Consider the following 72,089-nt stretch of genomic DNA (forward strand, 5'->3'; position numbering starts at 1 on the left):
TAGAACTTTTATTGAGCAAGTTCAAACTGGGCAGCTGGGCGGCACGGTGGTGTAGTGGTTAGCGTTGTCGCCTCACAGCAAGAAGGTCCGGGTTCGAGCCCCGTGGCCGGCGAGGGCCTTTCTGTGTGGAGTTTGCATGTTCTCCCCGTATCCGCGTGGGTTTCCTCCGGGTGCTCTGGTTTCCCCCACAGTCCAAAGACATGCAGGTTAGGTTAACTGGTGACTCTAAATTGACCGTAGGTGTGAATGTGAGTGTGAATGGTTGTCTGTGTCTATGTGTCAGCCCTGTGATGACCTGGTGACTTGTCCAGGGTGTACCCCGCCTTTCGCCCGTAGTCAGCTGGGATAGGCTCCAGCTTGCTTGCGACCCTGTAGAACAGGATAAAGCGGCTAGAGATAATGAGATGAGATGAGATGAGATGAGATGAGATGAGATGAGATGAGATGAGAAGTTCAAACTGCCGAGGTAACAAAACATCCAACGCTGGCCTAAGCCACCCGCCAGTGGGGGGAGCCTACGTGTTACGTGATGACATAACTCACTACATCATTCTACAGTATCTGAGCAGCATATTCCATAAGAGAGCACTTTTCAGATGAAAAAAGAAAACATAATGAAGGCTACTGGGTTTTGGTATAAAATGAAGAAGTGAGTGTGACAGTCAAAGTGTCCAGAAGAACTGTGGCTGGTTCTGTAAGCAAAGGGTCGTCTCACACCGAATACTGACTTTGTTTCATTTATTATTATGGCTCACTGATTACTGTTTATAGTACTTTTTAAATGTTGAAACATTTCATTTCATTATTTTTAAGCCGTTTTTGGTTGACAGCATTTCTGTACGTGACTAAAACTTTTGCACAGGACTGTGTATACTTCGGTTGAGGAAATAAGTCTTAGTCACATGCAATGAAATGCTGTGAAGTAAAAACACCTTCTAAAATAATGAAATGAAATGTTTCAACATTTAAAAAAATACTATAAACAGTAATCAGTGAGCCATAATAAATGAAACAAAGTCAGTATTTGGTGTGAGACGAAATTCCCTTTGCTTTAAAATAAAAAATCCGTCTCAGGGCCAGTGAGTGCAGTTTTATGCGGAAATGATCTGTAGGTTTTCCTGAGTATCTTACAGAACCAGCCACAGTTCTTCTGGACACTCTGACTGTCACACTCACGTCTTCATTTTACACCCCCAAAAAAGTAGCCTTCATTATGTTTTCTGTTCTTTACTGACTCAATAAAATAGAAGTCATCAAATAAAAATCGATAACAAAGTTTGTACTGAAAAACAGTCGGACAATCACACTTGTACACGCTTGCCTCCTGCCCTGATCCCCCCATCCTCCTGGCCGCTGGTGCTGCCTCATGCTAGCGGTTTGATCATCACGCTGATCTCTGTGGTGTCATCACCATCACTGCCACTCTGATGATGTAGTGGTTCGGTCACACAGTCGTGGGAAAAAAAGGATAAAGTTTGGTTTTGAAAACAGTTATAAATCTCGCCACATCACTCAGTGGCTCTGTGGTTCGTTCTCCATCTGGCCTGGGCTGTGATTTACGCCCCTGCTGCCACTCTGGATGTGTATATGTGTGTTTTTCCTCTTGTTTTTGGATCTTTTGCCACACTGAAGCCCCTCCTCAGCTTTCTGACACCATGCTGGCACCCGAGGGGCTCGACGGAGCACAAAAGGGCACACACACACACACACACACACACACACACACACACAGTGGAGCCGCAGCACAGAGGGAAGACCAGAGCGGTGAGACACTTTGATGTCTGCACTATGGTTTGCTCTGCAGCTTAATCAAGAGACGAACAGACTGAGAGCCTTATGAGGCTTAATTCTGGAGTGGACACACACACACACACACACACACACACACACACACACACACACACACACTACTCGATTCACAAACCATACTGGTTTATCTGTTTATAAAACACCTGAAACAACAAATTAAAACTGAATGAAGAAGAAGAAAATGAAGGAGAGGACGAAAGAGGATGTGGAGAGGGAGAAGAAAAATAAAAATGTGATGAAGGAAGAGAAAATGAATCACAGTAATAGAAGAAGAAGAAAAAGAAGAAAACAGGATAAGTTAGAGAACAATAAGGTGCAGAGGAAGAAAATGAAAGAGTGAAGAAGAGAGACAGAAGAAGGTGGAGAGAACTGGAAAGAAGAATTATATTAGGAAGAAAAGAAAGTGGGAATGAAAGATAGAGTGAGAGAAAGAGAGCGACAGATGCTCAGAAATACAAAGGGAAGCTCAAGAGAGAAAGATGGAACAGTAAAGTGTGTGGGTGAGAGAGAGAGAGAGAGAGACAGTGTGAGAGAGAGACAGAGAGAGAGTAAGAGACAGTGTGAGAGAGAGAGAAAGACAGAGAGAGTGAGAGAGAGACAGAGAGAGACAGCATGTGAGAGAGAGAGACAGTGTGTGAGAGAGAGACAGTGTGTGAGAGTGTGTGTATGTGAGAGAGAGAGAGAGAGAGAGAGAGAGAGATATTTGATTAAACCCACTTTGATTTTGTCACCTCTGTTTCATGCAGTGGAAAGATTCTCTACAGGGGAGCCAGCCAGGAGTATACACACACACACACTCACTCTCACACACACACACACACACACACACACACACACACACACACACACACACACACACACAGAGAGTACCGTATTTTCCAGACTATACGTCTCACCGGACTACAAGTCACACTTTTTTGAAGGGTTATTCTATCCATAGAATCTGTAATTCTATCTGATAAGCGGCGCGTGGTTACTGCGCGACTGCATTGTTTATTTAATAAACGAACAGCTGAGCAGTGATAACGCGCCCTTTGCCCTGTAAGTAGCCTCGTCTGATTATTTTAAATATCTACTACTATCTTTAATACTATCACTATCGTTATTACTAATAGCCTATATTATTATCTCATCTCATTATCTGTAGCCGCTTTATCCTGTTCTACAGGGTCACGGGCTGGAGCCTATCCCAGCTGACTATGGGCGAAAGGCGGGGTACACCCTGGACAAGTCGCCAGGTCATCACAGGGCTGACACATAGACACAGACAACCATTCACACTCACATTCACACCTACGGTCAATTTAGAGTCACCAGTTAACCTAACCTGCATGTCTTTGGACTGTGGGGGAAACCGGAGCACCCGGAGGAAACCCACGCGGACACGGGGAGAACATGCAAACTCCGCACAGAAAGGCCCTCGCTGGCCACGGGGCTCGAACGGGGCTCGAACCCGGACCTTCTTGCTGTGAGGCGACAGCGCTAACCACTACACCACCGTGCCGCCCCCTATATTATTATTATAACTAATATTAGTAGCCTATTACTGATGCATTAATCAGTTTGCTTTTAGAATATTTTTACCGGTAGGGCTTATTATCGCCCCATGGCTCTTTCATATTTGTTATTAAAGCTGTAGTCGTCATCGAGGAGTGTCATTCTTCATTTTTGTTGAATTTTATTTCATCAAATCAGAGGCCAAGTAGGCTATAGGTATATCATCTCCAAAGACAGGTACGGTAGTAAAAACAACAACAACCGCTCAGAGAAAAAAACAGGCAGAAAGTGCGCCTGCCAGTTAACGTCATATCAGATAAAAACATTAAACGTTATTCAGACCATTAACACCATAACATCAGAGACGAAGAATAAAGTTCATCTTGGAAGGAGAGTTATTTTTAAAAATGCAAAACAAAATCATTTATAATAGCCCAGAGAAAAACTGGCTGAATATGTACCGTAACATCAAGTTATTCAATAGCCTATAGGCCTAAAATCATTACATAAGTTATTTAAATAACTATAGGCCTATCATTAATAATAAAACACAGGTCAATCAAGTTTATCAAGCTGACGATTTCACTCCAAATCAGCAAATCCATTGAATTCCTCATCCTCTGTGTCGCTTCTGAACAACTCTGCCAACTCCAGCGGCAGACGAAGCGCCGTTTCCTCTTCTTCTGCGTGGCTGTCGTCAGACTCTGCATCAGCTCCAGTTATTCCAGCCTTTCGAAACCCTGACAGGATGGTTTCCGTTGTCACTGAAGCCCATGCTTTGTCAATCTACCCGATGACATCAAGGAAAGTTGCATGGCGCATCCTCCCGGTTGCCGTGAAGCTGTGTTCCCCATCAATCATCCACTGCTCCCACAGTTGTCGCAGAACTGCCTTGAAGCTCTCGCGGTGAAAAAAAAAACATATATACGTCGCACCAGAGTATAAGTCGCATGGCCAGCCGAACCATGAAAAAAAGTGCGACTTATAGTCCGAAAAATACGGTATTTGAGGTGAAGTTGTAACTTATAATTCCCGCCTCCAAGCAGTGTAAACCACAGAAAACGCTCCTCAACTTGAAATTTCGACTATGGAGCCAAGTTTAACTTTATTTACCAGTATTATCTGGCACAAGCTACTTCCGGTAAAATTGTGCATTCTGATTGGTTCCGTGGTGGGCAGAATTTTCCCATAATTCCTGTGGGCGATTACAGACTTTCTTTCCAAGGCACAAGCTTTCAACCGTGTTGTAGATCTTTTCTCCTTCCTGGTATTGCACTTTAAGCCGGGCGGAGAACAACGTTTGAAACTTGATGTTTCGATCCCTGAGAACCTTCTGAACCTCTGCATATTCTTTTCGTTGTTGTAGAATACTTGTACGTGGTGGGTAATCATTGTCTATGTTAATTTGGGTTGTGCCCAACATCAAACCCTTCTTTTGCCACGCTTTCCTGAGCACCTTCTCTTTGGTTCGGAAGCTAGCGAATTTGACAACGATTGATCTTGGTTGTGCATTTGGTGGGGGCCGAACTCCTAGTGAGCGATGGGCTCTCTCAATGTTCAGGGCCGTATCAGCAACGTCAAGATTATCCCTTATCAGCTGCTCCACGAACACAATCACTGACAGACTGTCCCTTTCAGCCTCCTCCGGAATCCCATATAAGCGAATGTTTTCGCATCGTGAGCGATTCTCCTGCTCGGTTAGCCTTGCCTCCATCTGAGCATGAAGTTTTAGCATTTCAGACACAATGTTCTCGACATTTTGTATTCTTTCTTCTGCCTTTTCGATTCGGCCCTCAGCTTCTTCCAATTTGGTGTTAGTTTTTGTTATTTCCCCTTTGATTTCTTCCATTTGTGATTTATTGTCCTGTTGAAATTCTCTTAATTCTTGTAGTATCAGATCCAAATTAGCCGTAGATTCCCCGACAGGATTAGCATCGTCATTTCGAGTCCCTGTTTGCTTTTGTGCTTTCAGTTCTTTGCCGTCTTTTTTAACTTTAGCTGCCATCATTGCCCTCTCATAGATTTTTCCTACTTTGGTGTTTGATATGTGATGATTTAGGGTGAAAATTATAACTTACTCAGGAGCAACTTCTTTATGCTGCCATCCGTGTCATGGCCGGAAGCGGAAGACCCAAGGCACCAGCTTTCAATGTTGCAAAAAACAAACAAAAACAAAAAGAAAATGACAAAAAAAGATGAATTGGAAATGAAAATGGAATCAAAAATGGCCAAAACACAAAAGACAAACAAGAGTCAGTGAGCTATTCAAGAAATGAGCGACGAAGAGCGTTCAGAAACCGCTAACCGCTAACAGAAATTCAGTTTTGACACCACTAACCGTTTATTCTGCATACGCGACTCAACTACCGTATGTTACAAATATGACGTGACTGAAAGCAGAGTCACGCCTCGTTATAATGAGCATCAATTTTAATCTTAGAAATAAAAAAAGCCAGATAATAAACTTCTGATTAACCTCATTTTCTCTGTCTTTACGGGAAAATATCCGCCTTGACAGTATGAACCTCACACTTAGTTAATAAGTAGTTAGTAAATAATGTCTGGTGATTACCAACAGGAGAGAGGGATTGTGGGAAATCACTCTCTCACTCACTCACTTCCAGTAAAGTGCTTTATCCTGGTCAGGGTCAGGGTCAATACCCATCGCCAGGCACCACACACACACACACACATACTGAAAACCTTTTATTTAACAATTATCCACCTCAGGCTCAGTGATTATCATGGATTATTATCCATACAGGACACTTTTTCGATGGAATAAAAATGTGTTCTCGTCTCTTTTAGTGGGTTTCATTCATTTGGTTTGATAGCATGCAATATTGTTAGTATATCGCTTATCCTATGTGTATTACATCACTCTACCCAATGGAGAATGATCGTTGAATATGGTTTACAATATTGCATGGTTGTCAAGACAACATGACGTCACACGTCAGAGACATAAAACTTCCGTGCTAGTGAGTGACTGGGACAATTTGTAAACAAACATGGCCGCCAGGTTTGCTTCATTAAATATGGAAGATTTTGAGAGGATTTTGAAAGAGAAAGACGCTTTGAACACCCGAAAGGAATGTGTATGTATAATAATAATATTGTCTGGCTTTCTTTCGTGGTCTATCAGATATATTCCATTCAGCTACTCGTCTTTGACTCATTCAGTATCATGCTCACTGAATGGAATATATATGATAGACCACGAAAAAAAGCCAGACAATATTATTTCAAGAGTAGCTGCAATGAAGTCGAGGTTATTATTCATCGATATTCACTGAGTCTGAGGTGGATAATTGTTTTTGTATAAATACACAGGGGATTATTTAAAAAAAAAATATTTCAAACTTCAAAAGCGTCATGTAAATGTACAACCCCGATTCCAAAAAAGTTGGGACAAAGTACAAATTGTAAATAAAAACGGAATGCAATAATTTACAAATCTCAAAAATTGATATTGTATTCACAATAGAACATAAACAACATATCAAATGTCGAAAGTGAGACATTTTGAAATTTCATGCCAAATATTGGCTCATTTGAAATTTCACGACAGCAACACATCTCAAAAAAGTTGGGACAGGGGCAATAAGAGGCTGGAAAAGTTAAAGGTACAAAAAAGGAACAGCTGGAGGACCAAATTGCAACTCATTAGGTCAACTGGCAATAGGTCATTAACATGACTGGGGATAAAAAGAGCATCTTGGAGTGGCAGCGGCTCTCAGAAGTAAAGATGGGAAGAGGATCACCAATCCCCCTAATTCTGCGCTGACAAATAGTGGAGCAATATCAGAAAGGAGTTCGACAGTGTAAAATTGCAAAGAGTTTGAACATATCATCATCTACAGTGCATAATATCATCAAAAGATTCAGAGAATCTGGAAGAATCTCTGTGAGTAAGGGTCAAGGCCGGAAAACCATGCTGGGTGCCCGTGATCTTCGGGCCCTTAGACGGCACTGCATCATATACAGGCATTCTTCTGTATTGGAAATCACAAAATGGGCTCAGGAATATTTCCAGACAACATTATCTGTGAACACAATTCACCATGCCATCCGCTGTTGCCAGCTAAAACTCTATAGTTCAAAGAAGAAGCCATATCTAAACATGATCCAGAAGCGCAGACGTCTTCTCTGGGCCAAGGCTCATTTAAAATGGACTGTGGCAAAGTGGAAAACTGTTCTGTGGTCAGACGAATCAAAATTTGAAGTTCTTTATGGAAATCAGGGACACCGTGTCATTCGGACTAAAGAGGAGAAGGACGACCCAAGTTGTTATCAGCGCTCAGTTCAGAAGCCTGCATCTCTGATGGTATGGGGTTGCATTAGTGCATGTGGCATGGGCAGCTTACACATCTGGAAAGACAACATCAATGCTGAAAGGTATATCCAGGTTCTAGAGCAACATATGCTCCCATCCAGACGACGTCTCTTTCAGGGAAGACCTTGCATTTTCCAACATGACAATGCCAAACCACATACTGCATCAATTACAGCATCATGGCTGCGTAGAAGAAGGGTCCGGGTACTGAACTGGCCAGCCTGCAGTCCAGATCTTTCACCCATAGAAAACATTTGGCGCATCATAAAACGGAAGATACGACAAAAAAGACCTAAGACAGTTGAGCAACTAGAATCCTACATTAGACAAGAATGGGTTAACATTCCTATCCCTAAACTTGAGCAACTTGTCTCCTCAGTCCCCAGACGTTTGCAGACTGTTGTAAAGAGAAAAGGGGATGTCTCACAGTGGGAAACATGGCCTTGTCCCAACTTTTTTGAGATGTGTTGTTGTCATGAAATTTAAAATCACCTAATTTTCTCTTTAAATGATACATTTTCTCAGTTTAAACATTTGATATGTCATCTATGTTCTATTCTGAATAAAATATGGAATTTTGAAACTTCCACATCATTGCATTCCGTTTTTATTTACAATTTGTACTTTGTCCCAACTTTTTTGGAATCGGGGTTGTAATAACTTTGTGGTGCAGACTTGTGTCATTAAAGCCTCGGTCACAACCGGCCGTATGTGCTCCTACGGCCGGTCTACGTGCAAAAAATGCAAGAAACGCACGGAGGGCGCGCGTGTGACGTGCTGATTTTCGAGCCGTAGACTGGCCGCAGACCAGCCGCAGAGGTTCTTTATCTCGTCAAACAAACTCTATGGGCGCTTACGTTTTTTTCAGGTTGCAAGACAAACTTACGGCCAACGTGTGTCTTTCTCCATGAACAAAAAAAACGCAGCGATTTGGGAAACGCCAAAAATTGCACGGCCAAAAAATCGTACTTCCAGTTGTGACCTAGGCTTCATCTACACAGAGTCACATAAAATACTTTGGTTTGAAATCGATAAAATAAATCCCAATTCCACCTTCCATTTGAATAGTTTTAACCAAACTTTGTAGCATCTTTAGTGCTTTTCGGAAAAGCGTTTTCTTTCATCATTTGTAATTCTTCCTCACTTACGGTGATGAAGTGATTGGAGCCAGTTTGCCGAGTCACTCGAGGTGATTATCGAGAAATAATCCGAATAATTTCTCAACCAATCAACGAGCATGATTTTCGATAATCCCCTGCGTATTTGTACTAATTACTGTAATTATTCTGTAATGGTGACCGAGTAGCATTTACAATCATCTTTTCCCACAGCTCTGGTAGGAATCAGGACCATCAGATGAACGTGTTGTGACAGGTCATGACGTTGCTGGCAATGAAGCAAAATTGTGATAAATAGCTTTTGATCGAACAAAACAAATGTTCAGAAACAGAAGATGATGCAGCTCGACTGGTGCCATGTTGCTGACTAATGAGCTGATGTCTCAGCTTGGGCTTTACAATATGGATTTGCCACATCGTCTATTCTGTGTCATATCCCTAACCCTAATCTCGTATGTTTTACACATCTCGCAGAAAACATGATATCTGTTACGGAAAACTGAGTGAGAATGAATATTTGTTCTTGATCCCGTGTTTTGTCTGTGAAAGCGGCGTCAGACCCTCCACAGTAACAGACAGGAACCTGAACTCAGGCTCGAATCCAGGACCCTCGAGCTGTGAGGCAGCACCGCGACCCCCTGCACCATCGTGAAGCCTCACTCTTAAAGTTAATGAGACAAAATAAAAACACATGACCGTAAACTAGTCACAGCAATCATGTATAATACGAATGTTTTATAAATTGTTCTAAATCTGAGAGCTTTCTTCATCGACTCATCCACCTTCTCACCATGGGAGCCTGGAGCCAAGTCAGCTTTCACCTCAGCAAAGAAAGGAAGGAAAATTTATTTATCTCTGATTTATCTCCAGTTTCAGGTTTTTTTTTTCCTTCCAAATAATTCTCATGTTCGAGTTTTTCTGTAGTTCAAAAAAAAAAAATCAGGAAAATCATACAACAAAAATGTGAGGTGGATTAAATGATGACGCAGGATTTTTTATGCAGAGATAGATCAGATACTCCATGCTGACTCTCTCTCTCTCTCTCTCTCTCTCCACACACACACACACACACACACCAGTCACAGGTATTAAGCTGGTGACTCCAACATTGCTTCTGAAACATGGCAGGATGACATCAGCCAGCGAGACTAATCAATAAGTTTTCACTTCTCCTGCTTCAGTTCCGAACACTTCAGGTGTGTGTGTGTGTGTGTGTGTGTGTGTGTGTGTAAGGCAGGCAGCAGTGTGAAAAGCGAGAGTGTGTGTGTCAGACAAGTCGACTCCGCTGCCTTGATGGATGGTCAGCGGGGTAAGACAGATGACAGTGTGTGTCTCTGGCTCTGTGTGTGTGTGTGCGTGTGTGTGTGTACGCACCAGTCTCTGTCTCAGCTCTCAATATCACTAGCCAAACTAAAGTTTGTTTACCCTGCTGAGGCCAAGTGATTTAGAAGCACACTCTGTGTGTGTGCGTGTGTGTGTGTGTGTGTGTGTAGATATTCTCAGTCTGCACAGTAGAGCCATCTCAAATTTCTAAACAGCTCTTTGAAATCCAGACCATCGTTAAAGTCCTACACACAAGCAGCACTGCTGGGGATCCAAAACAACACACACACACACACACACACACACACACACTCCATTCCATTCTTCTAGAAAATTTATCGAGGTAAATGTATCAGCCTTACATGGTTGCCATTATAATGATTTATATCCGGAAGGAAGAGTGTAGGATAGATTTATTTCAAGGATCAGATCACACTGGATGGATGGATTGAGCTCAGTAAAGTCCATGTACAATGTTTTTGTTTTTTATAGCTTTGCAGAAATCTTGTCATAGATATCCCATTTTGTATACTGCGTTTCACACACAACAGTCTCTAGGGTTTACACAGAATGGTGTGAAAAAACAAACGAAACGATGAGTGAGTGAGCGAGCGAGCGACAGTTCTGTGGGTGGAAAGTAAACAAATGCCTTGTTGATAAGAGAGGGTCAGAGGAAAATGGACAGATTGGTTTGAGGGTTTTTTTTTTTTTGCCAGGAAGGATATAGTAACTCATATAATCATTCTTTACAACCGTGGTGAGCAGAAAAGCATCTCAGCATGCAACAGTGACAGAAGACCACATTGGGTTCCACTCCTGCAGCCAAGAACAGGGATCAACAAGTTCCTATTAAAGTGGCCGGTGAGTGTATATATACAGTACCAGTCTAAAGTTTGGACACACCCTCAAATTCAGTGTTTTTTCTTTATTTTTATGAATTAAAAGTCACTTCTTTGCGCCTTAAAGTAATGATGGATATCATTTGTTTGGTTCTTGATATAATACTGTATGGGTTACTACACTCATGGTGTTGAATAGAGCTATTTATTTATTTATTTATTTACTATTTATGGTTTGATGACTTCAAACGCATTAAGAAGGCGAGAAACTCGTCCACTAATTACCTTTTGACGAGACACACCTCTTAATTGAAAAGCGCTCCAGGTGACTCTCTTATGAAGCTGGTTAAGAGAATACTGAGTGTGGAAAGTGTCATCAAGGGAAGCACTGGATATGCTGAAGAATCTAAAATATCAAACATTTCTTGAAGGTTGTTTTTTTAACATTTTTGTTTACCGCATAATTCCAGATATGTTCCAGATGTTATTTTATAGTTTTGATGTCTTCAGTTTTGTTCTACAATGTCAGAAATACAAAATACAGAAAAAAGCTATGAATTAATAGAGTAGGGGTGAACAAACTTTTGGCTGGTGCTGTATATTTTTAAGTTGTCATGAAGTATTGCTTAAATTAAAATGATTGCAAACAAATTGTCGTGACATTGAGACGTATCGTCGTAGATAAGAACATTTAAACGTTTTTGAGCAAGATGAAAACGGGAATTGTTTTGATGAACAGAAATCCTTCCGCTAAAGTTAGTTTGCGGTTCACTATTCGGAAAATGACAAGCTATAAAAACATTGTACACAGACTTTACATATGGATATCCATCCATCCATCCATCCATCCATCCATCCATCCAGTGTCATCTGATCCTTTAAATAAATCTATCCTACACTCTTCCTTCATGTATAAATCATTATCATGGTAGCCATGTAAGAACATATACTCATGTTATATAGAAATCCCTTTATTAGTGAACTGAAAGAAAATCAGCACCCAAACACCAAAATACCATAAACAGCTCAAAAATATCCTTACAGCTTGAATTATTACTTATGGAAGGTGATCCCTCTTGATTTACAATATTTGTTTGGATAATGGATACAGTTATGGATGCAGCGAAGGATTTCTCCCCCTTCCAAGGAAGTTCATCTCCTCGCTTATCTCTCGTCTTAAAGAACGCTGAAAAATCAGCTTTCCTAGATGACTCGAGATGAGCCCAAGGCTCACTGATACATTCGACGCAGCATGTCCATTTGACAGTATTATAGGATTTGTGCACAGCATCTTCTTCTCCTGGGCGGCACGGTGGTGTAGTGGTTAGCGCTGTCGCCTCATAACAAGAAGGTCTGGGTTCGAGCCCTGTGGCCGGCGAGTGCCTTTCTGTGCGGAGTTTGCATGTTGTCCGCGTGGGTTTCCTCCGGGTGCTCCGGTTTCCCCCACAGTCCAAAGACATGCAGGTTAGATTAACTGGTGACTCTAAATTGACCGCAAGTGTGAATGGTTGTCTGTGTCTATGTGTCAGCCCTGTGATGACCTGGCGACTTGTCCAGGGTGTACCCCGCCTTTTGCCCGTAGTCAGCTGGGATAGGCTCCAGCTTGCCTGCGACCCTGTAGAACAGGATAAAGCGGCTACAGATAATGAGATGAGATGAGATGAGATCTTCTTCTCCTTTGGAGTTTTATGGCAGCCGGCATTACTGCCCCCTTCTGGAACTCATCTATTACTGCCTCAGGGGAAAAACAGAATGAAAACAAAGCTGATTTGATGTGCAATTCTATTTGTTTTAGTTCATATTACATTGTTCATTTTAGTTTTTATTTAGTTTTAAGGTTTTTTCTTTGAAAGGTACCATTTTTATTTTTATCTCAGCTAACAAAGTTATTTATTTCACTGTTTGAGTTTCAGTCTTAGTTTTTGTTAACTATATTAACCCTGGTTTATTCAGGGTTTATTCAAGAAATGTAGCAGTCCTGACCCAGGACAGTGGGTTTATGGGGTAAATGTATCACTCCTGAGTGGGGAGAGTGGGTTTACAGGGTTAATGTACAGCCCTGACCCAGGACAGTGGGTTTATGGGATTAATGTATCAGTCCTGACTTGGGACAGTGGTTTATGGGGTTAATGTGTCTGTCTTGACCTGGGACAGCGGGTTTAAAGGGGTAAGTGTATCAGTCCTGACCCAGGACAGTGGGTTTATGGGGTTAATGTATCAGTCCTGACACGGGAAAGTGGGTTTATGGGATTAATGTATGAGTCCTGAGTGGGGACATTGGGGTTATGGGGTAAATGGATCAGTCCTGACTTGGGACAGTGTATTTAAAGTGGTAAATATGTCAGTCCTGTGATGGGACAGTAGGTTTATGGGGTTAATGTATCAGTCCTGACCTGGGACAGTGGGTTTATGGGGTTAATGTTTCAGTCCTGACCCAGGACAGTGGGTTTAAAGGGGTAAATGTATCAGTCCTGACCCTGGACAGTGGATTTATGGGGTAAATGTATCAGTCCTGACCTGGGACAGTGGGTTTATGGGGTTAATGTATCAGTCCTGACCCAGGACAGTGGGTTTAAAGGGGTAAATGTATCAGTCCTGACCCAGGACAGTGGGTTTATTGGGGCAAATGTATGAGTCCTGACCCAGGACAGTGGGTTTAAAGGGGTAAGTGTATCAGTCCTGACATGGAAAAGTGGGTTTATGGGGTTAATGTGTGAGTCCTGAGTGGAGACAGTGGGGTTATGGGGTAAATGTATCAGTCTTGACCTGGGACAGTGGGTTTAAACAGGTAAGTGTATCAGTCCTGACACGGGAAAGTGGGTTTATGGGGTTAATGTGTGAATCCTGAGTGGGGACAGTGGGGTTATGGGGTAAATGTATCAGTCTTGACCTGGGACAGTGGGTTTAAACAGGTAAGTGTATCAGTCCTGACATGGGAAAGTGGGTTTATGGGGTTAATGTGTGAGTCCTGAGTGGAGACAGTGGGGTTATGGGGTAAATGTATCAGTCTTGACCTGGGACAGTGGGTTTAAACAGGTAAGTGTATCAGTCCTGACACGGGAAAGTGGGTTTATGGGGTTAATGTGTGAGTCCTGAGTGGGGACAGTGGGGTTATGGGTTAAATGTATCAGTCTTGACCTGGGACAGTGGGTTTAAAGGGCTAAATGTATCAGTCCTGACTTGTAAATCATGACTTTTCTGCACATTAAAAATTATTATCAAAGCCAGTTCATTTTTAAACTTATATTTTGATAATAAAGTGGTATAATGGTGCTATAGAAGATGCTGTGCTGATCTTTATGAATTAAGCTAGTTGCCCTTATTATTGGCTGCGTGATCATGAAGTAAAACAGTAACTCTCTCTCTCTCTCTCTCTCTCTCTCATAAACTCAGCTGATAAAGCACAGCAGTCACATTTCAGTTCTCTGCTGGCACAGGATTAAATCTCGAATCTGCACACCCTGTCCTTTAAATCTGGCTCTACCCGTGTGTGTGTGTGTGTGTGTGTGTGTGTGTGTGTGTGTGTGTGTGTGTGTATTAGTAGTAATAGTATGATGTATAGCAGTACCACAGCGGCAGTGCAGTTATGTCATCAGTGGCAATGTAAACTGATTCCTCACAGGAATGTCCTTTTCCTGATCTCTCTCTCTCTCTCTCTCTCTCTCTCTCTCTCTCACACACACACACACACACACACACACACTTTGTCTCTCTCCCTGTCTCTGTATCTGTCTCTCTGTCTCGTAGTGTGTGTGTTTGTGTGTTATCAGTCATGGCTGAGTTTGGCAGGGCAGCAGGTCAGATGCTACACTCAGGTCACATACACAGTGTCGCCACCACACACACACACACACACACACACACAGTTTCTTTTATCCCAAACAGATAACCATGTATATATCTTTTTAAATCCGAGACAGATCATCCATGATCACCAGTTGAGCCTAAAACCAGAGCAGTAACACAGGTAATTATATTAATCATACATTAACATTTGTGTGTGTGTGTGTGTGTGTGTGTGTGTGTGTGTGTGTGTGTGTGTGTGTGTGTTCAGCTCCAGCAAAATGCAAAACATTCTGTGTTACTTAATTGTAACATAAAGTTTTCATAATGTATACAAAGATTTGGTTAAAAATGCTTCAGGAAAATAATAACATACACAGCTTTCTCTACTTTTATAAAACTTTTTAAAACTATAGCACACAAATATTTTATTCTCTAAATTTCGCTATTTACATTACATTGTTCCATTAGAATAGTTTACCATATTCAACACCTACTGTAGTAGAATCTGTGGTCCTCCAAAGAGTTGGTACTGTATATAATAATTATACAATACAATGGATTACATCAAAATAGAACAGCATGTGATCGAATATGATACAGTGGAATGGATTAGAACAGAACAGAATAAAATATGATCCAATAGAAGAGAATGGAATTGATGAGAATAGAACAGAATATGTTACGGGAGAATAGAATATGGTATGATAAAATGGATGAGATTAGAATACAAAATGATACAATAGGAATAATTTTATAGGAATCAGTAGGAATGTTTGGAATAGAATAGAATAGAATAGAATAGAATAGAATAGAATAGAATAAATTATAACAGAACATAATGATTAGATCAGAATAGAATGGATTCAAATAGAATTTAATTTCACTGTGTGGGCAAATTATTATTATTATTTTTTTTTGGTCAATAGACCCAACAAATGTAAACTGATTTACAATAACATAACACAAATACACATCAAAACAAACAAACAAACAAACAAACAAACAAACAAACAAACAGACAAACAGACAAACAAACAAACAAACCTCTGCCTTTTATGTTTGAAATTTGTCACTGATTCCGAATCTCTGAGAATGTGGTCTTGTCTGTTTCTGACCCTGTGTGTTCCACGGTTCAGGGGTCAGAGTCTCTGTATCAGGAACAGCACTTTATTCAGCTTTAATACAGCAGCGCCACCTGCTGGCACACACCTGTACCTGCATGCACAGACCATTAATGCACCTCTGTGAAATCTGGTCGAATTCATAGAATGACTATAGTACAGTCAATCTAATAATAATAATAATAATAATAATAATAATTTATAGATAAAATAAATGGGCAGCACGGTGGTGTAGTGGTTAGCGCTGTCGCCTCACAGCAAGAAGGTCTGGGTTCGAGCCCCGTGGCCGGCGAGGGCCTTTCTGTGCGGAGTTTGCGTGTTCTCCCCGTGTCCGCGTGGGTTTCCTCCGGGTGCTCCGGTTTCCCCCACAGTCCAAAGACATGCAGGTTAGGTTAACTGGTGACTCTAAATTGACCGTAAGTGTGAATGTGAGTGTGAATGGTTGTCTGTGTCTATGTGTCAGCCCTGAGATGACCTGGCGACTTGTCCAGGGTGTACCCCGCCTTTCACCTGTAGTCAGCTGGGATAGGCTCCAGCTTGCCTGCGACCCTGTAGAACAGGATAAAGTGGCTACAGATAATGAGATGAGATGAGATAAAATAAATGACTGTAATAAACACTGAGCGTGGAGTGTGGTGTGGTGAAGCGGAGTTACTGTTACCACACTGAAGATGTTTGTTTTTCCTGGAGTGTTTTATTCCCCTTAAACAACATATTTTAGTCAACAATTACAAGGGTTTTTTTTTTTCTGAAAGCCCTTTTTTTCCATTCATCAGTAGATTGAATGTTGTGTAATATTACTGAAACTACTTGGTTCCTGTTCTCACTCATGTTATAGCAGCTATAAACAGCCTATCCCTTATCCACCTCTCTTTTTTTTCTTTCAGTAAGAAGAAACAAAACATTGCAGCTTGTCATGTCGCTGCTGTACAGGTCCTTGTGAATGAGCTGCAACTGTAGAAATGATAACATATTAGACAGAGTGTGTTAATATAACCGTGATTTCGAGCTGCTGTTACAGAGAATTACTGAACACCAGTGGAAACCCAGAACGCCACCGTGCTGTGCTGTGTCCATCAGCTGTACACTGGAGTGGACTGTGTTCCAGATGCTCACATGGCTGGAGTGTTTATTCTTTATTGCACTGTTATCAGTGACATAATGCTCATGGGTCTTTGAAAAGGCTGTTCTTTAAAATCACTTTGCATTAAAAAACCCAACACAAAAACTTTTCGTGATCTGCTGAACTCCAAGCCGCCTCCAGAGGGGAAAAAGAGCAACGTGAAAGAGCAAGCTAAGCGCATTTGTTCTTATCTCTGAGAGCAGAAATGAAAGACAGATCACTCCTTCACTGAGTGAGGGATAAGAGAAGCACTGATAGCGTAATCACTCTCAGAAATAAAACAGTTAATGACTACTGTTCCAGTTTCACAGCGAGGTTCATGGTGTTACAGTTAAAACTGTGGTTTAACCCATGTGTCCTGTTCACACCTTCTAATATTTGAAATAACCATAAGAGAGTGAATTTGTTTTGGGGGAAGCCATGGCCTAATGGTTAGAAAAGCAGCTTTGAGGCCAAAAGGTTGCTAGTTTGATTCCCTGAACCAGCAGGAATGGCTGAAGTGCCTTTGAGCAAGACACCTAACCCCCAACTGCTCAGGGTATGTCATAGGTCGCTCTGGATAAGAGCTGAATTAATGTAATGTCTCACAGGCCAAAAGTATGTGCACCATCACACCCATATGTGCTTGTTGAACATCCCATTCAGATTTGCTGCTATAATAAGTGCCACTCTTCTCTTCTGGGAAGGCTTTCCACTAGATTTTGGGGTATGGCTGTGGGGATTTGTGTTCATTCAGTCCACCTACAAGAGCATTACTGAGATCAGACACTGATGTTGGGATGTTGATGTTGAGGCTCCAGTTCCAGTTCATTCCAAAGATCTTCATTGGAGTTGACTTCAGTTGGGGCTCTGTGCAGGACACTCGAGTTCTGCAGTCCAACCTTCACACATCATGTCTTCATGGAGCACTGTGCTTTGTGCACAGGGGCATTATCATTCATGCTGGAACAGGTGTGGACCTGTTAGATCCAGTGAATGGAAACTACAGCATACAAAGACATTCTATACTATTGTATGCTTCCAACTTTGTGCTAACAGTTTGGAGAAGAACCTCATATAGGTGTGAAGGTCAGGGGGGCACATACTTTTGGCCAAACAGTGTGTTTCACCACTATTTGTGATCTGGGTTTTCCTGGGACAAAATGACCAAAACGTAACTGGTGTAATGTCATGAAATGAAATAAACGATATGAATATGAAGACAAGTACATTTCTGTAGCTACACAACTAGACCAGGTTTATAGGGTTCAATTATCATTGTGTGCTGTAGCATTAAATAGAAATAAAATAAAATTTGGAACGTTTAATTTAACACTGTCCACTCTGTGAAGGCTGAAATAGTTTGTGTGAATCAACTCTGGAATCCTGTCGACTCCAACAGAAAAGTTTCAAGAGCGTGCAGTCAGATACGAAACTCGCAGGATAAAGAAAGAACACGTTGATTATAAACATCCCGAGTGCTTTCTGCAATGCAAAATGTGCGTTTTCATCTATAATCTGCTCTGATGGTGGACTTTTTCCACTGATGGATGGTTGGGTGTGTGTGTGTGTGTGTGTGTGTGTGTGTGTGTGTGTGTCGGGGGGGGGGGATACTTTTATGAAGAGTAACAGATGACATCCACATTGACATCCACATTTAAACTCATGCCCAAGTTTAATTCAAAAAAGGTTTGATCTAAAATGAGCTGCCAGCATTTTTTTTTACAAAACAAACTTTTCTCCCGTATCATCTAAAAAAATAAAGATAGTAAGAAACAATAAATAAAGATGAAGATATTGTGTTCTATCGGAGAGACGGGCACGTGTTCTACACCGCTGATTATACAAAGGCAAAAAGTTCACACCTCTAAAATCGAACATTAAAAAAACGGAGAAGAGTTCAGATAAAAACAAACAAACAAAAAGAACTTTGAATAGATTTTCTTCCTTTTGTCGTTTTACACTTCTGTACGCTTCACTTTGAGAACTGTATGTCATGTTTTCTTCCATTAAAAAGCAACAACAACAATAACACTTTTTTTTCCCGATTGAGTATAGCGTGTAAAACTGCTTCCCCTGCCTGAGTCTTGTATAAAATCCACTACGAATGTTGGACTGGTGTCGTTTCAATCAGTGGTTCTCAAACATTTAACGGTAAAATAAACTTCACAGACCACAGTTCAGATTAATTTTATGAACATACTCCAGCTATTTAAATATTTGGCTCGTTATTCAAATATCTGCTGTAATATTCTGGATATTTATTGGAGATTTTTATTCCTGAACCTTCTACCAACAGTTTTGATTTCAACTCAACCAAAATACTCATAACAGCAACAATAAAACCGCATATTACAACTTCAATAATGATGAATAATGAATTCCTCCACTATAACAAAATAAAAAATAAAATCACTGGCCCCCTGGCTGTGCTACATGGACCCCTGTGGCTCCCAGACTCCACTTTGAGAACCACTGACTTAAATGACAAATCAGCGAAATTCAACTAAAAACAAAATTTTAAAACCAAAAGCTCCAAATGTAAACCCAGGAAATGCAATATAAATTTGAACATTTTTCTTAATCTTCAAGCACCAAATGGTTCGTTCCTTGTGTAAACGTAAAGTCTCGCATTTTGTTATCATCTTCCAGTCTTCCAGAAGTTTCCAGAATTTCCAGTCTCATGATAAGACACTGTGGTTGTTTAATGAAAAAAGCACCAATTGGCTAAGCACCTGAATCTGAGTTCAATATAAAGTAGAAAAAAAAAACACCTCACGTTTAAAACTGAGTCATTTTTTGAAGCACCAAATGATTCACAGACTTCCTTCAGTCCTTCAAATCCTTGCCTTGCATCAAGTATCTTCCTCTTCTTCCACAAGAAGACGTTTCCAGAATGCACTTGGTGGTTATAAGAGGAAAACGTGATCTACGACACTTTGCAAAGACACCTGATATCAGTCGGTACATAAAGGATCTGTTCTCCAGCTCTCAGTAATTCCGGATGCTAAAGAAACCCACGCTAGTTGGAGATTCTTTCACAGTTACAGTAACCAAATTCGCAGTGACATCAGTAACGAAAACATGTTCAATGAGACTTCGTGTTGGCCTCCAGTCCTTGCACTCTGACTGCACGTCCAACGACAGCTCCTGCCTTTCCGCAGTGAACGGTGACTCCTGCTCCGATTCCGAGCTGCTTCCCTCCTCGCCCGTGCTCATCTCGCTTAGCGGCTTTGTCGTTTTGCTGCCGTCCTTCGAGCCAGTAAATGCTGGGACTTTCCTCTGCCTTCCTGGAGTCGCTTTCCCCAGTCTCTCCAACGGATCCTCCATTTTCACATTTTCTACCCCTGCTGGTGTGCTGACATCACGGGATCCTGGTCGACCCAAAAGCCCTCCGTCTGCTGGAGCACTTTTTTCCTGCACTGGACCTTTTTTCACTGTGCTCCCACAACCCCGAAGGTTAGTCACATCTTTTGGAGAAGCACTGATACCGGCTTGTGTTTTGTTGCTACCAGACAAGTTGGATACCTGAGTACTGGGGCTTTTCACCGAGGAGAGTGGGGATGCAGAAGGTTTTGTGTTTGCTGGTCGCTGCAGAGCTGGAGGTTCCTGCTTTTTTGTCCAATTAGGAGCTCCCCCCGCTCCCTGTCCATTGGGACTGTTGGTAAGTTTTGAATTGTGCAAACTCAGAGAAGCCACTCCTGGAGACTTAGAGGATGAGTTTTTTAAATCCAGGCTTCCCCCATTGCCCATGTCTGTGACGGAAAGCTTAAAATCCGTCACAGGTTTCCCTTGGGGCTGAGAAGATCCCATGGTGTTCTTTGGAGATTCATTGGTAGTAAAAGATCCTCGGTTCTGCATGGCCATTGTCTCCCTGTTGGCTGCTCGACTCAGGCCTGTGAAGGTGAAACTGGCAGGCATCAGCGGTTTCTTAATGTTGCTACGCAGGTCTGAGAGAGAGTCTTTTAGCTGTGGCTTAATGATTTTGCGTGAATTTTTGGCCTGATTCTGCTTCAAGGCCCTCAGCTCTGGAGCAAGAGGTTTCCTGCCTCGCTTCTTTTTCTTTGGAGGATCTGGTTTGGCCAGGATGATCTGCGCCTTCTTCTGCGGGACAGGGTGCAGCTCCCGCACTCGAGGGCTTGGCTTTGCCTTTATGTCGCTGTCATCCTGGTCGTCATCATCATCTTCAGATGAAGAGGACGAGGAGGATGATGATGATGATGATGATGATGATGAATCAGAGGAAGATGAAGATGATGAGGAGCTGCTTGATTTTGAGACTGGCTGAACTGGCTCCTGATGAAGTGACAAAAGGTGAAAAGAAATCACTTTCTGGTGGATAAAATGAAGTTTTATTGGGGAAAACGCTATAAAGTCTACTTGTTCTCCTGGAACACTGAAGTCCAGAAACAAATGCTGAGCTTCAGCACTATATTTGTATCTAATATGAGGTCCTTACCATGATTTTCCGAGGTCTTCCACGTGGTCGTTTCCCTCGCTTCCGAATCTGAAGCTCTCTTTCTTGCTCCCTGGACAGAACAGAACAGCAAAAGTCAGAAATGTCAGCACACAATAGTCATCAATGTTGGAAGAAATAACATTGTTGATGAGAACCTTCTCAGGACCATGAAGGAACTGAGGCTGAACTAATTAAGATAAACCACAAACAGTAGTTTTGTTTAGCGTTCAGATAGGATCAAGAGTGTTCTTCTTCCAACTGCTCCCGTTAGGGGTCTCCACAGCAGATCATCATGGTCCGCATATGATTTGGTGTAGGTTTTACACCGGACGCCCTTCCTGACACAACCTTCCCCAGTCTATCCAGGCTTGGGACAAGCACCAAGTATGCGCTGGCTTGTACAATCCCAGTGGCTGGGTATCTAACCTAACCTGCATGTCTTTGAACTGTAGGGGAAACCGGAGCACCCGGAGGAGACCCACGTAGACACATGGAGAACATGCAAACTCCACACAGAAAGGCCCAGGAGGTTTGAACCCAGAACCTTCTTGCTGTGAGGCAACAGCGCTAACCACTGCACCACCATGCCGCCTACAGTTGGATCAAGAGTACCGCTTGATAAAAGCATATCTTTAACTCTGCTATCAAAGGACTCACACTTATTATGTCCTGCTTCTGGGTGAGTCCTGCTTCTCATTTGAGTCTGAATCTACTTCTGACTGCAGAAGGCGAATCAAATATGCTGTCTGTTTTGGGTTTCAGTAAAATTTTTTGTAGATATGAGCTCCTAACTGAGCCAAAAGACTGAACTATAGGACTACAGGAATGCCATGTGTTTGTTTGTTTGTAAAGGTTTGGTTAACATTTTTTGTTGCCATCTTTCTGACCAGTGAAATAAGAGTCCCCCATCATCACCCACACTATCACCACCTCCAGCACCCCCTGCCATCACCACCAACCCCACCGTCACCACCATCACCACCAACCCCCACCATCACCAACCCTACCATCACCCCCCAACCCTACCATCATCCCCCCACCCCCACCATCATCCTGATTTAGATGTAACATGTAGTTAGGTGAAGAAGCATCCTTCATTTCTTCCCCTTCAAAAAATTCTCTCCAGATTTGCACAAGATAAAAACCAAACTGATGTATTTTCTCAAGAATACAATAAAATCTCGTTTTCAGACCCTTTCTGAATGCCTTATGATCAGATCAGCATGTGCTTAACTACCTTTTTTATTTTGTTTTGATCAAAAATAAAAAATCCCCATCTTCATTGTGCCACAAACTCAAGGTTGTGAAATCTAGTTCCTGTTTTTTAGTTAAAACCATCGCCTCCACACTTCCTCTTGCTGAGGCCTTGCTGCAGAAACGTTATTTTGACAGACCTGCTTTTCTCTTTCCTTCTCATTTTTAACCAGACTAGAGATGCAACAAACGAGCATTTTTCATATGTTCATATACTCCCTGATCAAATCTTCTGCAAGTCAATTACAGCATTGTTGGTAAATTTGTTTTATCTCAATGTCATTTCTCTCATCATCTATTTTATGAGTTAAAAAAAGAAGTTTTAAAGCCCTTTTAAAACAGGGTTTGGACACTTTAACAATCTTCACATTTTCAGAACTCACACAGGACTAAAAGTTAAGTGCTGAATATTCATTAAACCAATATAAACATTGACGTTTTAAATGACTGACAAATCACAAAGACCAAAAAAAAAGACTGAAAAGCTTTGCTCATGACCTCGTGTAACATGACCTGACATACAAATATAATCCATCAGTAACGAAGAGAAAATTACTAGCAGTCATCCAGGTGACGAATGTATTTATCATAAATGTATTTATCATATCATAAGTCATCTTTTCTAGAAATACCTTTCTAGAAAAGCCAGAGTGTAAACAATGAGCAAGTAGTTGAGTCCGGTCTCAAGACCATTTTTTGAAGGTCTCAGAATCGACTGCATTTTTACTCGGTCTTTTCTCGGTCTTGGATATGGAGGACTCGGGATTTTATTTCAAGGCCGGTCAAGACCACAGCTGTAGGGATTTCACTGAATTGTCTGATTTATTTAACATTGCTACTGTGATTGGGTGGAAAACTTCCTGCTTCAAATGTGACCAATAACGTGATTCGTTGCTAATTTGAAAGATTTCTTCCTGTTAACGGACGCCACCCCTCCCCCACCCTGATCTGGTTCTGGTCTTGACTTGGTCTTGCTCTGCCTTAGTCTTGGTCTTGACTTGATCTCAACCCCTCAGAGTCATAAGGGGTGTTCACACGGCAACTTTTACTCCGGTGTAGCACCGGGGCTGCCCCGGTAGAGCGTTCACACGGTACAAAGTTATACCGGTGTCGCCCCTGAAAGCTGCTTAAACTGGTGCAAATCTAACCCTGCTCGGGAGGTGGTTTAAGAAATTTACTCCGGAGTAAATGCTAGTTTGCGGGGCAGCACCGATATAAAATGGGACGTCTGAACGCTACAGGGGTAGACTCGCTACGCGTGAGGAGAGTTGATTACATACGGGCATTGCATAATTTGCATCCTGGTATTTTGCGCTTCCAAAATGGCGAATATCAACAACAACAGAACTGCATGTCTTCCAGTGTTGCCAGATTGGGCGGTTTTAAGTGCATTTTGGCGGATTTGAACATATTTTGGGCTGGAAAACGTCAGCAGTATCTGGCGACACTGGTGTCTTCATCCACGTTGTTTTCCCGGCGCTTGGTGATGCCATGACAACCGGGAAAAGGAAGTACATTTTCATGCATGCGCATATTTCATTTCCGCATTATTACTATCGTATAGCACGGTCGCAAAAACTGCCGTGTGAACGCAAGTGGGGCTGCACCGGTGCTAACACGCTTCTCTCTAGTAAGCAGGTTTGTGACGTGTGAACGCTCCACAAAATTTACACCGGTGTAAGATATATCGCAACAAAATACATCGGTGCAGCGTCGATGCAAATATGTGTCGTGTGAACACCCCTTTAGTCTTGACTTGAGCTCAACCCCTCAGAGTCTTAGTCTTGGTCTTGACTTGATCTCAACCCCTTAGAGTCTTGGTCTTGTCTTGGTCTTGATACACTCTGGTCTCAGTTTAAGTGGTCGTAACTACAAATCTACCAAGCAGTAACTGTATTTCCTCCCTCTACACTTCAATGCTGCTCTCTAGCACTCAGATCCTGACATTTTAGTCCGGATTAACCTGCTGCTAGTTTTTTTTTCCCTATTGAGTCATTTTCATGACAAAAGTTGAGGCTCATTAAAAAGAAATAAAGCAACAGTTGAGACTCAGGTGTGTAATGTCGATGTAAACGAATCCCACTGGCACCACTGAAGCCCGATCTGCATGTCCACAGAGGTGAAAGACTACAAACGGTGCTGCACTCACGCCCGCTCGAGCGTTTCAGCCCGCATTGTTTACATTCAAAGCAGGAGGAGTGTTTTTCCTCCGCCAGCCCCGACCCCCCTCACCTCTTATTAAACGCAGCCAGCAGTCTCGGGTCCAGCAGGTTCTCCTGAGGCTCCCAGCTATTGTGCCTGAAAACACAAAAAAACACAAATTAGAGCTGTGAGTCAGTTCCATCTGCAGCGATCACCCGAACCCCACGCCATGGGTTTTAGTCCACAAAGCGGAGTTTATCAGGATCATGTTAATGAACACACACACAGGCGCTGTTACAGAGATGGAGGAACAGCGACTGGGGATAAAGAGAGAGAGAGAGACAGAGAGAAAACAAGAGTAAGAAAGAAGGAAGGAAAAGAAAAAAGAAAGAAACATAGAAAAGTAAGAGGAAAAAATAAGCATGTAAAAGTTGAAAGGGAAAAAAAACAAACAAAAACAAATTCTGATCTCGTCCCATTTCTCCGGGTTGTTGATCATGAAAGAGAAACGTTTTTACAAAACTACACCCCCACACAATACAACCAGGAAAAGAAGAACAAGCGTGTTCATTCATCAATGCCGCAGATCGTTTATAAAACGTAACCCGAGACCGATCTGTGCAGGTCAGGACAGAGAGTTTATCGAAAGAAAATAAAAAAAAACATTTACGAAATTAATTTTAACGTATTTAATAATATAATAATCACGTCTTCTCCAGTAAAATACGTTTAAACGTTCAGGAAAGTGCTTGCTCTTCTGTGAATAAAGCTGCTGATATTTATCTTCTGAATTACAGCGTAACAGATTTACGCCAAAAAGCGATGGAGTGAAACGACTCCCGAGCCGCACAAAGAAGGACAAACACATGTTCAGAGCAGGTGATTAAAATAATCAATAGGCACTGAGCAAGTGGAAGCAGATGGAGTGGTGGGAAAAACTGGAGTGTGATTGACAGATAAAATACCCACTGCCTGGGATTAAAGAGTGACAATGGCGAGAGAGAGAGAGGCAGACAGACAGAGAGAGAGACAGACAGACAGAGAGAGAGAGACAGAGAGAGAGCAAGACAGAGAGAGAGGAGAAACAGACAGACAGACACAGAGATAGAGAGAGACAGAGAGAGAGCAAGGCAGAGAGACAGAGAGAGAGGAGAGACAGACAGACAGAGCCAGAGAAAGAGAGAAAGAATAAACACAAAACCCAGCAGAAGATAAAAAGACTGACAGAAAAATGATTGAAAAAGAGAACTGATAAAGGACGAGGAGATCGAGAAAGCGCAGAGACAAAAAGAGAAGGATGAAAAACAGAGAACAGTGATGTCACAGAGATGGAGAAATCAAGCAGGAGACGAATTAACAGAGAAAAAAAACAAGAAAGAAAGAGAGGAAAAAAACACAAAAGTGAATGGTAGAAAACAGAAAATCAAACAATAAGACAGAGAGAAGAGAAACAAACAGGAAACCATTTTTAGTTTAATTTTATTAAATACCCCCCACACACACCCTACACACAAACACACCCTACACACACACCCTACACACAAACACACCCTACACACACACCCTACAACCCACACACACCCCCTACACACACATACACACCCTACAACCCACACACAAACACACACACACACACCATACAACCCACACACACACCCTACACACACACCCTACAACCCACACCCACACCCTACACACATACACCCTACACACCCGCTCTACAACCAACACACACACCCCACACACACAACCTGCACACCCACCCTACAACCCACACCCTACACACACACACCCTACAACCTACACACACCCTACACACATACACCCTACACTACACACCCGCCCTACAACCAACACACACACCCCACACACACAACCTGCACACCCACCCTACAACCCACACACACACCCCACAAACACAACCTACACACCCACCCTACAACCCACACACACCCTACACACCCACCCTACAACCAACACACACCCCACACACACAACCTGCACACCCACCCTACAACCTACACACACACCCTACACAAATACACACACCCTACACACACCCCACAAACACAACCTACACACCTACCCTACAACCCACACACAACCTACACACCCACCCTACAACCCACACACAACCTACACACCCACCCTACAACCCACACACACACCGTACACACATACACACCCACCCACACCCACCCTAAACACCCACACCCTACAACCCCCCACACACACCCTACACCCACCCACACCCACCCTAAACACCCACATCCTACAACCCCCCACACACACCCTAAACACATACACACCCACCCTAAACACCCACACCCTACAACCCCCCCACACACCCACACCCTACAACCCACACCCACACCCTACAACCCATACACCCACACCCTACAACCCATACACACACACCCTACACACACACCCCACACAGACAACCTACACACCCACCCTACAACCCACACACACACCCTACACACATACACCCACCCTAAACACCCACACCCTACAACCCCCCCCACACACCCTACAAACCATACACACACACACACACACACACACACCCTACAACCCACACCGGCCCTACAACCCATACACGCACACACCCTGCAACCCACACACACACACCCTGCAACACTCACACACCCTGCAACCCACACACACACACCGTGCAATACACACACACCCTGCAACCCCCCCACACACCCTGCAATCCGCACATACCCTACAACCCCCCCCACACACAAACACCCTACAACCCACACACACACACCCTGCAACCCACACACACACACACACACACACCGTACAATCCACACAGACACCGTACAACCCACACACACCCTACAACCCCCCCACACAAACACCCTACAACCCACACATACCCTTCAATCCCCCCACACACAAACCCTACAACCCACACACCCTGCAACCCACACATACCCTACACCCCCCCCACACACAAACACGCTACAATACACACACACACACACACCAACCCACACACACCCTACAACCCACACACACACACCCTACAACCCCACACACACCCTACAACCCACACACACCCTTCAACCCCCCACACACCCTTCAACCCACACACCCTACAAAACACATCCTACAACCCACACAAAACCCACACACCCTGCAACCCACACACACCCTACAACCCACACATACACCCTGCAACCCACACACACACCCTACAACACACATCCTACAACCCCCACACACCCTACAACCCCCACAAACACCCTACAACGCACATCCTACAACCCACACACACTGTGCAACCCACACACACCCTGCAGGTACAATTCTCTCCAGTTTACCCAATTCATTATGACTATTATATCTTGCTCACACATTTACGATTCACTTCAGGATGATTTATTTCTATCCACTGAATTTATGTTACACTTTTGGCTTTTTTTTTTGTCCCCTTTTCATTCTTCCTTATTTGTTTGTTCATTTTTTGCTTTTAATTATTTTTAAACAAATTTCCATCCCATTTCTCCTTGTTTCCTTCGCATTGTCCTAATGCTGCTTTTTCTTTTCTTTTTAAACTTTCTTTCTTTTTTAAACGCCCCGCTCCGTACATCAACAATAAGCTGCATTACATTTTCAGCTGCATTTCTTGTTCACGTTTTGACCTTTTTCCTTCGCCGCTTCGTCAAGAACCTGAGCTGCGTTGTATTGTACTAAAAGGCACTATTTTATGAATAAAGTTTATTATTTTATATTAGAACAGAAGATAGAATGGAGACGTCCGTCTTTCAGAAGCTCTATGACCTGTAGGTTGTTTTTTTTTCTGTTTGTACAGAAGTTTAGTAACATTTGTATTATTATATAATAATAATATTATTATTATGACAGAAGAGGAAGCAAAGCAGGGATGTAAAGTAAGACAATAAGAAGGGATTTAACAGAAAGAGTACAGGAAACAACAGAGAGAGAGAGAGAGAGAGAGAGAGAGAGAGAGAGAGAGAATAGATGAGGGACTGTATAATAAGGGAAACGGTTCTGTGTGTGTGTGTGTGTGTGTGTGTGTGTGTGTGTGTAGAAGGGCAGCTGCAGTTCCTCATGAAAGACGGCTCAGGGCCAAAAACGGTTGAAAACAAAAGAAAAAGGCAGCAGAAAGGCGGCGGATGTTAAACTCTGCTCTATGACTGTGAACAGGGGGGCAAATATTTACAGCACAGTGTGATGGACGGATATGAAACTAGATTAATACACACACACACACACACACGAAGAGATCAAAGACAATGCTAGTGAGGAACACTTTAATATCCAATCACACACACACACACACACACACACACACAGGAGATAGAGCTGAAGTTTATTCTGCATGCAGTGTGTGAGAGAAACTGATATCAAACTCGGAGACAAAAGAGTGCAGAGTTGAAGCAGAGGCAGCAGGACTCATCCCGGGGCAGAGGCGCGCTCGTGCACGGGTGGGGATGAGTTCGTTACCCTGGAACTGTTACACTGGGGCTGTTTTCATTGTTTCAACTGCGACTTACTTGGACGACCATCCTCTCCACTTCACCAGATACTCCAACTTTCCCTGTGCAACACACACACACACCGCACAGCGTCCACACCACAATGCACCATCATCAATCCCCAGATCCATCAGAACCAGCCCAGTAGCGCTGAAAGTGTGCTCTTACCTTCCGCACTCTTTTACTGAGAATGCACTCGGCATCGAAAACCTGCTCTCCTACTGCACTCAACTCCTCCATGTCTGCTACAGCAACAGCTTTCCTCCTCCTCCTCCTCCTCCTGCTCTTTCTCCTCCTCCTCCACCAACACTGAAACACAAGGAACCGCGAGGGGGAGGGAAAAAGAGAAGAGAAAAAAAAACGCGAACAATTTAACCCGAGACGGTTTGACCCTCTGCGGCTATCGTCGTCGTGACGTCATCTCTTCTCGCTCTATACTTCCTGGTTGATTTGTGAATAATTAATGAGCGTATTAGCATACAAATAACCATGATTAAAGCAAAGCGAGGTTGATTAGCTGTCATTTATAAACAGTAAAGAGGAGTGTGACATACAGAAAGACAGAAATACAAAAACAGTTATTTAAAATGCAGAAAAAAAAAGCTGAGGTTAAGTTCACTGAATAAAGATGAACCCAGTTTCCTCCGGGCGCTCCGGTTTCCCCCACAGTCCAAAGACATGCAGGTTAGGTTAATTGGTGACTCTAAATTGACCGTAGGTGTGAATGTGAGTGTGAATGGTTGTCTGTGTCTTTTGCCGCTTTTCCACTACCAACGCGGCTGAGTCGGGCTGAGCTGTGCCGTGCTGAGTCAAGCTGAGTGGGGCTGTTGGAGTTGCATTTCGACTACAACCGCGCTGAACCGTGCTGGCTGGAAGTGGGTGGACACATTGGGTGGAGTTAGCGAAAGTGGGTGGACGTCACGTGATGTCGTTAGGCGTCGCAAACAGTGACATCAGTGACCTTTTAAGCGGTAGTCTCACGACCCGGATAGTAAACAATAAACATGGAGTCGTTAGTGTTGCTGGTCTTGGTGCTGTGGCTTGTTGTCACCGACAACGCCAACAGATACTGGCAAGAGTGTATAGATGAGGCGAGGCACATAAGGCTTCAGAAATTCTCGTAATTCGTAATTATTCTTCTTCCGGGTTTACGGTGTTTACAGATCATGCGTGTGTGGGCATGTGAGGACACTCCTCCTCACCAATCAGTGCACAGGGGAGTGTCTGCTCACGCCCCTAGCCACACTCAGCTCGGTTTGGCTCGCTTCAGCCCTACTCCAAAACCGTGCGAGTTTTGGGTGCTAAGCAGGGCTGAAGCGAGCTGAGTCGTGCTGCTCTGAGGTAGTCGAAACGCGAGCCGTGTCGGGCTGAAGTGAGCTGAAGCGAGCTGAAAAAGGGTAGTGGAAAAGGGCCATACTGTATGTGTCAGCCCTGTGATGACCTGGCGACTTGTCCAGGGTGTACCCCGCCTTTCGCCCGTAGTCAGCTGGGATAGGCTCCAGCTTGCCTGCAACCCTGTAGGACAGGATAAAGCGGCTAGAGATAATGAGATGAGCGACAATTTTCACTTGGAATCACACTGAATTGATATTCGCATATTGTCGTGTCTCCAACTAGTCGCAGCCTGGCTTTCCTTCGGCAGGCAGGGAAGTAGAGGAAGCCTCACGGAAACTGACTTGAGAAGGGTTCGCGACAGCTTTGCGACGCATTTGCAGCTATTTTGAGAGAAATTTTGTCACACGAGTTTTTTGAACATGTTCAAAATTTCAATGACGAAGGAGCGACACTTTGCGACTCATGCGAGGAAATTGAGAAGCCCCGCGAATGTTTCAAGACACTTTTGAAAATCTCTCGCAAATGACGTTCGCAATTTGTCACAAGCTGTCACAGCCCAGTGAGATACTACCCTTACACCTACCTAGTACTGGTTGTTTGTTTTGTTGTTGTTGTTTTATGAGTTTTGGTTTCTGTCTGGGTGGCACGGTGGTGTAGTGGTCAGCACTGTCGCCTCACAGCAAGAAGGTCCTGGGTTCGAGCCCAGCAGCCAGCGAGGGCCTTTCTGTGTGGAGTTTGCATGTTCTCCGCTGTGTGGGTGTGCTCCGGTTTCCCCCACAGTCCAAAGGCATGCAGGTTACAGTGGGTACGGAAAATATTCAGACCCCTTTAAATTTTTCACTTTTTGTTTCATTGCAGCCATTTGCTAAAATCAAAAAAGTTCATTTTATTTCTCATTAATGTATACTCAGCACCCCATCTTGACAGAAAAAAAACAGAAATGTAGAAATTTTTGCAAATTTATTAAAAAAGAAAAACTGAAATATCACATGGTCATAAGTATTCAGACCCTTTGCTCAGTATTGAGTAGAAGCACCCTTTTGAGCTAGCACAGCCATGAGTCTTCTTGGGAATGATGCAACAAGTTTTTCACACCTGGATTTGGGGATCCTCTGCCATTCTTCCTTGCAGATCCTCTCCAGTTCCATCAGGTTGGATGGTGAACGTTGGTGGACAGCCATTTTCAGGTCTCTCCAGAGATGCTCAATTGGGTTAAGGTCAGGGCTCTGGCTGGGCCAGTCAAGAATGGTCACAGAGTTTTTCCGAAGCCAGTCCTTTGTTATTTTAGCTGTGTGCTTAGGGTTATTGTCTTGTTGGAAGGTGAACCTTTGGCCCAGTCTGAGGTCCTGAGCACTCTGGAAGAGGTTTTCTTCCAGGATATCTCTGTACTTGGCTGCATTCATCTTTCCTTCAATTGCAACCAGTCGTCCTGTCCCTGCAGCTGAAAAACACCCCCATAGCATGATGCTGCCACCACCATGTTTCACTGTTGGGATTGTATTGGGCAGGTGATGAGCAGTGCCTGGTTTTCTCCACACATACCACTTAGAATTAACGCCAAAAAGTTCAATCTTCATCTCATCAGACCAGAGAATCTTATTTCTCATAGTTTGGGAGTCCTTCATGTGTTTTTTGGCAAACTCTATGCGGGCTTTCATATGTCTTGCACTGAGGAGAGGCTTCCATCAGGCCACTCTGCCATAAAGCCCCGACTGGTGGAGGGCTGCAGTGATAGTTGACTTTGTGGAACTTTCTCCCATCTCCCTACTGCATCTCTGGAGCTCAGCCACAGTGATCTTTGGGTTCTTCTTTACCTCTCTCACCAAGGCTCTTCTCCCACGATTGCTCAGTTTGGCTGGACGGCCAGGTCTAGGAAGAGTTCTGGTCGTCCCAAACTTCTTCCATTTAAGGATTATGGAGGCCACTGTACTCTTAGGAACCTTGAGTGCTGCAGAAATTCTTTTGTAACCTTGGCCAGATCTGTGCCTTGCCACAATTCTGTCTCTGAGCTCCTTGGGCAGTTCCTTCGACCTCATGATTCTCATTTGCTCTGACATGCACTGTGAGCTGTAAGGTTTTATATAGACAGGTGTGTGCCTTTCCTAATCAAGTCCAATCAGATTAATTAAACACAGCTGGACTCCAATGAAGGAGTAGAACCATCTCAAGGAGGATCAGAAGAAATGGACAGCATGTGAGTTAAATATGAGTGTCACAGCAAAGGGTCTGAATACTTATGACCATGTGATATTTCAGTTTTTCTTTTTTAATAAATTTGCAAAAATTTCTAAATTTCTGTTTTTTTTCTGTCAAGATGGGGTGCTGAGTGTACATTAATGAGAAATAAAATGAACTTTTTTGATTTTAGCAAATGGCTGCAATGAAACAAAGAGTGAAAAATTTAAAGGGGTCTGAATTAGACCCCGAAGCCGCCGCCAGGCACCGCTAAAACCGCCATTTAGAATTTGAGCCGCCGCCAGCCAATAATTTTGTAAGCCAATTTGAGCCGCTATCTAATAAAATTTGGCTGAGCCACTAAGAATTGTGTACATCAAATAATGGGTTTATCCACATCATGAGCTACAAGAAAAGTGACACAAACATGATCAACTGTACACACTAGTAGTAACACAATAGAGACGTATAGGCATACACTGTAGAGACTTAGAACTGATATCACAGCACAGAGAGCCACCACAAGCTTGCCGTTGTGACTACCTGTCTGGCTTCCCGCCCCTCACACCATTACCACGATACACTGGGGAACCCGGGAACCCACCCAGAGCATCAATCGACTCCGATATCGACGAGATGGCTGCATTCTTTGCTGCTGCTGAGGGAAAGTGTAAAGGTATTTTTTTTGTTTGTTTGTTTGTTTCACATACTTCGAGATTGATAAAAAAAAAAGTACTCCACCACTCTACTTTCATCATAGTAAGATAGCTGCCAGTCCTTCACTGGTCATTGCTAGTGAGAGTAGATAGCTAGATGCCTTCCTCGAACAATCCAGATTAGCTTATTATTAGCATTGAACTACAATCTTGCTAGATTTATATTTACAATGAAGTAAGAGACCAGGGGACCTGTGGTAATTTGCTATTTATTCCCCCCATTTGTTTGATCCGTTCGCCCGGATATATGCCACACAGTGATGTCCAGTATCAGCCATTTGTAGCCATAAACATTTTGGTGGCTGCAGCAGCCATTAAGGTTTTGGCTGAGTCAGCTAGCCAGCCAATAATTTCATCAGCCAGCCATTATCCTGAAAACAAATGGCTTCGGGGTCTAGTCTGAATACTTTCCGTACCCACTGTAGGATAACTGGTGGGTCTAAATTGATCGTGGTTGTGTGTGGATGATCTGGTGACTTGTCCAGGGTGTACCCCGCCTCTCACCCATAGTCAGCTGGGATAGGCCCCAGCTCGCCTGAGACCCTGTAGAACAAGATAAGCGGCTACAGATAATGGACGGATGGAGGGTTTCTGTCTGTTACTCCTTTTCATACTTGCTGAACCCCAGAGAACAAAAAGCAGTAGATCAGATTGTGTGGTTTACGGTTATTTAGCACAAAATTCTTTTAACAGACATCCCAAGTCTTTTAGCACAAGATCCAAGAACACTTAATCTTTATTATGGATACTTACTGATCATGTTTAAACATATTTGATGGATTTTTTTTCAAGGAAAGGTGCCGAGATTCCGATTGAAAATGAGCGATTGCATTTTCCCATTCCTGAAACCGCCATGTTTGATGTCGCCCATATGTTAGTCACCAATCGTCCCTCCAATTGATTTAACACAGTACGTACCGTGACACAGTACAGCGCTATAGCCAACTCCCAGGTTTGTTTTGTCTTTATTAAAGTGCTAAGCTTAAATTATATCATATTTATTATTTACAATTTGCTAATTTGATAAAGAATGAAAAGTCAAGCATAATAAACCCCTTCCTATATCAAGATGAGTATTTTTTTTCGATTATTGTGACCATAATCCAGAGTTGTGCTAAAGAACATAGAGTTGTGCAAAGAGACTTTAGAACTTGTGCTAAAAGACATTGGATTTGTGCTAAAAGACTTTTATGCTATATAACCAGATTGTGCGACTCAGTCACACCCTTCTAGGTGGATCCAGGGGTTTGCCTCCTCCCCTGTAAAACTTCGAAAAACATGGTATAAAACAGTGCATTCTCCTGCATTCTGAGTACCATATTTGAAGAAATTTGATCAAGAACTTGCACCGACATACTGTACTTCACAAAATGCCGCTTCTCACCTCACCTTGATGCTTTGATGCTGGATGAGCTGATGACCTTGCGAACTTTACCTTAAAATATCAGTTTCAAAATCATTTTGATGGTACATTGACTTGTAAAAGAGAGAATAACTCATCTTGCATCCTGATTCTGTGAACAGTTTGCAAGTTCTAGCACCATGCACCTCTGGTGGAGCATCTTGAAGACCTCTTGCATGAACGGTGTAACACTTTACAGCACTGTGAGAACTGCATAACACTTTACAGCACCATATCACACATCAACAACTATAGGTGCTTTTGGAAAAAAAAAACAGTTCTGGGGACTTATGAGAGGAACTACCCACTGGAGAACTCCTCCAAGAACTGCATACCTCCAAGGGCTTTTCTACACTTCTCTGGTGGTCCATTTGTCCATGTTTGTTTGTTTTTCCAATTTTAATGCTGATGTTAAGAGCTGTTGTTGACATGGCTAACATTTTACATAGATTTTTAAAAATGGTGGTTGCCGGTGCTGCATTGGCTCTTTTGACAAATCAACTAACTTACATCTGGACCAATCACCATATGCTTAACATCACTCATGGTTTTCTTGTTTTGGGAGAGAACCTACTCTGAAGTAGGAGATAAAAAAGGCCCTCAAAACACCATTCTAAGAGTTACGATTGTTCTCAGTTTCTGCAGTGTGGACACACAAAAAGGAAGAACTTCCTCCAACAGATCTAAGAACTATGAAAAAGTTCCTCAGGTCTGAAAGCACATTATGGGTCTTCAAACAGCTAGGTCAGTTTTCTCAATACAGACATCATGGCAGAGGTGAAGAGACCAGAGAAGACACTGTTTGAGGAACCCAGGATGAGAAAACAAGATAGTAGCAGAACAAAAGACTGGACAAGAGTAAATCTTGGACTGGCTTTTACTGTTTGGCGGGGGCTACTCGAGATAAAAGGCTGCAAGACAGACACCGAGCTGGGCTTCTTTCTGTTGGACTAGTAAGTAATATTACGTTAGCTGCCTTGCTGTGTATTGTGTTGTTGCACTTGCTTGATGTTTGTCTGTATGATATATTGTGCAATGATAAATTGCGATACAAATTTCTGAAAATTTTAATCGATGAAATTTAAAAAATAAATCGTTATTATTATCAGGCTGCGTAATCTTAGTTGTAAGATCCTAGCTGAAATTGCATTGTTTAGACAGCAGAGGGCAATAATGTAAATTAGTGGGAATCCACGTGACTTCAACCTATGCGGAAGTAACACAGTGCTAATGCTGTGACCAATGCATTTAAGAAAGAAATCAGTGCTAAAATCTTTTACATACTGCCGAAAGCTAAAGAAAAGAGAAGACAAGCAGGTAGTTGTTTTATGTTTGATGTTTAATCTTGACTACAGCCTTTGCAAATGTTCATAATGGTTATTAAGAAGAGGCTCAGAATTTTTCAGTTGATAAAGAAAAGGAAAATAAATATTGCATATCATTTTGGTTGTAAAATTTGCTTTATTTAATTTAAAAAAATCATGGTAAAATTTAATGGTGAAACCAGTATTGTGATTTGAATCGAATCATGAGTTGAGTGAATTGTTACATGCCTAGTTAGCAAAATCACTGACTAGATAGCTTTTGATCATAAGCCAAGTTGGGTCATTTCAGTAGAGGCTTAGCCGCTAGCTACATCTCGAGATGATTTTAGAAACCTTGCTAGATAACACTTGGACATCGATGATCTTGTGTCAGTTGCTGTCTCGCTTTGTCAGCTACCTTCTCACCTAAATTTGCATCATTTTGTGTTGGGGCATCCAAGTCTTGTAAGGTTAATTTGGTGAATTTAGATGTTGTTTGTCCATTTGCACACATTACATCTGATAAAATTGTTACAGAACTCTGGGAATCCAGCCTGTAATATTAGCCTACCTTGTCAGTCGACATGGTTCTTTCATGGCACCAAAACCCCAAGAATCCGGAGATAACATTTGAAATTCTTGCAAGATTCTGGATCATATTTGGAGCATATCCTTAGATTTTTTTTTAACCATGCGATGATCAGAGAGTACCCAACATGGATTTCATCATATTTATGGTTCATAGTTTGAAATATCAGGCCAAAACCAGCTCTGGATTCTGGGGTATTTTGCACAGTGTTTGGCTTCTGATGTTGTCTTTGCAGGTATGCTTTAGCTCGTCAACAAATGGATGTGTACAGCTGGGGGTGGGGGGTGTCAAAGTGCTGTTTGTATTTACGACAGTGTTGTAAAAGTGAATTAGGCTCTGCAGCTGTAGGGGGAGCAACAACAACAACAAAAAAATACCAGTCCTCACATAGCTGGTCTTTAACTATGTGGAAAGCCTGATGTGCTGTTTACAAGACAGTAAAGTTTGTTTCAATTTGTTTATTCCTTAATTCGACATTTTGTCCTGATAAAAATAATGACATTTGAGTCTTGTTAGTAATTATGCCACTGAAGCCAGCTAATCTATAATCTAGACCAAGTACAAAGAATGTGGTAGGAAGATTTTCCCATATTTATGGATGTTCTCTTTTCCTAAGGCTACGGTCACACTACAATTCCATTGTGATGCTTTGCGATGGGTTATCGATAAAATGAGGCATTTGGTGGTGATGCTTCCCCAAGCTTCAGGAAGTATTCCCAAACTCATCATCACCACAAAATTTCAGTGCATGCATTGAAATTTTTCTCAACATTTTTGGCCACTCATGAGGTGGAGTCATGCCCAAAAACATCTCGCCAAACTCAGAGAACATTCGCCGTACATTGCATGATTGGTGGCGATGCTACCCATTTTTCATTGCCACGTATTCGCAAATTAAACCCATCGTGAGCTGTAGTCTGAGCAGGGCCTAACAGAAACCTATGCATCTGCTGGAATGAAGATAATGAAGGGAGAGGTCACCTCTGAGCTCCAGACTGAATGACATACACAAGAATAAAAGCAAAAAAGGATGGTCAGAAGTTTCATTACACTCCACTAAGGGGTGCTAACTCGGTGTATCCCAATGACCAATTATATTAATCATTAAAGGGGCCGGCTCAGCTGTCCCAGAATCCTCTGTGCTAAGTATTGAGTTTTTCTGTTGCTTCTTATTGTGCAACTCATTATTAACCTTATTTCATATTTACTAGTAGTTATTGCCTGTGAATCTGAGTTCCTCTGAATGGTGTTCTTCACAGGGGCTAAATTGCTCCCCGCGTCTCCTCAGTGACGTAGACTCAGCTATAGCGGAAGTCTCCGGATAGGAGCGCCGATTGCGAGGTCCCATACACTTGAAACTTTCAGGCGAGTGGGGGAGGGGATTCCCCTCTGATGCTGCGCACAATGTGTTAGCATGAGCATGTACCCTATGGGAAATGAATAGTGTGTTTGATTAGCACTAATCCCATGTTTCGGAAAATCGAAAATGTCCTGGGCCCCTGTGAGGTGTCACCAATCCACATGCAAAGTATGGAGTATATGCGTCCAGCTGTGTCAATTTGCACAGGTGAACAGAAAGAGAGACAGCCAGCCAGCCTTCCTTTAGTAGTATAGATATTTTGAATAAAAACACACAAATGCATAAGAACATTCCAATATTACACTACCGTTCAAAAGTTTGGGGTCACCCAGACAATTTTGTGTTTTCCATGAAAAGTCACACTTTTATTTACCACCATAAGTTGTAAAATGAATAGAAAATATAGTCAAGACATTTTTCTGGCCATTTTGAGCATTTAATCGACCCCACAAATGTGATGCTCCAGAAACTCAATCTGCTCAAAGGAAGGTCAGTTTTATAGCTTCTCTAAAGAGCTCAACTGTTTTCAGCTGTGCTAACATGATTGTACAAGGGTTTTCTAATCATCCATTAGCCTTCTGAGGCAATGAGCAAACACATTGTACCATTAGAACACTGGAGTGAGAGTTGCTGGAAATGGGCCTCTATACACCTATGGAGATATTGCACCAAAAACCAGACATTTGCAGCTAGAATAGTCATTTACCACATTAGCAATGTATAGAGTGTATTTCTGATTAGTTTAAAGTGATCTTCATTGAAAAGAACAGTGCTTTTCTTTCAAAAATAAGGACATTTCAAAGTGACCCCAAACTTTTGAACGGTAGTGTAAATCAGTCACTAAACATGTAATTCTATTCTGTTGTACTTTTATTGTTAATTCTATCATTGATATTGATTTTGTGCTGTTAATTTTTAAATACAAACATTATCTCTATTATGGATCCTTTATTCTGTGTATTGTTTTCTCAGTTAAACCAGGTACTCTAAGGTAAAGTAACCAGTACAACACACCCAGGTAGGACTCATGCAACTACCTGGTTATGGGTGCCACCCTGTTTGCCTATAAGGGTCCTACATCAGTAGCTCATCTGGGTATCCACATGGAAAACATCTCCAACTGGGACGTGTATCATGAGCCAGCGGCGTCCTTTCGAACTGCTACTCGTGCTGCTTCATAGGGCAGCATATCAAACCGAGACGAAATCACTATTTGCCCTCTCCTACATACATGAGCTTACAGACATCAAAAAGCTGCTAATCTCTCAGTGATTGGGAAAGTGTCATGGAAATGTACAACCCGGATTCCAAAAAAGTTGGGACAAAGTACAAATTGTAAATAAAAATGGAATGCAATAATTTACAAATCTCAAAAACTGATATTGTATTCATAATAGAACATAAACAACATATCAAATGTCGAAAGTGAGACATTTTGAAATTTCATGCCAAATATTGGCTCATTTAAAAATTTCATGACAGCAACACATCTCAAAAAAGTTGGGACAGGGGCAATAAGAGGCTGGAAAAGTTAAAGGTACAAAAAAGGAACAGCTGGAGGACCAAACTGCAACTCATTAGGTCAATTGGCAATAGGTCATTAACATGACTGGGTATAAAAAGAGCATCTTGGAGTGGCAGCGGCTCTCAGAAATAAAGATGGGAAGAGGATCACCAATCCCCCTAATTCTGCGCCGACAAATAGTGGAGCAATATCATAAAGGAGTTCGACAGTGTAAAATTGCAAAGAGTTTGAACATATCATCATCTACAGTGCATAATATCATCAAAAGATTCAGAGAATCTGGAAGAATCTCTGTGTGTAAGGGTCAAGGCTGGAAAACCATACTGGGTGCCCGTGATCTTCGGGCCCTTAGACGGCACTGCATCACATACAGGCATGCTTCTCTATTGGAAATCACAAAATGGGCTCAGGAATATTTCCAGAGAACATTATCTGTGAACACAATTCACCGTGCCATCCGCCGTTGCCAGCTAAAACTCTATAGTTCAAAGAAGAAGCCATATCTAAACAGGATCTACAGACATATCTAAACAGAAGTGCAGACGTCTTCTCTGGGCCAAGGCTCATTTAAAATGGACTGTGGTAAAGTGGAAAACTGCTCTGTGGTCAGACGAATCAAAATTTGAAGTTCTTTATGGAAATCAGGGACGCCGTGTCATTCGGACTAAAGAGGAGAAGGACGACCCAAGTTGTTATCAGCGCTCAGTTCAGAAGCCTGCATCTCTGATGGTATGGGGTTGCATTAGTGTGTGTGACATGGGCAGCTTACACATCTGGAAAGACACCATCAATGCTGAAAGGTATATCCAGGTTCTAGAGCAAAATATGCTCCCATCCAGACGACGTCTCTTTCAGGGAAGACCTTGCATTTTCCAACATGACAATGCCAAGCTACATACTGCATCAATTACAGCATCATGGCTGCGTAGAAGAAGGGTCCGGGTACTGAACTGGCCAGCCTGCAGTCCAGATCTTTCACCCATTGAAAACATTTGGCGCATCATAAAATGGAAGATACGACAAAAAAGACCTAAGACAGTTGAGCAACTAGAATCCTACATTAGACAAGAATGGGTTAACATTCCTATCCCTAAACTTGAGCAACTTGTCTCCTCAGTCCCCAGACGTTTACAGACTGTTGTAAAGAGAAAAGGGGATGTCTCACAGTGGGAAACATGGCCTTGTCCCAACTTTTTTGAGATGTGTTGTTGTCATGAAATTTAAAATCACCTAATTTTTCTCTTTAAATGATACATTTTCTCAGTTTAAACATTTGATATGTCATCTATGTTCTATTCTGAATAAAATATGGAATTTTGAAACTTCCACATCATTGCATTCTGTTTTGATTTACAATTTGTACTTTGTCCCAACTTTTTTGGAATCGGGGTTGTACTACAAAACAGGACAGAGTCAGATTGCTCAGAATGAAACACTTTACCTTTATTCTTGATTAAGGGGAAGAGTTACATGCAGCCGTATAAGGACAACACATCATCATCTCACAGTCAACCTTCAAATTCACACATTTAGGTGATTTGATTACTTCCTGTTTATGTGTTGAACCTCAATTAAATGATATCATGACATGCCCTGACTGACAAATTCATCTCTTTTAGCTTCTGGTCATGAATGGCTGGGCTGTGATCATCATCAGGATTTGAGCTCATGAGCTCCAGATGATCGGGGAAATGGTTTTACGGTATACAGGTACTTGTTAAAGAATCACTGTTTTGTCTACATCTCTTACCTAATGTATTTATTTTTTCCTGAACAATATATAAACCCTTAAAAAATTTTTCAATCTTACTTTTATTTTATGTTTATCCAGAAGATTCAACTGGTCCAACCCCCCGCACACACACACACACACACACAAAGCATATAACCAGGAAACAATGTTTTATTTAGCCTTCTGTAAAAACTTCACAAGTATATAATATATTGGCATCAGTATTCATATACGGTGTGTATCGTCTGCATATTTAGCAGATTATATTTAGCATATTTAATTTTGGTTGAAAATACGTTTTTAAAGCTAACTTTTAATATGGCTGTTTGGCTCTGTGTGCTAACGTTATGCTAACGATACTGGATTACTAGTTAGTTTTTCTAGTGTGTGTATGAACATTTTAAAATTGTCTTGGCAGATAAAGGAGCTTTGTTTTTTAATAATTATTATTTAACTTATACACACAATTAATTAAATTGCATCATTCTGAGGAAAATAAATAGAGGAAACTATTTATTTATTTTGTTGTTGTTTGTTTGTTTGCTTGCTTGCTTCTTGGTTTATACTTATGGACTGGGCAAAAAGGTACGAATGCAAGACCAGGCTAAAATGATGTTTGTTTCATGTCATCGCCTTCAGATTTGTCACAACTTCCAGCCCTAAAGAAAAGGGAAAAAAGCAACAAATATATTAAATGGTAAATACTGTACATTGAGTCAAATAATTTTAATTACTGATTTAAATCCATTCATTACTGAAACATAATGAATTCATTTTGGGTAATTAAATGTGTTCCTCCCCCCAACCTAATTTAGGTCTCTCTTATCACACAACAGTGGCCAACCAGGGAAGGCGAAGGTCATCACATGCTTCCTCCGAGTCATGTGACATCAACCGACTGCAATTTTTAAAACTTCAGCTTATGCATCATTAGTGGTGGCGTAACACACTCTGAGGAAAGCACTATCTGCCCACTTCTGTATGCATGAGCTCACAGGTACCCGTGATTGGCTCATGTCACTGTGATTGACAGGGGTGACAGAGTATGCCACGCCTGGCTCCCTGACAGCACAGGCCACGGATGGTTATGGCATCATTGGGATTTGAACGCGCGATCTCCGGATGATAGGGAGTGAAAATTAAATGTTAAATTCAAATGATTTTCATGCATTATTTTTTGAACATATTTTAATCATTAAGCCTGCATAAATGGATCATACAGATTGCTTTATTTAATTTTGTCTTATTTTCTCAGTTTATTTTTTTATCCCCATACCTCTGTTTTTTCCTCCTGTGCTGAAAGATGCTGTAGGTCCCCATGACAGCAAACATGATCACGAGCAAACTCATCACAGCCCCGAGGCCGGTGAATGCCTTGGACGTAACGGAGGCTTTTTCTGCAGCACATGCACAAAGAATGACAAACGGTGGTGTGAAATATTAAATTTTTTTTACATTTTTCATTAAAGTGCCATTTATAATCTGTGATCAGAAGTTTGTGAGTTTAAATCCCAGGAATGCTAAAGAGTCACTGATGGACACTTGGATTTTTGGAATATAGAGGATTGCATCAAAAAGTAAATGTGTAAATAGACAAACAATTTGATGAAAGAAGTGTGAACTAAAGAAGAAAATTCTGAATTTTATTTTAAATTAAATCGAGGACATTACTGAAGGTTATATGTTCATATTTATTTTATTGAGGTATTTGATCACCGACTGCAAGCTGGCCTAGTGGTTAGTGTGTCTGCCTCTTGACTGGGAGATTGTGAGTTCTACTCGTGGTCGGGTCATACCAAAGACCATCATAAAAATGGTACCTACTGCCATCTGGCAAGGCATGCTGTAATACAGATGTGAGTAGGGAGTCAAACTCTCGCAGTTACCAGAGGACTAGCCCCCCACTATAACCCTAGCTGTATAGGCAAGAGGCCAAGGGAAGTGGAGATTGGCACTGCCCAATGCACTTTAAGGGTCTGGTTAGTACTGGGATGGGAGACTGCCTGGGAACACCAGGTCCTGACACGGGAGGGACTTTGACTTTTTGATTTGATCACCATTTCTCCGATTTCAATGAATTTAAAGTCTAATAACCTATAATTAGATATTATGGCATGGTTATTTTTACACATTTTATTTTTACCTGCTATACTTGGCTTCCCCGGAATTTCCTAAACAATAACATGGCTGGATCACTGAACTAGTTTTGTTGAAACTTTACTGATGTAACCGTTGAATAATTACTATAAAAATTATGATTTTCAACAAATATTCAGCTTGTTCCATCGGACAGGCGGATGCAGATTTGACTTGTTCGGACCAAACACTTGGTTGTCCCGGACAGTCGGACTACCGTTAATGTTGAGCCCTGGCTTTGCTCCTCATTCCCACTAGGGATGGGTAATATCTAAAAATTACTATTACTATTACCTCTTTATAAGTGAAACCATGATAAGTGTTTACATCAGAATTGAGGTACTTTAGCTAACCCTGTGGTTGCACAGAAGAGCGCAGCATGGCACGCGTAGCATCCAGGTTTCCGTCATTGGGTTCAGGTGTGATGCCCAGCAGGTGACACATCAGTGAGTATATGTGCACTGTCTCAAATGGCTCCACCATAAGATTCTTCCGGAAGGCAGGTCCTACTGCACGGAACAATGGCTTCATGTCCAATTCGCTATTGTCAAAGCCATGCTCTCCTTTGTTGAACTGCACTGGGAAGTACTGTAAATGGAAGTTTCACAAGAAGATCCTTTTTGAAATATTTGTCATGGCATGTTCAATAAATTTAACCTTATCTCAGTGATTTGCAGCCACACTCTTGTCAAAGCTGCAGTTAGAACCTTAATCTACATCTTATACCCAATCAGAATACAGAATTCAATAGCATTAAATTTTCAGTGGTATTTAATCCATATTTTTAAATGCTCAAGTTACTCACTCCATTAATGACGTATCCCAAGTTGGCCCATAAGATGATGGGCAATATGCGGTCATTTTGGGCAAAGTGCAGCCTGGGGGGCATTTCCTCTTTCTTGTAGACATGGAGGTGTGGATGAGCACCCTTCAGGGCATTGTATACTTTTTCCAGCCTTCCTGCTTTAGGGAGGAGCAAACCAGATGGCCCGTAGTCCACCAGATGGAAGTCTAGATCTTGGAAAGAGAATCCCGGGATCTTGGAGAGTACAATCTCATTCACCGTGCCACCACGTAACACCGTGGTCATGCCATGGTCGGCGGTTATGATGATATTGAGGCACTGGGCAAGGTTGTTGCGCTCAACCGAAGCTCTCAGGTAACCCACTGTTCGGTCCACCTGTCTCACCATCTCCCTGCGCTGATCAGAGTCTGGACCATATTTGTGGCCTGTGCTGTCCGGCTCACCAAAATACAAGGCCACAAAATCCAGTTTTTTTTCTCCAAACCAGACTTTCATAACCTTGTCGATGTTCTGGTGCCATGCTGTCTCATTGCTGTAGTTATAGAAGCGAGGCTCCACTTCAGACACCACTGCTTTCTCACCATCATAGGTTGAAGCCGTGCCGGGGAAGTGAAGTGAGCCAGCTCGGAGACCCTGAGTTTTTGAAAAAAAGAAAACAGCATTTGGTTATTGCAGCACTAAATGTGAATGTAAATCACCCAGGTCATTGAATTGTCTAATATTAAGTGACTGGATATGTGGAGTAATCTTGCTGCATTCTGGTGCAGTGGGTTGCGTCTTCACAAATTCAGTGTCATTGGTTCAATCCTGGGCTCAGGTGAGTGTTTTCCTGTGCCAAAATATGGGGCTGGGATACACACTGGAACTTCCACTTGCCTTGTGGGTAACTAATAAAAGAAACTATTTATCCACCTTTGGCACTAGATTATTAATAATTGTTAATGGCATTTTGCAAACACTCGTATCCAGAGTGGTACCCACAGCAGCCTGGAGAACAGTTGGGGGTTAGGTGCCTTGCTCAAGGGCACTTCAGCCATTCCTGCTGGTCCAGGGAATCAAACCAGTGACCTTTTGGGCCCAAAGCTGCTTCTCTAACCATTAGGCCATGGCTTCCCCAATTATACTGTGTCTAATGCTAAAGGCTAAGGTTATATCTTGTGATAACTGGCATGAGCTTATCACAAGACATATTTTATTGTGTGCCATGTTCCCATTCTCCAAACAGATAAGATATTTCTTATCTCTATGATATAATGCAATATAATATAACTAATTCAAATGTTTGTGTATGATAGTCCACCAAAGGTCCATCAAATGATTCCAAAGTCAGCTTCAGGACCAGAAAGAGGTTTTAACACTCAGCATTTTTTGTCTGATTGAGGGATTACAAAGTTGGCATACATGTTTAAAGGGTAAAATATTGTACAATAAGATCTAGGTTTTGTGTGTTTTTTTTTTCATACTTGTCTTTGAGCAGTGATCCAGATGGGTAAGCTGCCGTTATCCCACCACTCATTCACAAACTGCGTTTGGTAGTATGGCTTCTTCTCTGATGTCTTGGTGTTGAACCACATGTTGTGTATCACGCCGTGATTCTCGAGATATTTACCTGCAGACAAAATTACATTACATTATGTTAATGGCATTTAGTAGACACTCTTATCCAGAGTGACGTACAACATACCCAGAGCAGCCTGGGGGACAGTTGGGGGTGAGATGCCTTGTTCAAGGGCACTTCAGCCATTCCTGCTGGTCCAGGGAATTGAGCTGGCAACCTTTTGGTCCCAAAGCTGCTTCTCTAACCATTAGGCCATGGCTTTCCCATGAAGACAATCCAGTCTTGGATTAAAGGGTGCTTTCTTTACATTTCATGACACTGTCACATTACACTTACTGTCAGAGCTGCTGAAATGAATCAACATCTTCTGGCCAATCAGAATCCAGACTTGAACAAGCCAGAAGTTAAAATTTATAATCGACTTGGTATTATTAAACACTTTGCACAAATTCAAAAGTGGTGTATACCCTTTGTGGCAATTATAATAAGTATCTTCTTTGTACTTGCAACATCTGGTGCTATGTGCAACTCTCTAGCCTGTTTATTAGTGGAAATACTCTCACCAGCCACTTTACTGCTGATTGATGCAGCTCTCTAATCAGCTGATCCCTTGATGCATAAAATCACGCAGATACAAATCAAGAGCTTCAGTTAATGTTCACAATGTTCAAACATCAGAATGGGAAAAAATTGTGATCTCAAGTGTGACTTTCTTTCACTGTAGCATAGTTGTTGGTTTGAGCCAGATGGACTGGTTTGAGTATTTCAGAAACTGCTGATCTCCTGGGGTTTTCACACACAACAGTCTCTAGAGTTTACACAGAATGGTGCGATAAACAAAAAAAAAAAACATCCAGTGAGTGAGTGACAGTTCTGTGGGTGGAAACAAACCCCTTGTTGACAAGAGAGGTCAGAGGAAAATGGACAGATTCATGGTTCAAGCTTTTTTGCCAGGAAGGATACAGTAACTCATATAATCATTCTTCACAACTGTAGTGAACAGAAAAGCATCTCAGCATGCAACAGCAGAAGAGCACCTTGGGTTCCACTCCTGCAGCCAAGAACAGGGATCTTAGAATCAACAAGAAGTTCCTATTAAAGTGGCTGGTGAGAGTGTATTATTTACATGGTGGATTATTCTCAACAATGCAGCAGACACTGTCATGGTCTTCAAGAAAACCTTACAGAGATCCGGGTGGAGGTTTAGATCCCTACTCAATGAGCCAAAGGCAACAGTTGCAAGAACAAACTCTGAGATGACATCAGGAAGAAACCTTGACTCAAAAGGGAACCCGTCCTCTTTTGTATGACACCAGATGTGGAAGAGTAATGACAAACAGTACTGAGTGTGTTCAGTCTGAGCAGATTGTGAAAGAGTCATAGAATAAACAACAGGACTGTGTATATGATGACAGCAGCAGCTTCAGGTGCAAATCTGAAGTGTGTGAGGTGTCGCCTGATAAAGTGGCCACAATAATGGTGTTTTGATGAAGGACATGTCTTGATAAGATGAAAGCACAGAAGTTGCATGTGTATGGATTAGATAAGCAGGAAGTCATGTCTGGGACACAAAGAGCAAGAAATAATTTTTAATGAGGTCATTGAAAGTTGTGTGTGTCATTACTGGTACCTGTAAGTATTGTGAAGTGGGTAGGACTGGTCATGGTAAAGAAGGCCGGGGTTACGTAAGGGGCTTTCACTCCATCGACAGCCATTTGGTCCAGGTGAGGCGTGTCCACGTCCTTGTCATAATCCCACCTGAAACCATGGGAGTTTTTAACATTGAAGTAATAATAATAATAATAATAATAAGAAGAAGAACAAGAACAACAACCTTTTTATCGACTTATTTAACTAAGATCTAAAATAATGTGCACTCTTTGTGTATAGTGGATAAACAACAGGTGCAGAAAGTGAATGTGTCAATCCATGTGATATCACTGAAGACCTCCTGCCTGACCATTATCAGATTTGCTTCATATTTCCAAACATTAATGTCATTAGTCCCAATAAACAGTATGCAAAATTTCAGCTGTACAGCTTTGTTATTTTTTGAGATATAGGAGCATGAATAAGGGGGCGTGACTCAAATTTTACCATAAAAAATGAGTGCTGTAGAAAAAAAAAAACACTGCAGTTCCATAAACCATAACTTTTGAACCATTTAAGTTTGATGCATGAAATTTTCAGGACTTGTTCATAGGCACAAAATATCTTTAAATACTGTGACTAAAAATCCACAATTCCATATTTATGACTTTATGTAGTGTAGAAATCTGTAAAAAAAAAAAGTGCTTTGGAGGATTTTTGGCTCTGTATATCTCCACATTTAAACATATCAGAGCTTTCAAATTATGGTATTTATTTCTCATCTTGTAGGACTGTTTTGGTAACTAAGCATAGACGCAAAATGAATTTTTTAAATTTTATTTTCAATGGCTCGTAACTCAAAGTTTGAGTTCTTTTCGACAAAGACTTCGTGATCAAAACAGTACTACAAGGTGAGAAATAAATACCAGAATTTTAAAGTGCTGATGTGTTTAAATGTGGAGATACACAGGGCCAAAATTCCTCCAAAGCACAAACGATATATTTTTTAATCGTTTTCAGATTTCAAAACTAGATAAAGTGGTAAATATGGAATTGTGGATCTTCAATTGTAGTATTTAAAGATCTCTTGTACTCGAGAACAAATTCTAAAAATTTCATGAATGTAGCTTAAACAGTACAAAAGCTATAGCTTATGGAACTTCAGACTTTTTCTATAACACTCATTTTAATGGTTAAATTTGAGCCATGCCCCTTATTCATGCCCCTGTATCTCAAAAATGAAGAAAGATGTAAGGCTGAAATTTTGCACGCTGTTTATTAGAACTAATGACATTAATTTGTGGAACTATGAAGCAAATCTGACATGGTCAAGCAGGAACATTTTCTGAAATCTGGCAATTTTTGTGTGTATTATAAATCCTTATAATATTTGTGTGTGCGTGTGTGTGTTCTGTTTATAGGAGATGGGACCAAAACATTTTTCACATTCTGATTATTATGTATTATTACTTTCAAACAAAATATAAAGTGAATAGTGTCTTCTTGTCTTCATCCATTGGCAACTGACAAGCCTTTTAATTTATAAAATTAATTGCATGGACTCCAGTTCTTATTTCAGAACTGTGGTTTTTATTTCAGATTTATTACATAACCTGTAATATAAAAAATATTTTTACTGTATATCTGCTCATTTCATAAAATGAATACAATTTTGCAAGTAATAAATAAATTAATAAATATATATTTTTTAAATATCTGTGGAAAGAAAATTGGAAAATGTATTATTATTATTATTATGGAATAATGAAACACTAACAGTCTCACCTGAATCCATCAAAGGAGACCAGCAGCACCTTGTTGCGACCTAAACAGTTATTTTCGCTAACAGGCACGGCCTGCAAAGAGCATGCAAGCACACACAGACCCACACACACGCTCCACATGACTGTCTCCGTTCACTCGTCTCTTCCACACAGATCAGCTCTGCGTCCCGCTCAGGGATGATCTTGACTTTTGTGCTACAGATTTTTCTTCATGAAGTCCTGATCACCGTCTCTCTGTCTCTCCCTTTGTCAGGTCTGCTAAATCATTCTTACTGTTGTTTTCTTTTTTCATTCAGCTTGATGATCAAAGTTTGCTCTTATCTGAACTAACTAATCAAGTATCGACTTGATTGCAAAGCTGTTGATTCAGCAGTTTCACATAGTTCTGATTAACTGTCGGCCTTCTGATTTAACATCTCATCTCATCTCATCATCTCTAGCTGCTTTATCCTGTTCTACAGGGTCGCAGGCAAGCTGTAGCCTATCCCAGCTGACTATGGGCGAAAGGCGGGGTACACCCTGGACAAGTCGCCAGGTCATCACAGGGCTGACACATAGACACAGACAACCATTCACACTCACATTCACACCTACGGTCAATTTAGAGTCACCAGTTAACCTAACCTGCATGTCTTTGGACTGTGGGGGAAACCGGAGCACCCGGAGGAAACCCACGCGGACACAGGGAGAACATGCAAACTCCACACAGAAAGGCCCTCGCTGGCCACGGGGCTCGAACCCAGACCTTCTTGCTGTGAGGCAACAGCGCTAACCACTACACCACTGTGCCGCCCCCTGATTTAACATCATCTTTATTAATGATCTTCAGAGATGAACTGTAGAACTAGCTTGTTTATAAGTATTAGGAGTAAAAGGATGATGTAAGGAATTAAACACTATTTTTATGGAAAAGAATAAACTTCAGGGTGGGTGTTCATTTTTTTTCCCAGAACAGCATGTTCCGAAGTGGGGTTGAGCTCAGGGGGCTGAGATCGCCAGGGCAGCAGCTTGATTCTCTGCTCAGAGAAGCATTTTTGCATTGATTTGAACATGCATTTCAGATCATTGTCATGCTGGAAGATCCAATGATGACCCAGTTTTAGTTTCCTGCCAGAGGAGCCAGATTCTGATTTAAAATGTCTTGGTGTTTCATGGAGTCCATGATGCCATGGAACGTAACAAGGTTTCAGGACCTTTGGAGGAAAAACAGACCCAAAACATCACAGAACCTCCACCATATTTTACAGTTGGGATCGGGATCTTTTTATTATAGCCATCCTTCTTTTTACACCAAACCCACCACAAGTGTTTATTGAAAAAAAAAAGCTCCATTTCTGTTCCATCAGACCAGAGAACACGGTTCCAGTCAAAGTTGTAGCAGCATTTCATAAACTTCAGGTGTTTGCATTTGTGGTTAACTGACAGAAAAGGCTTTTTTTGTGTGAAATCTTCCAAATAATCTGTTGGCATGGAGGTGGAGTCTGATGGTGGTTTTGGAGACTTAGGCTACGTTTACATTAGACCGTATCTGTCTCGTTTTCTTCGCGGATGCACTGTCCGTTTATATTAAACCGCCTGGAAACGCCAGGAAACGGGAATCCGCCAGCGTCCACATATTCAATCCAGATCGTGTCAGCTCCGGTGCTGTGTAAACATTCAGAATACGCAGATACGCTGTGCTGAGCTCTAGCTGGCGTCTCATTGGACAACGTCACTGTGACATCCACCTTCCTGATTTGCTGGCGTTGGTCATGTGACGCGACTGCTGAAAAACGGCGCGGACTTCCGCCTTGTATCACCTTTCATTAAAGAGTATAAAAGTATGAAAATACTGCAAATACTGATGCAAATACTGCCCATTGTGTAGTTATGATTGTCTTTAGGCTTGCCATCCTTCCACTTGCAAGTGGTAAGTGATATGCGCTGGGATCACACACACAGCGGCTCAGTCCCGAATCACAGCTTGTTCACTTCACTCGTGCGCTCTGTGAGCTGCGCAAGGCCGGAGTGCGCACCCTCCAGAGGGCACTCGCTGTTCAGGGCGGAGTGATTTGGAGCGCAGGATGCCTGCGGAGCCGAGCGTATCCGTGTATTGGTATTGCTGTGTGCACGCAAATTGTGTATTGGTGTTGCTGTGTGCACACTAATCGTTTTAAAAACGTTAATCTGATGATCCGCTGATACGGTCTAATGTAAACATGGGCTTGGAAATCCCAAGATATGTTTTTCTTGTAATTCACCAACAGTGATCCTTAGGGATTTATTATTATTATTATTATTATTTATTTTTATTTTTTTTGCCTCTCTTACCCTCTTCACTGTACATGGGGGTAAAATAAACTTGGGTCCTCTTACAGGCAAGTTTGTACCAGTTCCAGTTCCATTTTTTTTTTATTGCCCTAACAGTAGAAATGGATATTTTCAGGTGAGGAGCTGTTTCTTATAACCATTCCCTGACTTATGAAGGTCAACACACTTCTCACTCATTTGGTTTGTGTGTCTCTTATCTTTCCCATGTTGATGTTGAGGGAATTTGGCCTCTGTGTCACCTCATATTTGTTCCCCAGTTAATCAGGAAGTGATGTATTACAGCTTGAAAGTTCCTACACACTCGAATCAACTCAAAAATACTGTACAATTTTACAACCCCAATTCCAAAAAAGTTGGGACAAAGTACAAATTGTAAATAAAAACAGAATGCAATGATGTGGAAGTTTCAAAATTCCATATTTTATTCAGAATAGAACATAGATGACATATCAAATGTTTAAACTGAGAAAATGTATCATTTAAAGAGAAAAATTAGGTGATTTTAAATTTCATGACAACAACACATCTCAAAAAAGTTGGGACAAGGCCATGTTTCCCACTATGAGACATCCCCTTTTCTCTTTAAAACAGTCTGTAAATGTCTGGGGACTGAGGAGACAAGTTGCTCCAGTTTAGGGATAGGAATGTTAACCCATTCTTGTCTAATGTAGGATTCTAGTTGCTCAACTGTCTTAGGTCTTTTTTGTCGTATCTTCCGTTTTATGATGCGCCAAATGTTTTCTATGGGTGAAAGATCTGGACTGCAGGCTGGCCAGTTCAGTACCTGGACCCTTCTTCTACGCAGCCATGATGCTGTAATTGATACAGTATGTGGTTTGGCATTGTCATGTTGGAAAATGCAAGGTCTTCCCTGAAAGAGACGTCGTCTGGATGGGAGCATATGTTGCTCTAGAACCTGGATATACCTTTCAGCATTGATGGTGTCTTTCCAGATGTGTGAGCTGCCCATGCCACACGCACTAATGCAACCCCATACCATCAGAGATGCAGGCTTCTGAACTGAGTGCTGATAACAACTTGGGTCATCCTTCTCATCTTTAGTCTGAATGACACGGCATCCCTGATTTCCATAAAGAACTTCAAATTTTGATTCGTCTGACCACAGAACAGTTTTCCACTTTGCCACAGTCCATTTTAAATGAGCCTTGGCCCAGAGAAGACGTCTGCACTTCTGGATCATGTTGAGATACGGCTTCTTCTTTGAACTATAGAGTTTTAGCTGGCAACGGCGGATGGCACAGTGAATTGTGTTCACAGATAATGTTCTCTGGAAATATTCCTGAGCCCATTTTGTGATTTCCAATACAGAAGCATGCCTGTATGTGATGCAGTGCCGTCTAAGGGCCCGGAGATCACGGGCACCCAGCATGGTTTTCTGGCCTTGACCCTTACTCACAGAGATTCTTCCAGATTCTCTGAATCTTTTGATGATATTATGCACTGTAGATGATGATACGGTATGTTCAAACTCTTTGCAATTTTACACTGTCAAACTCCTTTCTGATATTGCTCCAGTATTTGTCGGTGCAGAATTAGGGGGATTGGTGATCCTCTTCCCATCTTTACTTCTGAGAGCCGCTGCCACTCCAAGATGCTCTTTTTATACCCAGTCATGTTAATGACCTATTGTCAATTGACCTAATGAGTTGCAATTTGGTCCTCCAGCTGTTCGTTTTTGTACCTTTAACTTTTCCAGCCTCTTATTGCCCCTGTCCCAACTTTTTTGAGATGTGTTGCTGTCATGAAATTTCAAATGAGCCAATATTTGGCATGAAATTTCAAAATGTCTCACTTTCCACATTTGATATGTTGTCTATGTCCTATTGTGAATACAATATCAGTTTTTGAGATTTGTAAATTATTGCATTCTGTTTTTATTTACAATTTGTATTTTGTCCCAACTTTTTTGGAATCGGGGTTGTAAATGGAAACATGCCTTAGGCACACTGTGTTCTCTATCATTTCCAGGGGTGCCAATAATTATTTTTGATGAGGGATTTGCTTTTCTCTGAATAAAATTTTCAATTAAAAGTTGGCATCTTTGAGGCATACGTAAGGCTTATGTGGGCTACCAGGGATTATCGTAGCATTCCATCACAACCATCAAGTTCAAAATGTTCATGGAACAACATTCTGCAGAAAGTGAAACATTTGCCGAGTGGGCGTGGTTTATTTTATATTGCCATAGCTATGCTGTACTGCAGCCAAGAAAACTGGACACATTACCGTCATTGCTGTAAGGCCATACATCGCTGTCACAATTGGTTTTACAGATGCCTTCCATCCCTACCATCGCGGCTACTGCAGCTTCATTTGCATATTTACTCCACCCAAATTTATGTGATGGATCTCCTCCAAAATTGGCCGGAATGGCCAAAGTAGCCCCAGTCACAGTTCTCACAGATCAACCTGCTGTGTGTGACCCTTTTTACTAATTTTTACAAGGGGTGCCAATAATTATGGAGGGCCTGTGTGGCAGCGGGGGCATGGCCAAGCATCGGTCTGTGAATGGAGGGCAGAGTCAGGGAAGGTAAGTGGCAGAATCACTGCACCTGATTGGAATTAACCTGTGTTTGTGTGTCTTCCCCAATGACCACGCCCTATAAGAGGAGAGGGAGAGCAGAGGAAGGGAGCTCTCTCCCCAACCAGAATGCTTGTATGTGCGCGTGTGACTGGGAGAGTGTAAAGTAAAAGCTGAAAAGCTAAAATAAAATAGAGTTCGTGAGAACTCAGTTCTGGCCTGCCGTGCTTGTGTGCTCCAGCCACCTTAAACCATTTCTACAGTGGTGCCGAAACCCTGGGATCAGAGTACAGAAGAGAACAGCCTCATGGAGTCCTCCCCCTTCAAGGACCTGGTCCATACCCTCACCATGGCCCAACAGAGCCAGCACCAGGTGCTGGTCGCCCTCCAGAAGGAGCAGGAACAACGGTTCGAAGCCCTGGTGCTGGTGCAGCAGGAAGATCGCCAGGCATTCCGGCGCCTGCTCGCATCGGCGGGGTCCACCAGCAGCACTGCCGCGGACCCTGCCCACCTCACCCTAATGAAGATGGGCCCGCATGACAACCCCGAGGCCTTCCTCGCTCTTTTTGAGCAGGCAGCAGAGGTGTGGGGTTGGCAGGTGGAACAGCGCATGGTGCGCCTCCTCCCCCTGCTCACAGGTGAGGCACAGCTGGCCGCACTACAGCTCCCCACCGACAGCCGGCTGGTCTATGCCGACCTCCGCAGGGCCGTCCTCCAATGTGTGGGGTGCACCCCAGAGCAGCAACGGCAGTGCTTCCATGTGCTGCGCCTGGAGGAGGTCAGCCGGCCATTTGCATTTGGCCAGCAACTCCAGGACGCCTGCCAGAAGTGGCTGAGGGCCGACAACCGTGACACCGAGGGAATCATCGACCTGGTGGTGCTGGAATAATTCATCGCCCGACTTGCGGAAGGAACAGCGGAGTGGGTCCAGTGCCATCGCCCGGCGTCGCTGGATCAGGCCATCGAGCTGGCGGAGGACCATATGGCAGCTGTTCCGATGGCAGGACAGCATGTTTCCTCTTCTCCCCTCTTCTCTCTCTCTCTCTCTCTCTCTCTCTCCCCTTCTGTTCCTCGTCCTCGCCCCATTCCCCCACCGTGGAGGCGGGGGCCGGCTCCACCCCAGCTGGCCCACCACACCCGCAGTGCCCTACCGTTTCCTACTTCCGTATCTGTGTCTTCCCCCCTCAGGTGAGTGAGCTCCGGAACACTGGTGCAGAGGGAAAGCCTGGGCCAGTATGCTGGCGCTGTGGGGAGCCGGGGCACCTCCAGCATCAGTGCTCGGCGATGGAGGTGGGCGCGGTGGTCTGGATCCCCGACCCACCAGGGACCACCCTCAATTGGGCCGAAGTGTATTGCATACCGGTGAGTATCCAAGGGGATACGTATCAGGCTTTGGTGGACTCCGGCTGTATTCAGACCTCAATCCACAAAGCCTGGTGCAAGACGAGGCATTGGGGAGAGCACAATTGGTGAAGGTGTTGTGTGTGCATGGGGGTGTTCACAACTACCTTTTAATTTCGGCACCACTGTAGAAATGGTTTAAGGTGGCTGGAGCACACAAGCAAGGCAGGCCAGAACTGAGTTCTCACAAACTCTTTTTATTTTAGCTTTTCAGCTTTTACTTTACACTCTCCCAGTCACACGCGCACACACAAGCGTTCTGGTTGGGGAGAGAGATCCCTTCCTCTGCTCTCCCTCTCCTCTTATAGGGCGCGGTCACTGGGGAAGACACACAAACACAAGTTAATTACCATCAGGTGCAGTGATTCTGCCACTTACCTTCCCTGACTCCGCCCTCCATTCACAGACCAACGCTTGACCACGCCCCCGCTGCCACAGCACTATATACAGTCAATCCATTAGGAAGAATTTAAATGCAAGATTGATACCGCATACAGCAGCTCAATTAATTTCCTACAAAGAAAATTTCATGATTTAAAAACTCGTACAATTTTATATCGAGTAAAGTCTGTGAGCCTCTTGCACAGAGGAGCCGCACAGAGCAGAGATCAGATATTCAACAGCAGAACTGATCTGCATCCTGCATAGATCAGATCACCCAGAGAGGAAATTATATTCATTCTAAACTCAGACCTTTCTGTAGGTTTGGAATTCAAACACTAATAGGACCCTGGTTTTCAGCTCAGTAACAGTCGAGAACTGTACATACATATACAACAGGGGTTCTCAACCTTTTCTGCTTTAAGGCCCAACTATTCAGACTTGTAACGAATCAAGGCCCATTAAAAAGCTCCCCAATTATTTTGGCTTATCTATTCTATTAGAATCTAACAATCTATTGTAAAGGGTGTTAATGGAATGCAACATAACTCCCTGTTACAGATGGGAGGCCAGGAATTAAATAAATTATATATATATATATATATATATATATATTATATATATATATATATATATATATATATATATATTTTTTTTTTTTTTTTTAATGTAGGTATTGTATTTAAAACTGTGGGGATGTGCCGGAAGCCAAACCATGCATGCAGAGCATTCTCAGTCAAAAAGGATTTAAAGGCTTTTTTTTTAAAGACTGTGTATATTTTTAGTCTTTTGTATTTGTAATTATTTGTATCTGTACATGCACGACCCCACCAGCTCTGCTGCTCAACTTATGATGTTTAAATACAATAATTAATTTATTCATTCATTATGAGTTGAAAAATTATCCATCCGTTGAGTTCCCCGACATCTCAGACTACCTGGTGCTGCAGACATTGTTCTACACGGACACACGGATGAAAACCTGGAAGAGCATGGAGGAGAACAACTTTTTATATGTGGCTGGGTTAAAGATCTGGGGATCAGGACACTACAAAATAAATCCTGTATTGTTTTTGGCCAGTTAAGGAGGAATTTCTGGGCTTTTTGTACACGTCTTTGAGATGATTGCTAGGACGCTACAAGTTTTAGTATTGGGTGTAAACAAACCACAGCCACTCAATTCTCAATCCTTCCTGCTCTTCTCTTCCGGCAGGCATCACAGATTCATATCATTTACCCATAAACGTATTTATTTATTCTGCCGACTGCATGCATGCTTCCTGTGTGTCAGTGTGTGTATGCGTGTTGGTGCATGCATGCTCTCTCTCTCTCTCTCTCTCTCTCTGTGAGTGTGTGTGCGCAAGGGGGTTAAATGCAGAGGAGGAATGTGACAAAAATAAAGGCTTGTTCTTCTTAATTTATGCACAAATATATTTATTCCACTTGAAAAGTGTTCAGCAAACCAGCTACTGGATTTGGGACACTACAACATCCTGAACTATTTGGTATTTGGCTTCAAACTTGAAAAAAATTCACAGCCCACTAGATGGCGTTTCATGATCCACTAATGGGCTGCAGCCCAGTGGTTGAGAAACACTGGTATACAATTTGAGACACAATGTTGGTTTGTTTAGTGTAAGCCGATCCATTTTTCATAACTACACTAGCCCTGTGTGTCAGGATAGTAAAAAGACCAAAATAACATGCATACTGTGAACTTAAATGTGGCTTGTCTGAACATGACTCCCAGAAACTTTTCAAAAATATGAGCACACAACATCCACAATCCACAAAATCATAGATACTTATAATAATAATAGTAATAATAATAATGGGCGGCATGGTGGTGTAGTGGTTAGCGCTGTCACCTCACAGCAAGAAGGTCCGGGTTCGAGCCCCGTGGCCAGTGAGGGCCTTTCTGTGCGGAGTTTGCATGTTCTCCCCGTGTCCACATGGGTTTCCTCCGGGTGCTCCGGTTTCCCCCACAGTCCAAAGACATGCAGTTTAGGTTAACTGGTGACTCTAAATTGACCGTAGGTGTGAATGTGAGTGTGAATGGTTGTCTGTGTCTATGTGTCAGCCCTGTGATGACCTGGCGACTTGTCCAGGGTGTACCCCGCCTTTCGCCCGTAGTCAGCTGGGATAGGCTCCAGCTTGCCTGCGACCCTGTAGAACAGGATAAAGCGGCTAGAGATAATGAGATGAGATGAATAATAATAATTTGTTAAATAAACCAATAGAACAAAAGAGGAAATAATAAGCATCCCTTATGACCCACGTTTGTAAAACAAGAGACCCCACATGGGGTCGTGACTCCTACTTTGAGAATCCCTGATGTCAGTACTATTTTGATTTGTTAGTTTGAAGAATAAGCTGACCAAGCACACACCTGCAACACTGACATCTGACTTTAGATGTTGTTCATAGTTTTATCAGTTAAAAATTGGTCCTCTGAATAAGCTCCAGTATATTTCTGTTTCTGATGAACTGACTGGACAGAAATATTTATCACCACCCTTAATGACCACAAGGTGGCAGCAAAAGAACAAAAATGAATTTAAACATGACCCATTAGCGTCGAAACAATTTTGAATGATTTCTTAAACTGTATGAGCTACAAAGTTGAAATATTAGTGAGATTCCTGGGAATCAGTTAGGATTGTATGAGTGATTGCACAACCAACCGTGGTGCCATTTAACCCCAAAAATTCAAGTGCGTAAAACAAACACACAAACACGTATTTAACCATTAAACGTGTGGTAACTCATCCCAGACAATAATGTCTCTCTTTTGCTGGCAGGCTGCATTTTTCTCAAAAGAGTAAGAGAACTAACATCCATCCATTATCTGTAGCCGCTTATCCTGTTCTACAGGGTCGCAGGCAAGCTGGAGCCTATCCCAGCTGACTATGGGCAAAAGGTGGGGTACACCCTGGACAAGTTGCCAGGTCATCACAGGGCTGACACATAGACACAGACAACCATTCACACTCACATTCACACCTACGGTCAATTTAGAGTCACCAGTGAACCTAAACTGCATGTCTTTGGACTGTGGGGGAAACCGGATCACGCGGACACGGGGAGAACATGCAAACTCCGCACAGAAAGGCCCTTGTCAGCCGCTGGGCTTGAACCCGGACCTTCTTGCTGTGAGGCGACAGTGCTAACCACTACACCAGCATGCCACCAAGAACTAACATACAATTAGAAAATATTTAGTACTGTATATAATTTATATTTACAGTAACACTTAAAAATATGATCATCTAGCATTCATGCTAACACCTTGAGTATGTTCAGCATCATAGGGCTCTACTTGGTTAACAGGATTATACCTTTTAAGCATTCTCATCAGTTAATATCTCAGTTGAAAATATACAAAAAACACAAAGTTTTCTTCTTTTCATGATCTTGATTTGAGACTTGATGGAATAAAGTGAAATGTCCATTTATGACAGTCTATAATGGACTTCACTGAATTTTAGTTATAGTTTATAGAGCCCATATGATATTTCGGGAGGTGGTAGATGTTTTGTGTGGGTGATAGTAACAGTAACAGGGACAGTAACAGGGATGTTTTAAAAAGGAAATGTGAAAGGAGGGTTGAGTAGGATGACAGAACCAAACGATACAAACAGAGTTAACAGGAGAAGAGACGAGCAGAGCAGAACAGAGTGAACTTCACTACCAGAGATGAAAACAGCAAAGACACCATTGAACTCATTCCACTGGCAGCTAAATCAAAGTCGGGGGAAATCTCAAGTCAACCAGCAGACGAGTTTGACAAAAAGGAAAAAAAAGTATCTGTTTTGAACATGTTATCTGCTCATTCCAAACTAGAAGGGCACTGCATACTAGAAGGTAGAGTTCATACCTCCACCCAGCTGTATATTTTCTACATCAAAACTAAATCAGTTGAACCCAGGATAATACTAAAGCTGTCCACAGAATTTCATCCAAGTCCATTCACTACTTTTTGAGTTACACTGGGAACAGACAAAAAAATAATAATCCTGGCTCCACATACATATCTGGATTCGCATGAAAATCTATTTAATTGTTCCTTGGCCCATGGCTCACCTTTCCTCCAAAGTTCATCCTAATCTGTTCACTACTTTTTGAGTTACATTGGGAGCAAACATACAAACAAACCAACAAATGGAGGTGAAAACATAACCTCCTCTAACACAGTCAGTGGAGGTAAAAATAACTCATGAAAGAAGGTCCACAAACCTCAAGAAGCAATAAGATACAGACTCATAATCCTTCATGTTTGAGTGTGTGTCAGTAGGTTATACTGAATGTGTGATATTGTGCGTCAGAGAGGGAGAGTTGTGTGGTTATTTTCTCAGCAAATATTGCTGCAGTGGCCCGGATGTGTAGATTCCTCCTCGACAACATCCGAAGGATCTGTCCTTTTCTTACCACCTACTCTACTCAGCTCTTGGTCCAAACACTGATCCTCTCCTGCTTGGACTACTGCAAGTCTCTCCTTGCTGGCCTTCCAGCATCTGCCATCAGACTCCTGCAGCTCATCCAGAATGCTGCAGCTTGCATGGTCTACAACCTCCCTCGTTCTTCTCATGTCACCCCTCTGCTTGCCGACCTGCACTGGGTACCTATCGCAGCTTGCATCAAATTTAAGACACTGGTGCTAGCTTACCAAGCTGTCAAAGGGTTAGGGCCAGCATTCCTCCATGCCAGCCAGATCCCGATGCTCCACTACTACTGCTCACCTGGCCCCTCCGCCTCTCCGCTCCTGTCCAGCCTGCTCAAGAATGCCGTCCGTCCTGGCTCCCATTGGTGGAATGACCTTCCCATTTAGGTCAGAACTGTTGACTCCTTGACTACCTTCAAGCACAGACTGAAGACTCACCTCTTCAGGCTGCATCTCTCCCCTTCTTCCCTGCCCACTGTGAGACTGCATTTCGGTCTTGACCAACCCAGGCTGTGTATGGTCTAGCCTGGGGTTAGCTGTTTTGAGTTCTCTATTTAGTTATACTTTATATGGTTGGCTTGTTTCCTTGGCTGTTTGAGTATTGGTAATTCAACAGAATATTACACTACAGTAGGTATCACTGTCACTTGTTCAGTTGGCACTAGAACTTTCTTGTCTAGAAGCTCAGCACTTCATGTACCTGAATTCTGCACTCATTGTACGTCGCTCTGGATAACAGATATCTGCTAAATGCCATGTAATGTAATGTAATCATGTTAATGTGTTTGTGTTTGTCACACAGATGATGAAGCGAAAGTAATGAGGTCACTATTCGTCCTCCAGGTGTCCTTCCCCTCTCTGTGTGTGAGGAGCAATTGTAGCCCTGTCTCATTGTAATCTGATAATAATGATGTTTGCTGAGGCTGCCCTGTGCTTGTTGAGAGGAATAAGGTCTCTCTCTCACTCTCTCTCTCTGTGATGTGTACTATTGGAAATCAATGGTTTATAAGAACAGCCCATCACAGCCTTTTATTACCACACCACCATCAACTTCCAAACAGCTGCTTAGTCTTTGGAAATCTCTCTCTCTCTCTCTCTCTCTCTCTCTCTCTCTGTATCAGCTAATTATTCTGTGCTTTCCTTTTATTACTGTTACAGGTGGCTCAAGTGGGTGTGTAATTACTGTTGCACTCTACAGCATGCTCATTCACCGTTTAATCAAATTGTACAAAGTCATTTCCTGAAACCTGAATTTTAAATTCTTCTACAGAATTAGCAAAGTACTGAAAGTACAGATAAAATATTTTACTTTATGCTGTCCTTAGGAATCATTTATAGTTGCATTTAACATTGTGGAACATTCATAAGACAAGCTTGTTCCTGTTCTCACTTATGTTACAGCAGCCATAAACAGTCGTTCCCTCACCAGCATCTTTTTTCTCTCAATTAAAGTTAATAAAACAAAAAAATGGAGTTTGTGTTACTGTGAAACTGCAAAGAAGCTGAACTCCTCTGTCCTGAAGAAAATTTCAAATTACAGCTTTACCTCTGACTGTTACAAAGCACTGACACTGGAGACTGTTTCCATCAATGTGAAATGAGTTTCTAAAAAAAAAGTAAGTTTACATTATATTACAGGCATTTAGCAGATACTCTTATCCAGAGTGACATACAACAAGTGCAAAAGTCATGTACAAGAAGTGCTGGACATTGAGATAAGAAAGGTCTAGTGACCTTTCTTAGTGACACTAAGTTATCATGACCAGGCTAGATAGCACACAGTCTGGGCTGATCAAGACAGCTAAGGCATCTATGTGATTACATAGCAGGCAGAGAAGCAGGAGAAAGGCGCAGACTGAAAAGGTGGGTCTGTGCTTGAAGGTGGTCAGGGAGTGGGTGGTTCTGACCTCGATGGGAAGGTCATTCCACCAACAGGGACCCAGGACAGACAGCAGTCTTGAGCGGGCTGGCCAGGAGCAGAGAAGAGGAGAGGCCAGGTGACCAGTAGCAGTGGAGTGTAGGGATCTGGCTGGTGTGTAGAGGTGGATCAGACTCTGGAGTTATGCTGGACCTAGCCTCTTGACTGTCTGGTAAGCTAGCACCAATATCTTAAATTTGTTGTGAGCTGCAACAGGGAGCCAGTGAAGGGCGGCAAGCAGAGAGATGGCATAGGAGGAATGAGGGAGGTTGTAGACCAGGTGGGCTGCAGCATTATGGATGAGCTGAAGGGGTCTGATGGCAGATGCTGGGAGGCCCGTAAGAAAGGAGTTGCAGTAGTCCAAGTGGGAGAGGACCAGCGCTTGAACCAGGAGCTGAGTAGAGTAGGTGGTGAGGAAGGGGTGACTCCTCCAAATGTTGTAGAGGAGGAATCTGCACATCTGAGTCACTGCAGCAATGTTCAAAGGAAGAGGAGAGTCTGTTGTTGAACACCACCCCTAGGTTCTTTGCACTGGGTGAAGGAGACATAGAGATGTCCCCCAGGGAGATGATGATGTCCAAGGGGGGAGAGAATGGAGTGGGAATGTAGATCATCTCTGTCTTGCCTGGGTTGAGCTTCAAGTGATGGTTGTCCATCAAGCTCTGGATGTCATGCAGGCAAGCAGAGGTGCAAGGGGAGACCTGTGTGTCAGAAGGAGGAAAAGAGAGAAACAATTGGGTGTCATCAGCATAGTAGTGGTAGGATAGACCATGAGCAGAGATAATTGGGCGTAGACTGGGTGTAGAGGGATAAGGGAAGCGGACCAAGGACTGAACCTTGGGGGACATCAGTGGTGGGGGGGCATGGTGCTGATACAGTACCAGATCAGGTAACCTGGAAGGAGTGACCAGTGAGGTAGGACTTGAACCAATCCAGAGCTGTCCCACAGATCTGAAGTGATAATAGGAATGACAGAAGGATGGTGTGATTAACAGTGTGAAATGCAGCAGAAAGACCTCAGAGAATCAGGACCGAGGAGAGGAAGGTGGCACATGCTGCATGAAGTGCCTCACTGATGGAGAGAAGCGCAGTCTTGGTTGAGTGCCAACTGGGAAGCTAGAATGGTGAAGATCCAGGAGGTTGTTCTGAGAGAGAAAAGAGGAGAGTTGTTTAACAATAACACATTCAAGCATCTTTGATAGGAAGGAGAGAAGAGAAACCGGGCAGTAGTTCTGGATGACAGGGGGGTCTAGGGTGGGTTTTTTCATCAGCAGGGTGATGTTGGCCCATTTAAAACTGGAGGAAAAGTATCCAGAGGACAAGAAGTAGTTGAAAAGGGATATAATAAATGGGAGGGTGTCAGGAGTGATAGTCTGGAGGAGAGATGAGGGGATAAGGTCAAGGGCACAAGTAGTAGGATGGTGAGAGAGCAGGAGCTAGAAGACATCAGCTGTGGAAAGAGGGGGGGAAGCAGAGAGGAGGGGGGAAAGGACAAGGAGGGTGAGGCAGGGGTAGTGAAGAAGTTATCAATGGCAACTATCTTTTCTCCAAATAAGGCAGCATAGTCCTCTGCAGTGATGGAGCACTGAGGTGCAGCAGGAGGAGAGCTGTAGAGGGAAGAGAAAACAGAGTTTATGTGGAGCATCCACCATGCAAGTCCCTGTAAATGACCTGTTATTATAGAAATGACATGTTAATATAAACCTCTGCAGCCATCACTACTGTATGTTGCACTCATGCAGCTATAGACAATGAATCAACAACTGCTATGGTATAATTATCAATGTGACACAATGTCTCTTCCTTTTATTTCTCACTGAATTCTCATCATTTCAAAAAGTTTTGAAAGATAGGTTGGATCATTTACAAAGCTACACTTAGAACTAGGTTCTGGTTTCGAACCTCATGGTCGACTGGGGCCTTTGTGTGCAGAGTTTGCATGTTCTCCCCATACTTTTCATGGGTTTCCTCTGTTTCCTCCTACAGTCCAAAGACATGTGCATTTGGTCAACTAGCTACTCTAAATTGCCCATAAGTGTAAATGGATGTCTGTCTGTCTGCATTAGCATCCTGTGTGAACCCTGCCTTTCATCCAGTGTCAGCTGGGACTGGCTCCTGCTTCCTCGTGACCTGCAACAGAAAATGGTCATGAATGGAAGGTGACGTTCAGTTCAACACAGTTTTTTTTTCTCCAGTCCTCTGTGTTTAAAAAGACTACTGAGCAGTAAACAACTCAACACACCCATACAACCAAGTATGGAACCCAAAGTCAGAGGGTAAACATCAGTGGTGACTGGGGTGACAGCAGCAGAGAGATTGAACAAGGGTCTGAAACTCTATTTTTAGCTGAGGACTTGAAAAGGTGGCAGTCAGGAAAACCGGTAGTGATTGATCTGTTTGCTTCGAGGCCACAAGTGATGCGAAGGGTGTTGGGGGTTTCCTTCAACAACAGAGTGACCTCTAGTAAAGGAGAAAGAGATAAACACATGCAAGTCATTCACACAATAAGCAGAATGTGAGGATGCAGCTGAGCAGAAGGGAGGTAAAAGGTGACAGGAAGTACCAGGGGAACTACTCACAGATGGCTGGATGAGAAGTGAATGGAATATGTTCAATCAACTGGAGAGGAGAATGTTCAGAAGGACAAAAATAAATGTGATCAAAGGGCAGATGAGAATACTTTCTGATTTGTGGATGCCATCGTTGTTGTTCTATCATGAGAATTAGCTGAAAAGATAAAAAGGAAAGAAAGCGAGACAATGATATTATCCAGAGTATTTACCTCTCAAGAAGACGGAACAAATTCTTCATAGCACCACAAGGGAGTAGTCCTTTTTAAAAAAGATTTTACCACAAACATGCAAACATTTACTTGGTGTATGTCCTCTTGTGTATAATTAAGAAACATAAAACTGTCTAAACTTTATATAAAATACAACCAGCATTCTTTAAAACACACTATTCTTAGAGGTAACCAACAGTTTTGTGGTGTATTAGCATCTGTTTAGCTGACGAGTCTCCTTTTCAGACAGAGTTGAGGATTTCATATTGAAAATCTTCAAGCCTCAGAGGTACCCACAAATTTAAGTGCTTTTCAGAAGGTAAGTGAGATTCATACATGCAGGGAGGAGTTTATAAAACAGAGGTGTGTCTCAGTTACCTGTGATTCTGAACTTGAACTTAAGGACGCTTTTAAATCCAGAAGTATTAAATCCAACACCACTGTTTTAAGTAACCATAATATCTTACACTGAAATGTGTGTATTTGTAGCCAAAACATACATAAAAACTGTGGAACACCATTTGAGATGAGCAATTAACTCATTCCTTACGAAATACTTCTATTTTTTTCAGTCACGTTTTGACGGAATACTTTTTGTGAAAATCACGAATTTAATAGGTACATTCAGTTAAATGTCTCTTACATTTGAAAACACTTTGAACTTTGAAAACACATCGAAATAGAAAACCGCTGTGCTGTCACAGCCATCTATACCTGAAAAAAGACTAATTATGACCAAAAAATCTTTTTCAATATACCTGTCCCTGATACACTGTATTCCACTTGATAAACAAATAAAGCAAATAAACCTTACTAAAGTCTTTTCTCTTTTTGAAATAAACAGAATTGTTCGTGTCTTTATCCCACGTATTTGAATGAATAATTCCACATTGAATGAAGAGTAACTCACAGTCAGTGCGTTTACATGCACATAGAGAAAATTGAATTTCTGCCGTAGCTCGACTGAAATCGAAGTTCTAAATGCCATGGAAACACCTTATCTCGGCTGAAATCGAACCGAACTGGATTTCTCGTAATCTAGCTACGCGACCTAGATTATCCGATTGTAGCTGAGCTACTTAGTGCATGTAAACCCTATTGAGCTACGGAATCGAGTTACTCACTTCAGCACTGCCCCTTCCGGAAGTGACGAGTGATGAGACCACAAGCGGGAAACACAACAGCCTCGGTCGGCATGACAACAGTAGTAGTAGCGAGCAGCAGAAGAGGTCAGGAGGAACAAGGAGAATGAATGAACGAAGAAGAGAAAATGGCGAGCAGAACACGGAACTGATAACTTTGTTTATACTCTTGAATAGCTCTCCTTCATGACGACAACCAGAAGTGTACCAACACGATGGGGCGTGTAGCGCCACCTGTGGCTCGGGTGCACAATGTACCTCACACAATAGCTCGATTTCCTTGTGTGCATGTAGGATTGGATTTCTCTGGCACCCCTGCTGGGACCCTTAGCTCGATTACCAACAGTAGCTCGATTTGGATGTGCATGTAAACGCACTGAATGTAAAAACAGTAACTAACACAACTTATTTACACAGACAGGTCGTCAGTAGATCAACTGCTCAGTGGCTATCCATCAATGCTGCATCACTTTGTAGTGTGATAGGACAGAAAGCAGTCCTTTGGATGGAGGTGTGGAGTTCCAGTGCAACCAGAACAAACAAAGTTCCCTATGCATGACTTCTGGGGTTTCCTGCTACTGTAATTATAATATCCAAATGTGGTCTATATGCAGTCCTCTACGGCTCTGATTGGTCAAATTCACGTGTACTGCTTTATTATGGGAGTTTCCGAGGGAATTCCGTATGACGTCACCAAAGCCGATAGTACCGGCTTTCCGTAGGGAATGGGAAAATTCGCTGAGCCGCTGTCAGCAGCTTGCCGTAGGGAATGAGTCAAAGACATTTCTTATTTCAAGGAGAGTTTTTTTAAATGAATACATTTATGAACACTAAAAGTGAGTTGTAAGCGTAGCAGATGGATGCTTGGTCAGATTCTCATTCAATCTGTGGGACTTAATAACAAGATCGTCAATGACGGCGTAGCTCACTCCGGCCCTGTCTAGTCCAGAAGGAACGATCTAAAGTGGGCCACCTTGCGCAATAAATGTTGCAAGCTATATACACTATATACAAGCTATATATACCGTAGAAGCGATATCCACCCTAGGAATACCGACCTACGGTATTAACCAGAAAGAATCCAAAATGGCGAGGAATTGACCGAGAAGAAGCGATTTTTGTTGAACTGCTCATTAAAGTGAGATGGCATTTCGATTTCATAAAATCAGTGAAATTTAGTTCCCTCTGAAATGTAGTCATTGTGATATATGTTTACTTCTGTAATATCTCACAAAATATCAGGCAATTCTGTGGTTGGAAAGTTATTTAATTTGAAGGGATTCCCGAGCAAATAATGCGCCTGAAATTGCTCGCTTTGCGCAGTCAAGCAGACAGAGGAAGTCTGTGTGCGCATGAGCAGGTTTACCTTTGGCCGTGCACTGACAGTTCCATCATTCTGTCACTAAACGAACAGCTGATCACACCGAGGTGCTCGCTGAGCACCAATATTTATTAGTTTGGTCCTGCGTTTCCAATCCTTCGCAACATAATGTCTTTTCTTCTCGCTTTCCATTACTGTAGTTGGTCTTTCATGTTTCATTCGCACACTCACATCCTCCATTTTTCTCTCCTGTTTCAAATTTGTATCCCACAATGCCTTGTGTGAATGGGGAAAGCCCACCACGTGATGTGATGCATGATGTTGTATCTTGAATTGGGTCATGGTGAAGCAGGAAAAAAATAGCGGAGAATTTAGGGCCATCTGGCTCTGAATTCATTAATTGTTCTATTTAAAAAAAACTAATTAAATTGAAAGTCTGTGATTTGAATTCAGTAGCTTTTGGTCCACTAAACAAAAATAATTGGGTGTAGGGAACATTCTTTTTATGACCTACACTCGAAAAATCTGAAAGGCAGACAACCTTAAAGGCTTAATTAGTCTATGACTTCATTAATAATTGTAATGAAGCAAATCTGGGTGGAAGCTATATGCACCTCAGGCAGACCTACATTCCTGCCAAAAAGAATAAAAATCAGTGAAGAATTGAGAGAGAAGAAGCGATTTTTGTGAAGTGTGGACGATGCCAGATGGACCACGGACAACACATGATGGCATAAACTCATCACCTGTTGGCCGGATGAAATAAAAATAATATCAAGTGCTGGATCAAGTGCTATTTTTTCACCTGATGAATAATGAAGATGGAAGACATTTTGTTCAATTAAACCAAAGTAATTATATAAATATTGACATCATTGCCTGTTTTAAATCCCTGCTGCATCTTTTCAAACCAGATTTCCAGAAAGCTCTCAGAGAAAGAACCTGACCACGGGGCTGTTCAGAGTGTGTGTTTGACCCTGATGAAGGGCTCTGTAATCTTCTCACATCAAGTTCCTTCAGGAACAATAAAGTATAACAGCTGTTTAAAGCAGCGAAATCCTGGAAGGCTCTTAACTTTAATCTAATACGGCTGACTGATGAGTCTCACCTTGAGCCCAACGAGTCATGATCTGAGTTTGGGATGTTTTCCAGTCTGAATAGGATGGTGATCATATCAAATAAATAATATTTTATATAAAGCATTAGAAGTTATTTCAGTAAAGAAGTTCCTGTAGATTTAATATCAAAATTAATATCAGAGATGTCATAATTTTTGTTTTCTGTCGGAGGTGCAGACTGTATGACCCTCAAATCAACCTTATCCTTTTTAATACTCAGCACAAATACGAACTGACTCTGTTCTTTCTTCTCCTGTGACAACACAATCACAATAACACAATCAATCGAGGGACGGAAGTGTGTGAGGGCTTGACTTTGTTACAAGGTCACTTTCAGATGCTTGGTAAAATGCTCCATTTTTAAATGGTGTGTTGTTTGAAACCCCCAGAGAGGTGAGGAAGGACGGTTATGGATGGGGTTATGGTACGTCCCAGTGCTGCATGCTGATAAAGGTTTATGGTATGGCCCAGTGTAATAATGTAATAATGGTGACTTTGTAACTTGAAGCGAGGATTCACAGGGTTATAGCCCTCCAGGCACGTGCTGTAAAAAACAAAAAGACTATAGGAAAGATGGAGGAGCGCAAGGTCCAGTCTCTAGTCACTGGGGCCCTTTTTGTTCCATCTCTCAAGGTGAAAATGGCTCAGCAGCCAATGGCGATGAACATGTCACTAATTATTCCGAATGATAGAGTCGCACAGTCCTGATTACAATAACTGTGTCACCTCTCTCTCTTTAACCTTTTCTCCAGGTTCTCTTAGTCTTTGTCTCATTGTGTCTCATCTAAGCACACCTACTTTACAGTTGTTCCACTGAAAGTCACAAAAATATAATAAACCACTGTGTGTTTAGTGATGGTTACTGTTACTACATTAAAGTTGATTACAAATTGTAATTTATAAAAAAAATATATTAATTGTGAAATGTCCACAAAGGAATTACTCAAATATGAAGTTTGTAGGGTGTTTGGCATGATATCTTTGGCACAGGAATGGGTCAAGAACATCCTGGGATGGGATCCAGCACCTTTTCTTTGGTCCATAGTCCTCCAACTTGATGAGATATCGTAGTTTGTTCTCTCTTCGGTAGGTCTTAAGGAACTCTTTGACAATAGCCCTTTTTACACAGATATTCTACAACATTGCCATAAAGAAGATCCCTTAATATTCCAGCTTTAGTTGTTCACACTGAACCAAGTAAATCCAGGTTAAAGCAGCACCAGTGTGAATTTTGACACAACAGAGCATTGGCGTCTAGTGTGACATATAACATACTACATGTCAGAAAAATGAATACCCCGAGCATTGCTTTCAAAATAATAGCAGCAGGTGAACTGACTCAAAGCCCCTCCTATGCCAACACTAACCAAGCCTTTAAGGTACATTGGGCAGTTGAACTCCTCAGCCTCTTACATAGTTGGGTTCCAGTAGAGGGCTGGTCCTCTGGTAACCACAAGGGATCAACTCCCTACTCACATCTGTATTGCAGCACCTTGCCAGATGACAGTAGGTACCATTTTTATGATGGTCTTTGGTATGACCCAACCATGAGTAGAACTCACAACCTCCTGGTCAAGAGACAGACACACTAACCACTAGGCCAACTCGCACTCAGGTGAACTGAGTGTTGAGGTGCTTTTGTTAGCTGTGCACAATTATGGCACGCTTCAAATGATCAGAAATACGTTGGAGGAGAAAGTGCAAAGGGCAGCATGGTGGTGTAGTGGTTAGCACTGTTGCCTCACAGCAAGAAGGTTCTGGGTTTGAGCCCAGTGGCCAACAGAGGCCTTTCTGTGTGGAGTTTGCATGTTCTTCCTGCGTCTGTGTGTGTTTCCTCCCGGTGATCTGGTTTCTCCCACAGTCCAAAGATGTGCAGGTTAGGTTAACTGGTGGCTCTAAATTGACCATAGGTGTGAATGGTTGTCTGTGTCTATGTGTCAGCCCTCCAATGATCTGGCAACTTGTCCAGGGTGTATCCCACCTCTCGTCCATAGTCAGCTGGGATAGGCTCCAGCTTGCCTGTGACCCTGCACAGGATAACTATCCATCCATTTTCTTACACTTCTCTGAAGTTGGGTTGTGGTGGCAGCAGGCTAAGCAGGGTATTCCAGGCGTCCCTCTCCCCAGCAACGCTTTCCAGTTTCTCCTGGGGATCCCAAGGTGCTCCCAGGCCAGATGAGATATATAATCTCTCCAGCGTGTTCTGGGTCTACCCCGAGGTCTCCTCCCAGTTGGATGGACAAGTTCTTGAATTGACTTTTCTTGACGACTGAAATGAAATATTATAATATTTTGAGAATTTTTTTTGTGCTGTAGGCCATAATTATCAAAATTAAAATAGAAAAATGCTTGAAACATTTTAGTTTACATGTAATGAGTTCAGAATATATAAAATGTTCACTTTCTTATATAACTGATGGAAAATATGAACTTTTTCATGAATCGTTTGAGATGCACTAGTATATGTTCTAGGGGAGAATATATAATCCGGGATATGTCATATCAAGATAATATGATATATACAATGTTATTACTCTGTATATTACATCTGGCAATTATATAGATATTGGTCTAATCCTGTTCTGGTGTATGATACTTCATATTTGTTATTTTATTACGTAGACAGTAAATACTTTGCTCTGGTATTTTTCCAAGGGATGTAATGATAGGTGTTGTTCACTTTGTTTATTATATTATATTATATTATATTATATTATATTATATTATATTATATTATATTATATTATATTATATTATATTATATTATATTATATATTATTGAATCATGTTGCTATATTTGTGTTTTTCCCCAATAACAACTGTAGTAAGGGAGACATTTCCTTTCCTTGTCGTAGCCTGATCACATTTATATTCTCTGACTTGTAGGTAAAGAAGGGAAATCCTTCAGTCTTCCTGTCTGGATGACACTAGGCTGCATTTTCATTGTCGCTGTAGTTGGGCTTGTAATACGATGCTTTATTAAAAGTAGAGGTGGGCAGTTAAACCCTAATGATTAATGATTAACTAATAACTATGATCAGTGTGGAAGGCCGAAGATCAGTGTCTTGTTCTTGTCTCTACTTTTTCAAAGACTAACACTGAATACACAAGTTATAAAGTTATAATAATTACTCACAATCTTCCACAATTAATTAGTGTAAAACCTTATTCAGGTCTTAACTTTTGTTACATTTCAATTCAAGCCATGTTGAACATGATGAATTGAATCTGTTTTTTTGTTGTTGTTCCTCGCAGACTCTGTGACTGAAAGTGACGACTCATGAGAAGATCAAGCTGTCTATCTTCAACCTCCTACAGTTCTCAGGTCTAACTGTTTCTTCTTGGATATTTGCACGTCTCCTCCTCATTAAGGTCAATCTACAGTGGTGCTTGAAAGTTTGTGAACCCTTTAGAATTTT

At 42.2% G+C, this 72,089-nt stretch overlaps 2 protein-coding genes across 3 annotated transcripts; both read right to left on the reverse strand.

Moving 5' to 3' along the window:
* Window positions 1-18,587: 18,587 nt before the first annotated feature.
* On the reverse strand, window positions 18,588-29,599 carry cbx2 (chromobox homolog 2 (Drosophila Pc class)). Of its 2 annotated transcripts, XM_060904321.1 has the most exons (5): window positions 29,472-29,599; window positions 29,322-29,365; window positions 24,877-24,942; window positions 21,391-21,460; window positions 18,588-21,227 (listed from the first exon to the last, which is right to left on the reverse strand). In XM_060904321.1, the coding sequence occupies exons 1-5, from the start codon at window positions 29,541-29,543 to the stop codon at window positions 19,923-19,925; spliced, it is 1,557 nt and encodes a 518-aa protein (XP_060760304.1). In that variant the 5' UTR covers window positions 29,544-29,599; the 3' UTR covers window positions 18,588-19,922. The 2 variants fall into 2 exon arrangements, with proteins under 2 accessions (XP_060760304.1, XP_060760305.1); XM_060904322.1 differs by lacking the exon at window positions 29,322-29,365 and having other exon boundaries at window positions 29,472-29,593.
* A 12,446-nt stretch (window positions 29,600-42,045) lies between these two features.
* On the reverse strand, window positions 42,046-49,434 carry LOC132870359 (ectonucleotide pyrophosphatase/phosphodiesterase family member 7-like). Its single transcript, XM_060903997.1, has 7 exons — window positions 49,316-49,434; window positions 47,571-47,698; window positions 45,846-45,991; window positions 44,383-45,015; window positions 43,931-44,165; window positions 42,718-42,838; window positions 42,046-42,100 (listed from the first exon to the last, which is right to left on the reverse strand). Exons 1-7 carry the CDS (start codon window positions 49,432-49,434, stop codon window positions 42,046-42,048), a joined length of 1,437 nt encoding a protein of 478 aa, XP_060759980.1.
* Between the last annotated feature and the right edge of the window lie 22,655 nt (window positions 49,435-72,089).

The sequence above is a fragment of the Neoarius graeffei genome, chromosome 22 (genome assembly GCF_027579695.1).
Source record: "Neoarius graeffei isolate fNeoGra1 chromosome 22, fNeoGra1.pri, whole genome shotgun sequence".
Classification (NCBI taxonomy): domain Eukaryota; kingdom Metazoa; phylum Chordata; class Actinopteri; order Siluriformes; family Ariidae; genus Neoarius; species Neoarius graeffei.

Coding starts and splice junctions, on each gene's coding strand:
- LOC132870359 (XM_060903997.1), bottom strand. CDS start 49,434: ATGTGGAGCGTGTGTGTGGGTCTGTGTGTGCTTGCATGCTCTTTGCAG. Junction 45,992..47,570: donor CCACTTCACAATACTTACAG/GTACCAGTAATG, acceptor TTTTGTCTGCAG/GTAAATATCTCGAGAATCAC. Junction 42,839..43,930: donor CTCTTCTGTGCAACCACAGG/GTTAGCTAAAGT, acceptor CATGTGCTGCAG/AAAAAGCCTCCGTTACGTCC.
- cbx2 (XM_060904321.1), bottom strand. CDS start 29,543: ATGGAGGAGTTGAGTGCAGTAGGAGAGCAGGTTTTCGATGCCGAGTGC. Junction 24,943..29,321: donor TGGAGAGGATGGTCGTCCAA/GTAAGTCGCAGT, acceptor TTGTGTTTTCAG/GCACAATAGCTGGGAGCCTC. Junction 21,228..21,390: donor GAAGACCTCGGAAAATCATG/GTAAGGACCTCA, acceptor TCACTTCATCAG/GAGCCAGTTCAGCCAGTCTC.